This window comes from Acomys russatus, chromosome 14 (genome assembly GCF_903995435.1).
Source record: "Acomys russatus chromosome 14, mAcoRus1.1, whole genome shotgun sequence".
NCBI lineage: Eukaryota > Metazoa > Chordata > Mammalia > Rodentia > Muridae > Acomys > Acomys russatus.
In genome coordinates this window covers 29,374,395-29,445,316 of record NC_067150.1, presented here as the reverse complement: position 1 = coordinate 29,445,316, position 70,922 = coordinate 29,374,395, and the positions used below count along the sequence as shown (strand labels likewise).

Genomic DNA, 70,922 nt, shown 5'->3' with positions numbered 1-70,922 from the left:
AAGAAATTAAACACCACCAAACCAAATAACCCAATTAAGAAATGAGGCTCAAAATTAAAGAGAGAATTCTCAACAGAGGAATATCGAATGGCTGAGAAACACTTAAAGAAATGTTCAACGTCCTTAGACATCAGAGAAATGCAAATCAAAATGACTCTGAGATTACATCTTACACCCATCAGAATGGCTAAGATCAAAAGTTCAAGTGACACCACATGCTGCCGAGGATGTGGAGAAAGGGGAACACTCCTTCATTGCTGGTGGGAATGCAAACTGTTACAACCACTTTGGAAATCTCTCTGGCGCTTTCTCAGAAAAATGGGAATAGGGCTTCCTCAAGACCCAGCTATTTCACTCCTTGGAATATACCCAGAAAATGCTCCACCACACAGCAGGGATATATGCTCAACCATGTTCATAGCCAGGACATAGAAATAGCCGAAATGTCCCTCAGTTGAAGAATGGATAAAGAAATTGTGGTACATTTACATTATGGAATACTACTCAGCTATAAAAAAACAAGGAAATCCAGAAATTTGTGGACAAATGGAGGGAATTAGAAATGATCATACTGAGTGAATTAACCCAGAAATAGAAAGACTCACATGGTGTATACTCATAATTGGACACTAGCCCAAAAGGCATGTTCCATGAATGTCTTCACTTACCAGGAGATTGAGACAGATGTGAGGACATCCTACTGGGATTCTAGGTAAGAGAAATATAGGAGATGGGGAAATAGAAGGATCCAGACGATCTTAGAAACCTACAAGAACATCCTAATGGGTGGATCAGGGCCCAGGGGTGTCTGCTCAAGCTATTGCACTAACCAAGGACAATACAAGTAGTAAACACTGAACCCCTACTCTGATCTAGCCAATAGACAGGACATTTTTCACAGTTATGTGGAGACCAGGGACTAACTCTGACATGAACTCTGGTGTGCCATATTTGACAACCTCCCCTTGGAGGGAAGCCCTGGTGGCACTCAAAGAAAGAATAGGCACAGTACCAAGATAAGACTTGTTAGCCTGCCACCATAAAGTGGGGGAGGAGATCCCCCTTGGACATGGACCTAAGGGAGGGTAAAAGGGTGGGCATGGGAGGGTAGGAGGAATGGAAGGATACCAGTGATGGTAGAACAACTGAGTTGTAATCTGAATAAATTAATTAAAAATAAAATAAAATTGTCTTTTAATTAACATTTCATTGGTTTTTTTTTTTTCTCTCACAGTTTATGTCTTAGGGTTTTTATTGCTGTGACAAAACACCAAGAGCAAAAAGAAAGGATTTATTTGGCTTATACTTCCATATTGCTGTTATCATTGAAGGAAGTCAGGACAGGAACTCAAACAGCAAAGGATCCTGGAGGCAGGAGCTGATGCAGAGGCCATGGAGGGGTGCTGCTTCCCATGGCTTGTTCAGCTTGCTTTCTCATAAAATCTAGAACCACCAGCCCCGAGATAAACCTTCCCACAATGGGCAGAGCCCTCCTCCATTGATCACTAATTGAGAAAATTCCTTATAGCTGGATCTCATGGAGGCATTTCCTCAACTGAGGCTCCTTTCTCTTTGATGACTAGCTTATGTCAGGTTGACAGAAACCCATCCAGTACAGTTTATTTTTTTAGTTCTTTGTGTATTCTAAACACTAAACCTCAATCAAAGAGATAATCTGGTAGAGGTATTTACCCCTATTTTGTAGATTGCTTCTTCATATGAATGATGGTGCCTAAACTAGGTATTGTAGGAACACAGGCTCATATTTTTTCAGTCTTTCTCTAGTTTTGATAGTTGGGTAGTATTGACTTCATTAAGATAATTGGAATGTGTTCCTTTTCTATTTTATGCACTAAAGGTATTAGATTTTTGAAGGCTGAGTAGTATTCTGCACTGAATCCATCTGTTTCCCCTTTGAGATTATTAATTACTGCTTCTGTCTTGTTGACTGTTATGCATCTGTTTAAATTAATCACTTAACTTTGTGTATCATATGCATCTAGAAATCTATACTTTTAGACTTTAGTGAAATATAAAAATTTGAAGTATGTTCTTATTATTCTCTGAATTTCCTTGCAGTCTATCATATTGTCTCCCCTTTCATCTCTAATTTTATTAATCTGAGTCTTCTTTTTTGGTTAACTTGACTGATTTGCCAATTTTGTTAATATTCTTGAAGAACAAACTGTTTTGTTAATTCTATGTATTTATGTATTTTTGTTTTATTAATTTCATCTTGATTTCATCTCTTTCCATTTGTGTCTACTGCTTTTGGTTATAGTTTGTTCTCCTTTTTCCAAGGCCTTCATATGCACTACTGTGTTATTATATTTAGAGTGCGCGCGCTCTCTCTCTCTCTCTCTCTCTCTCTCTCTCTCTCTCTCTGTTACATAGTCACTTAGTCCTATAAAACTTCCTTGTAGGACTCCTTTCTTTGTTTCCTGTATATTTTGGTATGTTGTGTTTTTATATTCATTAAATCACAGGAATGTTTTAAAAAATTTTTTTTTTGCTTCTTCTTTGACACAATTATCATCCAGTAGTGCGTTTGTCAGTATTCATGTGTTTGGGTATATCTATAGTTTCTATTAATGTTGGCATATATCTTTATTCCACTGTTATCTAATAGAATGCAAGATGTTATTTCATATTTTTCTCTTTATTGGGGTTAGATTTGTATTCTAATGTATGGTTGATTTTGGAGATAGTTTCATGCTCTGATGAGAAGACTTAACATTCTTCCTTGTGTAGAATGTTCTGTTAGTTTTTATCCAGATGACCTGTCTATTGGTGAAAGTGGGTAATTAAAGTCATCTGCAATCACTGTACTATGGTTAACCTGTGGGCTTTGATCTAGCATTATGCCTTTTATGAAGTTGGTGCATATTTGTAGCATCCTCTTGATGGATTGCTTTTTGAATGAGTATGAAGTGGCCTTCATTATCTCTTCTGAATAGTTTTTGTTTAAAGTATATTTTGTTAGTTACTACAACAGCTTTCTCTTTTTTCACAAGTTCTGGAAGAGTTGAACAGTTCACAGTGTTCACAAGTCAGTACTGAAAGGGCAAAACCGGGTATAGGAGATGTGCTTAGCACCCAGCTTCAAGCATCACACAGAAGCTGAGCCCACATATACATACACTCACCTTATATAATAAAAATAACACGAAAGAATATAACAAAAGTATCATTTACACACAGTAAAATTTATGAATTTTTGGCCACTATTTTTATAATTATTATTTTTTATGTATATGACTGCTCTATTTGCATGTACATCTACATGCCAGAAGAGGGCATCAGATCACATTACAGATAGTTGTGAGCCACCATGTGGTTGTCAGGAATTGGACTCAGGACCTCTGGAAAAGCAGTCAATGCTCCTATCCTCTGAGCCATCTCTCCAGCCCCGTGTATTTTTTTTTTAATTGGTGAGTAATGTTCAAATTTTAAATTTGCATTTTGTTTCATATTTGGGTAAGTTTTCTGTGATTATGAAAAAAAACTTCTGTTACCATTTATGTATACAAAATATCCTGCAACTAACAGTAGTGAAACCTGGTTTTCACACCGAGACTGCAGCATATGAGGTGGTCCCACCTGACATCTGAGTGGCTTTCTTTAGTTAAACCTCTTTGTAACCCTTTCTAAATATACTTTTTTGGCATTTTTTTCCTTGGAAACTCTAACCCCAATCAAGGTGACAAAGAATTTTAAACATAGAATTGTCATATTCAATTTTTTTCTCCTTCCTGGCTAGCAGTCAGCACTGCGAGACTGTTTTAGGATGCTGAGCAGCTACAGTGACCCTTCCCAGTCAGGTGCGCGATCTCCTAGTTACTGAACCTAAAATGGCCTCTGTGTTCCATCATTTTCTCTACTGTAGGGTGATGTAGTTCAGGCTCATTTAAGGTAGTCCAGGCCCAGCTATGGTGCTTGGTGAGGTGGCAGTATTAGTTAGGGTTTTCAGCTAGGATGGATTTATTGGCACACACTCCATCAAAGTTTAGGGCGTATCTGCAGTTCTTCCTGTGCCATGTCAGTCCAAAATTCCTTTGAGGAGGAAAAAGATAATGCTTCTTGAGGGGTCGCTGGGTGATCCCTGGGGGCCTTGTAGGTGAGCATTCTCAGGGATGGCAGGATTTGGACTGTAAACTCTACTCTGCACTCTTGGGAATTGGGTCACATTAAGGGTGGAGCCCTGACAATCCAGAGAGGCCACTGTAGTCATCTCAGTGCAGCTGGTGGACCTTTCACTGGGAGCCTGACTCTGCTCATTTACTGCCTCACTTATTCTTTCTAGAGATATTTAAGATTTTCTTTTGTCCTTCTTGTCAGGCAGCGAGCTCGACTACGCTGTTCAGGGATGTGCTAGAGTGTGGTTTATTGATACCAATGAAGAAAGAAATTTAACAAAGGATTTTATATGTTGTGGTGACAAAAATTTCTGTAACAGGCTTTCTTGTTTTTAGTTTAGGTGAGCCCTTTGCTCTTCCCTGTGTCCCTATAGGCTGGAACTGCAGGGTCAACTTTTCCCAGCACCATCTAAGCCCTGACATGCTTGGACTCAGTACCAAGTGTTCCACAGTTCAGTTGGGGATAGAGAGGTGTTTTCTGCTTTCCAACACCCTCTGTGTTCCTTTCTCTCAGATTCTGTTTCCTTCCTTCTCTTCTTCCCTCCCTCTGTGTTGACTAATTTATAAATAGGACACTTTCCTGACCTCTCTCTTCATTCAACAAATTAGATGATCAATAAACGCGTTCTCCAACAGTGAAAAAGACCGACTTGACACCTCCTCTTGATGATGCTTCAGTTTTTAGTGATGCATTTTCGGCCAGGCTGTCCAGCAAACAAAAGCTCAAGCACTTTGCTTAGGCTTTCCTAGTAGGTAATCCCAATATTAGATAAAAATTTCCCTTTCTGAAACATGGTTTCTCTGTGTAGCCCTGGATGGCCTGGAACTTACTCTATAGCCCAAACTGGATTCAAACTCAGAGATCTTCCCGCCTCTGCCTTCTAAGTGCTGAGGACTAAAGGTATGTATCACCACTGCCTGGCTTGTTAGATAAACTCATATGGATGTGACCCAAGTGAAACAATATAGGGGTAGACGTTCATGCCATGTAGAAAGCATAGGTATGTGTAACATGAAGTGACCAGGACAAGATTCAGCCCTCAAAGACACATCCCCACTGATTTATTTCTTCCAACCCACCTCTACTGTCCACAGGTCTTCCACCTCCTATTAGTCTGTACTAATCTTAAATTTGGAAAGATTTTACTGTTTACCTCTATCATAGGAAATTTTATAGTTTTAAAGTTGTTTTTGCGTGGAATTTTTATAATTTTCCCATGTTAAACCTATAAAATGCAGACATTGCTGACCAGAGAAATCACTGTTAGTAACAACTCCCCACCCTGCAGACACAGCTTGTTTACATCCTCAGTTGTTTAATTCAGTGCTTTAGAATCACGAATAGGTCATGACATATGTTCATATACTAAAACATAATCGTTTATTTATTGCTAATATTAACAATCATTTAAATCAGGGACAGAGAGATGGCTCAGCAGTTATCTGCATGGGGCGCCCTTGCAGAGGACATAGTTTAGGTTTTAGTACTCACATGCCCATTCATAGTTGATGGGATGACCTTTCTGTGTATGGTGTAAAGGCTGTCATTGCATTGTTAAAATATTGACTTCTGTACCAGCAGAGAGTTGAATATAGGTCTGAGTTTGGTATTGTTATTTTTATAGCTCATCATCTGCATTCATATTTTGTAAACATAAACCTCCATCACCTTTTGACTGGCATAATGAAGATCTGATGGCCAATAGCTAGGCAGGGTAGGAAAGGCAGAACTTCTGGCCAGAGATAGTAACTGTTGGAAGAATTGAGAGGCACGAGATTTGCCAGCCAGACACGGAGGAAGTTGGACATACTGGGACTAAGTGAGAGGAAACAGACCACATGGCAAATGTGGACTATAGTAAAGGCATTATTTAAGTTTTTTTTTATTAATTTATTCTTGTTACATCTCAATGTTTATCCCATCCCTTGTATCCTCCCATTCCTCCCCCCCCCCCATTTTCCCATTATTCCCCTCCCCTATGACTGTTCCTGAGGGGGATTACCTCCCCCTGTATATTCTCATAGGGTATCAAGTCTCTTCTTGGCTACTTGCTGTCCTTCCTCTGAGTGCCACCAGGTCTCCCCCTCCAGGGGATATGGTCAAATGTGAGGCACCAGAGTACGTGAGAAAGTCGTATCACACTCTCCACTCAACTGTGGAGAATATTCTGACCATTGGCTAGATCTGGGAAGGGGTTTTAAAGTTTACCTCCTGTATTGTCCTTGGCTGGTGCCTTAGTTTGAGCGGGACCCCTGGGCCCAAATCTGCCTATCATATTGTTCTACTTGTAGATTTCTAGGACCATCTGTATCCTTTTATTTTGCTATTCTCCCATGCGTCTCTCATTTAGAGTCCCAATAGGATGCCTTCCCCTCTGTCCCAGTTTCCTGATAAGTGAAGGCTTTCGTGGGACATGCCTCTTGGGCTAGTATGCAGATATAAGTGAGTATATACCATTTGATTCTTTCTGCTTCTGGGTTAACTCACTCATTATGATCATTTCTAGCTCAATCCATTTATCCACAAATTTCGGGAATTCCTTGTTTTTAATAGCTGAGTAGTATTCCATAGTGTATATGTACCACAGTTTCTTTATCCACTCTTCTACTGAGGGACACTTAGGCTGTTTCCATGTTCTGGCTATTATGAATAAGGCTGCTATGAACATGGTTGAGCAAATTTTCTTGTTGTGTGCTGGAGCATCTTCTGGGTATATTCCAAGGAGTGGTATAGCTGGGTCTTGAGGAAGCCCTATTCCCATTTTTCTGAGATAGCACCAGATAGATTTCCAAAGTGGCTGTACTAGTTTGCATTCCCACCAGCAATGAAGGAGTGTTCCTCTCTCCCCCACATCCTCGCCAGCATGTGGTGTCACTTGAGTTTTTGATCTTAGCCATTCTGATGGGTGTAAGATGGAATCTCAGAGTTGTTTTGATTTGCATTTCAGTGATGACTAAGGAGGTTGAGCATTTCTTTAAGTTTTTCTCAGCCATTTGATACTCCTCTGTTGCGAATTCTCTGTTTAGTTCCAAGCCCCATTTCTCAATTGGGTTATTCGGTTTGGTGGTGTTTAATTTCTTGAGTTCTTTATATATTTTGGATATTAGACCTTTGTCAGATGTAGGGTTGGTGAAGATTTTTTCCCAGTCTGTAGGCTGTCGCTTTGTTCTCTTGACAGTGTCTTCTGCCTTACAGAAGCTTCTCAGCCTCATGAGGTCCCATTTATTAATGGTTGACATTAAGGCCTGGGCCGTTGGTGTTCTGTTCAGGAAGTTGTCTCCTGTGCCAATATGTTCCAGGCTCTTTCCCACTTTTTCTTCTAAGTGGCTTAGTGTCTCTGGTTTTATGTTGAGGTCTTTAATCCACTTGGATTTGAGTTTTGTGCAAGGTGACAAATATGGGTCCAGTTTCATTTTTTTACACATAGACCTCCAGTTAGACCAGCACCATTTGTTGAAGATGCTATCCTTTTTCCATTGAATGGATTTGGCTTCTTTGTCAAAAATCAAGTGACCATATGTGTGTGGATTCATATCTGGGTCTTCGATTCGATTCCACTGATCAACCAGCCTGTTGCTGTGCCAGTACCATGCTGTTTTAATTACTATTGCTTTATAGTACACTTTGAGATCAGGTATGGAGATTCCTCCGGAGCACCTTTTATTGTACAAGATTGTTTTAGCTATTCTGGGTTTTTTGTTTTTCCATATGAAGTTCAGAATTGAACTTTCAATGTCTTTAAAAAATTGTGTAGTTATTTTGATAGGGATTGCATTGAATCTGTAGATTGCTTTTGGTAGGATGGCCATTTTTACTATGTTAATTCTCCCGATCCATGAGCAAGGAAGATCATGCCATCTTCTCAGGTCATCTTCAATCTCTTTCTTCTGCATCCAAGAAACACATCTCACCCATAATGAAAGGCATTATTTAAGTTTTATGAGCTAATTGGGAGGTAGCCATCTAAAAGATAAGCTATAACAAATAATAATAAGTCTCTGTGTCATTATTTGGGAGCTGATGGGTCAAGACAGTCCAGTGATACACAACCATCTGTAACTCCACTTCCAGGGGATATGTCACTTCTGCTATTCTGTGAATACCAGGCATACATGATTTTCATGGACATACACACAAACCAAGCACCCCTACAATTAAATAATGAAAAACAACTATTAAAAATAATTTTAACCCTTTTCTTTGCATTGCTGTTCATTGAAACATGGCCTTGGGGGCATGGCAGCAAGCATTCATCTACTGATCATGTTTTGAGCCTCACACCCTGCTTGTCTCACCTTATGTCTTACGTGTTGCTCCTACTCTGTGCTTATCTGTCTTCTGTTAGATGCTTGGTAATGCATTGAATGCCTTACAAAATTTATTTCATTACTTAAGTATGTTTGTTTAGCTTATTATCAATTAAAATTTTTATACATTCATTTGTGTGTGTGTGTGTGTGTGTGTGTGTTTGTGTGTGTGTGTGTGTATGTATGCGCACGTAGTGAGGCCCAAGCTAGGAATTCAGAAGTTGTGCTACCTTATGATTACTTCACATCAAGTGGCCTATATGATCCATGACTTTTCCTTTTCTAGGTTGACTTAGTTCTGAGTACATCTGAAGTAACTCTGGCCCAGCAATGGTGTTTGGTAGGCTAGGAGGATTTACTAGTGTATACTCCGTTAACAGGTAATGAGAATTGGCAATTCCTGCTGTAGCATGGTTCCAGTCCTCTTAGGAAAACACTGATGTGTGTCCAGTGATAAATGTGTGGTAGATTAGCCTCACAGGAGACTCCTGTGCTCCCTGCAGGGCTGATCACATTGCATTCTCACTGCAGTGTGAGAGCTGCTCCAGGTCCCTGCCAGCACTTGGCTTTGTCGGCCATCACTGTGTTTGTTCTCTTCTTTCAGCCACTCTAGCACAGGGGCAGTGGGTGGATTTTCCCTTTACTGTGGAAAGTAACATTTGACACAATTCACTGACTTAGAAGTCTGGTTTCTGCTCTGATTGTCTCAGTCAGATTTGCTGACTTGAGACAATCCTTCACATAGTCTGGATCACGCTTTTTGAAATTTTCTATCAGTCCATACATTTTCAAACATTTAACAATGTTCTCTCATTAGCATCAGATTTAAATTTTAGTAATATAGATTCTAGTTTCTTCAGGTACTGCTTTAAAACACTCTGATGGAAAGTGTCTTAGTTAATGAAAGTCTTAATTTCATCTATTTATAATGCATTCTCTACCACTTGTAACTCCAGTTCCAGTGGATCTGATGCCATCTTCTGGCCTCCGGAGGCACCAGCATACATGTGGCACACAGACATACATGTAGGAAAACTAAACTACAAATAATAAACATTTAAAAAAGTATATATCTTAATTTCATAAATTTTTCATCTTCAAGTTCAATATTCTTGTCTCTGACACATTTGAGTTAATTTTTGTATATCATATAAAGGGTGGGACAATGATATTTTACTTATTAAAATTTTCCAGTGTACTGAAAGGTGCTCTTTAGTCTTTGTGGGAGGAAAATCATCAAGGAATTAACCCCTCTGTCAAATGTGCCCGTTAAAATACCAAACCTGCCAGGCAAATGTGCCTATTAGTGAAATATTGGCACTGAATTATTTGGGAAGAAAGAACTGCTTTCTGATTAGAGTGGAGGCTTGTTCCCCAGAAGGGAATTCATGCCTATCACTCTAACCTGGTCAAAATCTCATGTCTTTGGAGGTCATAGGCCTAAGGGTGGGGCAATATACTACTGTTGTCTCGTTGTTAAGTGAACATTTATGCCAATTGCCAGCTGAGTAATTGTGATTAGAGACATAGATTAGTTCTTCATTTGACACTGGACAGAAAGCCTCTTTCGGCAGTGGACACAGTTAAGACAGTGACTCAGAGTGGGCGGGTGAGTACTGGGAGCTTCCTGCTAATTGAGACTGCCCTGTCATCCTCCCCTAGCTCAAGCGCCATCATGTAAGAGATGGGGGAGGATGAGTGAGGCAGAGGATGGGGAAAGGTGCTGTGAAGCACTGTCACTAGGTCCTGACATGACCGCTGGCCTCATGAACCCACCACCGCTGTGGCTGCATATGTGGGAAGGAGGGTCACTTGGGGAATCTCAGGAGGAGTGAGTGAGTGGAGCAGCTGTGCAGTAATAGGATCAAGGCACATTGTGAACATGAAGGAAATGTCAAAGAGTAAATTAAAATATTTTAAAAATAAGGTAAAATTTACTGCTTTGCTCACCTGATTTGCCGTTTTCCCTGTAGAACAATGCAGGTATGTTTAGTACCTAACTTTTCATTAGTTGTAAACATGATTTTTTTTTTTTTTGTCAGCCCATGGTTCACGGTGTAAGAAATACGTTGCTTTGTCCATTTTTTAATGGCATTGCCAGAAATGCTAGATCCCTCCCTACCTTAGGTGGTGGCTAGTACCTGATTGCCTCAGGACTCTGGGAATTAGGGAGTTATGTGGCTTAGCCAGGATCATGTAAGGGGGTCGGTCTCAATCCCCAAATTGTTCATTGGGTGTTGCTTTGTGTTCTAGGCCAAGGATAGGGCAAACTTGGGAGGGTGCATGGTCTGACCTATCACTGAGGAGGACAGGAATTCCTTCTGACCAGAGGTTTTAAAAACCACTGTCTTGTGCCATATCAAGATGCCAGCAGCCATCTTCCCCCAATCTCTATTCCAGGATCTTCCTGCAGAATTGTGTATTAAAAACTGCTTGATTTGTTTTGTTCTTCTGAATTTGTTATTTGTAATGTCCAACAACTGTATACACCTTCAAAGCTTCCTATTCTTAAAGGAATATAATAATACTACACACAGGAAAAGACTGTTATATTTGACCCTAACTACTGTAGAAACAAGGCAAGCTGTTTTGTGTGTCTATCCTACCAATTGTTCTAAAAACCATTGATCTTTGACAGGAAATGGTAATTTTTAAAAGTGTTAATACTTTTTTAGATACTTCTTTTTAGTTCTACCCTCTATAAACAAACTGTCCAAGAAAATACCTAGGTCCTTCATCTGTGGAAGGTGTCAGGACAGTGTGGTGGATTGAACTATTAGGAGAGAGATATTTTGGTAGAGTGATTGATGCCGTACGTGGACAGATAGACAACAGTGTTGCAAAGACTCCGAGGAATGTTCGGGCACACATGACAGAGAGCAAGGGCTTTTTCTACATTTCAGAAGAAGCAGGGAGGTTCTGTGGATGTGAGTGATGAAGAGTGGGCAGTGCCTGCCTGTCTCAGATGTCTGAAGGGAAGAGGAACAAGTCTGTTAGTCTGGGGACCATATGCAGAATCACCTATGAGAATGCAGAGAGATGGAGCTGCAGCCAGGCATGACTTGAGCAGCAGCTGATGTGGGATCTAAGAAACTGCTGAGTCTTGATAGAAGGAGACCATGTAACAGGATGCAATGGGTCCAAAGCTTCACCCACCCCTGTGGAATCTGAGGCCCTCTCTTTGGCCACAGCTTTGTACAAGGGGACATATCCAGAGAACAATACTGGCTCCTAATCTGGGGAGATGCCTCGCCACACAGTCAGCGAGTTCAGTTCCCACAGACTGTCGTGGGAGCGGATTCTTTTGGAAAAGAACATTTAGGCTACGTGCTTTATAGCACATACTTCAGAAGTGCAAAGGTAATGGAACCCTTGTATGGAGATCTAGGGACAGAGACCACACACTGTCTCTGGCTCTTGATACGTGAGTTTGCCCTGGAAGGGAAGATAGAAACTTCAGTTTCCCAGGCAGTTTGTTAGCCATTGCCTTTCCAGAGAGGGAGTGTGTCTGGGGTATCTGGGTAGCAGAATAGGAAGATCTGCCCTTAGGTCTATGTGGTGTCTGCTATTGTACTGGAAACAATGGAACAGAGCTCAGGGATAAAAGTCTTTATCAGACAAATTTGTAGAAACTTTAATAAAAGATATGCACTGTGGGAAGACCAGATTCACCACCCCTAAACACACACACACACACACACACACACACACACACACACACACACACACACACACAGAGAGAGAGAGAGAGAGAGAGAGAGAGAGAGAGAGAGAGAGAGAGAGAGAGAGAACTGGACACTTGGTCTCATCTCAATTGCCTATTCTGTGCTATGGTGTTTGAATAGATAAAGAAGTTAATATTTCACTGTTTTGTCGTGTAAATACATTTTATAGTATTACATGTCATTTCCTGAGTATGCACATTTGGGGAAAGGCATCTGTGGGCATTAGGAATTAGATTCTAATTATTCAAGCAATGAATCAGATGTCCCCATGTCAGGCTCCAAGCAGTCAGAGTCTGATTGTCAGGCAACGGCCATTTTGCCTTTCGGTTTTAGCCCTCTTTGTCTCTACATTTCCCTCTATGAGATCAATAATGGGATGAAGGTCTCATTTTCCCCCCGGTACTGTATTCCATCTGAGAAGGGATATTTGAGGGCTTTGGATGGCATTGGCCTATCATAGGATCACAGGGCCATTCTCTTAAAAGCCTTGAGCTGCATTTTTCAAAGGAAGGAAGTATGTTTCACTGGGTGTGGAAAGCTGGAAGGTAAACAAGCAGGAGCAGAAGACACAGAACAGAATGAAAAACAAGCATAAAGGGACTATGGAAAGTAAGAGAACTCAAACTAATCTGAAAATGCTTCCTAGGGATGGTGTCAGCCATGACATGCCTCCTGGGCTAGTATCCAATTATAGGTGAGTATATGCCATGGGAGTCTTTCTGCTTCTGGGTTAACTCACTCATTATGATCATTTCTAGTTCCATCCATTTGTCCACAAATTTCAGGATTTCTTGTTTTTAATAGGTGAGTAGTATTCCATAGTGTAAATGTACCACAGTTTCTTTATCCATTCTTCGACTGAGGGACATTTAGGTTGTTTTTAGGTTCTGCTATTATGAATAAGGCTGCTATGAACACGGTTGAGCATATGCCCTTGTTGTGTGGTGGAGCATCTTCTGGGTATATTCCAAGGAGTGGAATAGCTGGGTCTTGGGGAAGCCCTATTCCCATTTTTCTGAAAAAGCACCAGAGAGATTTCCAAAGTGGCTGTACAAGTTTGCATTCCCACCAGCAATGAAGGAGTGTTCCCCTTTCTCCACATCCTCGCCAGCATGTGCTGTCACTTGAGATTTTGATCTTAGACATTCTGATGGGTGTAAGATGTAATCTCAGAGTCATTTTGATTTGCATTTCTCTGATGACTAAGGACATTGAGCATTTCTTTAAGTGTTTCTCAGCCATTTGATATTCCTCTGTTGAGAATTCTGTTTAGTTCTGAGCCTCATTTCTTAATTTGGTTACTTGGTTTGGTGGTGTTTAACTTCTTGCGTTCTTTATATATTTTGGAAATTAGACCTTTGTCAGATGTAGGGTTGGTGAAGATCTTTTCATATTCTGTGGGCTGTTGCTTTGTTCTATTGAGAGTGTCTCCTGCCTTACAGAAGCTTTTCAGCCTCATGAGGTCCCATGTATTGATTGTTAAGGCCGGGGCTGTTGGTGTTTTGTTTAGGTAGTTGTCTCCTGTGCCAGTGTGTTACAGGCTCTTCCCCACTTTTTCTTCTAACCGATTTAATGTCTCTGGCTTTATGTTGAGGTCTTTAAGCCATCTGGACTTGAGTTTTGTGCATGGTGATAAGTATAGATCTAATTGCATTTTTCTACTTGTACACATCCAGTTAGACCAGCACCATTTGTTGAGGATGCTATCTTTTTTCCATTGAATAGATTTGGCTTCTTTGTCAAAAATCAAGTGACCATATGTGTGTGGATTCATTTCTGGATCTTCGATTTGATTCCATTGATCAACCAGCCTATTTCGGTGTCAGTACCATGTTCTTTTAATTACTGTTGCTCCATAGTACAGCTTGAGGTTAGTGATGGAGATTCCTCCAGAGAATCTTTCATTGTACAGAATTCTGTTAGCTATTCTGGTTTTTTTTGTTTTTTCCATATGAAGTTGAGAATTGATCTTTCAATGTCATTAAAAATTGTGGAGGTATTTTGATAGAGATGGCATCCAATTCGTAAAATGCTTTTGGTAAGATGGCAATTTTTACTATGTTAATTCTCCCAATCCACGAACAAGGGAGACCTTTCCATCTTCTGATTTCATCTCACTCTTTCTTCAGAAATTTGAAGTTTTTTGAAAGAAGTCCTTTACTTTCTTAGTTAGAGTTACTCCTAAATATTTTACATTGCTTGTGGTTATTGTAAAGGGTGTAGTTTCCCTAATTTCTTCTTCTGCATGATTGTCATTTATATATAGGAGGCTACTGACTTGTTTGAGTTAATTTTGTATCCAGCCATTTTGCTGATGGTGTTTATCAGCTGTACAGGTTCTCTGGTGGAATTTTGGGGGTCATTTATGTACAATATGTTATCATCTGCAAATAGGGATAATTTGACTTCTGCTTTTACCATTTGGATCCCCTTGATCTCCTTTTGTTGTCTTATTGCTCTGGTTAGAACTCTAAGTACGGTATTGAAGAGATATAGAGAGAGTGGGCATCCTTGCCTGGTCGCTGATTTTTTTTGTTTTATTTTTTGAAACAGTGTTTCTTTGTGTAGCCATGACTGTCCTGGACTCACTTTGTAGACCAGGCTGGCCTCGAACTCATAGAGATTCGCCTGCCTCTGCCTCCCAAGTCCAGAGATTAAAGGCTTGTGCCATCACCACCGCACTAGTTTCCATTTGTGTGTAGGCTTTTTGTTATTTCTGTTGTTGAAGTCCAGCCTTTGACCATGGTGATCTGATAGGATACACGGTATTATTTCAATCTTCTTGTATCTGTTGAAGCTTGCCTTGTGACCTACTATGGGATCAATTTTGGAGAATGTTCCATGGGGTGCTGAAAAGAAGGTATAATCCTTTGTGTTTGGGTGAAACGTTCTGTAGATCTGTTAGATCCATTTGATTCGTGACATTGGTTAAATTCTGGTGTTGGGTGGAGGGAGTCTGAGGACAGATCCGTCCATTTCCCCAAGATTTCCCTAGGCTAGGAGCTCTGATGCTTCACTGCCGTGATGATTTCTGTCCCATTTACTGTATTCGCCCTGCTGAAAAGGCCACAGCTCCCAGGCAGGCTCTGGTCCAGGCAGTGGGGACTACTCCGCCCTCCTCTGTGTGCCTCTGGATCACAGGTGGTCAGACCTGCCTGTGGGCCCATGCTCTGCACTGTGCTGATCTCTCTTACCCAGTGATCTCCAGAAGTGCACGAGGTGGGCTCTGCTCAATGGAGCTGCTCCCTGGCACACAGCAGACTTCACTTGGCTTCCCCTCAGCTTGTTGTCTTCTCCTCGGTGGCACAGCAGTGCACTTGGCAGGCTCTGCTCTGTGGAGCTGCCCCCTGGCACCCGGACACTTTTTTCCCTTTAATTCAGAGCCAAGGTCTTGTGATATAGCTTTTGACGACCTGGATCTGATCTGAAATCTTGGAGCACCACCTGCCCCTGCCTCCCGAGTGCTGATGTTAGACTGGGCCACCAAACCTGGCTCTGGAAACATTTTTTCAAGTTAATTAATTGTTTTCTAATTTAATTTTTATTCTTTGATGCTTTATACATATACATTTGGAATTTTAGTTTTTCTTAAAATCCTCTATTTATTTGTCTTCCTACCTTGTCCAGCTGAAACCATTGGCTGGGCTTACAGAGATGGTGTGGGAAAGGACAAGACATACCTGTTGAGAAAAAGAGAGCAGATATTTGTAAAGGAGATGACATGAAATTGTCAAGGAATATGAGTTGTCTAGGGAGAGATGACCCATGCGACAAAGAGAGAGTCAGGACTGGACCTTGGGCCTTATGCTAGAGGCAGCATGATGGGGTTGTGCATTTGGGGGACATTAAAGACATGAAATTGCTAAGAAAGTCAATGTCAAAGAATATGAGAGATGCTTGACAGTGACACCATGGGTGTTGAACCTGAAAAGGGAGAGGGAGGGAGGAAGTGGGAGGGGCAGAAGGAGAGGGAGAGAGAAACAAAGAAACGCCCCCAAAACAGAAGCAACCAACCAACCAACCAACCAACCAAAACAAGTCTTAAATCCCCCCAGTATTTTCTAGGGTGTGCCTCAGAGTGGTTTGCTTGGAGCAGCAGAAACATGGATGCACATGGAGGAGTTTCTGTCACATCTGTAGGAGACAGGAACTAGAACAGCCCAGTGGGACAGGAGGGCATCACCTGATTTTCTTGCCTTTACATGGCAGGGCTATGCTCTAATACCCACGTCTAGGTATGGGCTTCCCAAGGGAGAGTCTTCTCTGTCTTTACAATGGCTGTCTATACTATTTGGCCAGCTGCAGAGGTAGTTTAATATGAAGGGCATTCCTTCAACTTAGGGATGAGAGGAGGAGGTGGGAGAAGTTGTATCTCTTTTGGTAGTAAATGAGCAGAGTTACTTTTTTCTTGGCAGGGTACGAGAGGTTTTTAGAAAACAGATATGGTCACTGTCATTGGTGCTATGAGTTTCCCGACTACAGAAGTAGGACATGGAAACTAGACCAGGAACGAAAGACCCGTTTTCTTACCCTGTAGATCTCTTTTCATCTGGCTCCAAGGAAGATAACTGCAGTCTGTATGGAAGATGAGAATCTGCAATTTGGGTTTCAGTGATTTATTGAGCAATTAAACGTGTGTCCCATTCCCACAGTCAGGGAATTTAAAATCTGCAGCGTGCAGGCTGAGGGTAGTCATTTCCTTCTCTGAAAAGTCATAGCCTAGTGTAGCACCCTCTAGGCACCTCAGCCACCCAGTCTCAATTCCCCCTCCCTCCAAATCATAGCTATTGATTCCATTCAAAAGTTAGTGAAATAAATACGTGGTCAAGGATCCAGAAGCACTTGAACCGCAGTGACACAGAAGTCTGCAGACATAGCGAAGCACGTAGGATCTAGGTTTCCCCCCCAGGCTATCTGCTCTGTGCACTAGTTTGGGATTCCACTGGCTTCCCCTTGTAGCCTGAGCTCACGTATAAGCACGCATTGTTGAGGCCTTGAGTGCTCTGTCCTGCTCCCTGCTGCCTGCTTGACCTGATATCCCACTGCTATGGGGAAGAATCTCCTTTTGATCCTGCTGGGCCTTTCCTTTGTGCTGGGCTTCCTTCAAGGTGAGATGCTAGGAGGTGGTAGGGCCTGGTGCTGGTAGGCAGCCAGTCTGCTGAAGGGTATTGGGTTTTGGGAGGTGAGAAGTCAGGTACAAGACTGGACTACTCTTATACGTGATGCCACACCCTTCATCACCAGGTCTTCACATCCCCTTCCTTCCCTGCTGTCTCTGTACACAGGAGGGACCTCTCCTATTCCTCTTCCTGTTTGTCATAGCTCTGTCCTGGTCCTCTTTTTTCTAACCCTTCAGTTCTCTTTCTCAGTCTTACCAGTGCACAGGCCTAAGTTTGAACTGGAAATGACACAAGGAAGGTCCTTCACAGGATGAAGATAAGGAAGTGATTGGGGAGCACTTGTACGGTCATGGGTGGTAGCTCAGGCTCCCCACACCAGAGCTTGGATCTTCCTCCTCACAGCCCTGTCCCTACACAGTATTTGAAGAAGGGCAAGCTGGCTCTTCTTCTCCAATCCCTTCCTAGGTTCTAAGGTCATGGGCCTCCCTGTGGGGGTCAGCTCTGCATGCACCCAGCTCTTTCCTTGATCATTGTTTCTTATTCCTTGATTCCAGCCACAGGCTCAGCTCCAGCTGGAGGCTGGCTCTCAATGAATCTTTACCCTTGCTTTTTGCCTTTTCAGCTCTGACATGTTTGCAGTGCTACCTGTTCGACTCTAATGGGGTCTGTGAGAAAGGAGAATCTACCTGTGAAGCTAAGGATGGCCAGGAATGTGGCATATTGGTAGTTTCTGAAGGTGGGTCATGCCTTGGAAATCTTGGGGCGATCCTGTTTGCTGCTGAGGAATGAAGCAGCTCTCTGTACATTCCTGGGGGCAAAGCAGAAACTGAGGGGGGTGGCTGTGTTTCTGTGCAAACTCAGGAGGTGACTCCTTTGCACTGGGTCCTGCTTGTCCTCTGGTCTTGGCCAGATGAAGAGATTGTTTTGAGGGTAGTCTCTGCATGGTCTTTAGGAGAGTTCTTGGGAAGCCTGTAACTCTCTCAGGCACGAGAGGATTTGAACTGTAAAATTTCACTCAGAAATTTTAGTTATGGAAGGCATTCCTGCAGGTCAGATTAGAGGTTGCCTGGTGGTGACTGGCGTACGTTACACTGAGGAGCCTGCCTCTCTTCATTTACTGAGCCTCACAAATATTTTTGTTTGTCCCTTGTTTTTCTTCTTGTACAGATTACGATATCGTGTTTGGGCTGCAGGATTGTTCTTCCAATTGCTTAAATCAGACTTTTACCTTTTATAATACAACATTGGAGTTTACATGTTGCCATAACCAATCGCTCTGTAATGAGTTTTAGAGGCCAAGCCCATTCTTGCCCAGTCCTGCTGCAGGTGAGTTTATCCCTCCCTCCCTGTGCTCTCAAAGCCTCACAACACTGGGGCATCTATTCCCTGCAGGGCCTAAGACCTGACACCTGCCTGGAATCAGCATCAGCTGTCGGTGTTTCCCCAGTTCAGCTGGGGATAGAGCCATGTTCTCTGCTTTCTCCTTTCCAGAATCTTGTTTTCTTCTTTTGCTTCCTTCATCCTTCCATCACTAAGTGATACTTACTGCATTTCCCCCTATTTTCTTCTCTGTTACCTTTGTCAACACTAGTCAGTCCTAGTGAATAGGACAGACCTCACACCCATCCTTTATGAACCGTCAGACTAGTAGTTCCCCTTCTTCTCAGGTGGCTAGGAAACATCAGTTCCGGTATCTGTCTTCATTCTCACGCACTGACTGGATGACATATGCTCTCTGGTTTATCACTACCGTGACCTGAGTAAAACAATATGACATAGCAATGATCTATTTCAGTTTATGACTCCAGAGGTTCCTGTCATGGTGGGAGGATGTGGTGGAGCAGAGCTATTGACATCATGGCATGTAGGACACAGCTGAGCATAGTAGGAAGGGACCAGGGCAGGATACACCTCCAAGGCCACAACCCCAGTGACTGCTTTCTCCAACCCAGCCCGTAACTCTCTTAATAATCTATTCAAAAATCGAAAGCATTCATAGCTCAAATCATTAATTAAGTCAAAGACGTCATATCCAAATCATGTCTAGAACTGTTGCAGGCACACTCAGAGTGGTGTTTGAGGAATCTCTTTGACATCCTTGAGACAATGAAGTTCATAGGTAGGATCGGCCATCACACGGCCTGAAGTCATTCCAGCGTCACAGCGTCTGATTCTATTTTGTGTACACATAGAAAGATTGCCTAGTTTAGCATTTTTTTCCTAGTAAATTACATAAATTTGAAGTTGATGTTGCTTGCATCTTTATTTTTATATTTTCCCTAGCACATTGCATACTCAACTGAGAAAATGCAAATATGTCTAGTAATGCTATTCTGCCGTACAGAGGCACAGCTTGTTTACATATTCAGTTATATATTACAATGCCTTAAAGTCATTAATAAGCCATGATGTGTACTTATATGTGTTTACATATGTATGCTTCTATACTTACAAATATTAAAAGTCATTCTAATCTTGATTTTCAGTGCTGTTCATTGAACCCTGGCTCTGGAGCATGCCAGCAAGCATTCCACTTCTGACCTTGTCTTGGACCTTATAGGTCTTGGTCTTTCCATCATATGTTGTAGATGTCTTTTGTAGTCTATATTTATCTTACTATATTATGTTTGATGCCCTGTATTTCATTGTGTACCTTTTAAATAAAAATTTTCACTAATTCTGTAAGCTGTATAGATTACTTTCAATTACAAGATACTTACATTTGTGTATTTTGTGTGTTTCTGTGTTGACATGTCATGATATGTGTGTCGAGTTCTGAGGTGAACCTGCAGGACTCAATACTTTTCTTCCACCATATTGGTTCTGAAGTCTGAACTCAGTAGTCAGACTTAGTGATCAATGCCCTCACAGTCTGTGTCATCTTATTTCTTCTCAAGTTCAAATTTATACAATTAGGGTGCTGGTGGTTAAAGTTATTTGTCATATTTGTCACTAAGCCTGATGATTTGAGCTCAGTTCATGGAACCCACATGGCAGAAGGGGTAAATGGATTCATACAAGTTTTGCTCTGACCTTCATATTTTGACCACCGCAGGCCAGGCGCGCACACACAGACACGCTCGCGCATACACACACACACACACACACACACACACACACACACACACACACACAGAGAGAGAGAGAGAGAGAGAGAGAGAGAGAGAACTGGTCACTTGGTCTCTTCAATTGCCTATTCTGTGCTATGGTGTTTGAATAGATAAAGAAGTTAGTATTTCACTGTTTTGTCGTGTAAATACATTGTATAGTATTACATGTCATTTCCTGAGTATGCACATTTGGGGAAAGGCATCTGTGAGCATTAGAAATTAGATTCTAATTATTCAGGCAATGAATCAGATGTCACCGTGTCAGGCTCCAAGCAGTCAGAGTCTGATTGTCAGGCAATGGCCATTGTGCCTTTCGGTTTTAGCCCTCTTTGTCTCTACATTTCCCTCTATGAGATCTATAATGGGACGAAGTTCTCATTTTCTTTTCCTGGTTCCATCCGAGAAGGTATATTTGAGGGCTTTGGATGGTATTGACCTGTCATGGGATCACAGGGCTATAAGCTTAAAAGCCTTGAGCTGCATTTTTCAAAGGAAGGAAGTATGTTTCACTGGGTATGGAAAGCTGGAAAGTAAACAAGCAGGAGCTGAAGACACAGAACAGAATGAAACACAGGCATAAAGGGACTATGGAAACTAAGAGAACTCAAACTAATCTGAAAACGCTTCCTAGGGATGTTGTCAGCCAAGACATGCCTCTTGGGCTAGTGTCCAATTACAAGTGAGCATATGCCATGGGAGTCTTTCTGAGTCTGGGTTAACTCACTCAGTATGATCATTTCTAGTTCCATCCATTCGTCCACAAGTGTCAGGATTTCTTGTTTTTGATAGCTGAGTAGTATTCCATAATGTAAATGTACCACAGTTTCTTTATCCATTCTTCAATTGAGGGACATTTAGGTTGTTTTTAGGTTCTGCTATTATGAATAAGGCTGCTATGAACATGGTTGAGCATATGCCCTTGTTGTGTGGTGGAGCATCTTCTGGGTATATTCCAAGGAGTGGAATAGCTGGGTCTTGAGGAAGCCCTAGTCCCAGTTTTCTGAGAAAGCTCCAGAGAGATTTCCAAAGTGGCTGTACAAGTTTGTATTCTTGCCAGCAATGAAGGAGTGTTCCCCTTTCTCTACAAACTTGCCAGCATGTGCTGTCACTTGAGATTTTGATCTTAGCCATTCTGATGGATGTAGGATGGAATCTCAGAGTCATTTTGATTTGCATTTCTCTGATGGCTCAGAACGTTGAGCATTTCTTTAAGTGTTTTTCAGCCATTCGATATTCCTCTGTTGAGATTCTATGTTTAGTTCTGAGCCTCATTTCTTAATTTGGTTACTTGGTTTGGTGTTGTATAATTTCTTGAGTTCTTTATATATTTTGGAAATTAGACCTTTGTCAGATGTAGGGTTGGTGAAGATCTTTTCCCATTCTGTAGGCTGTTGCTTTGTTCTATTGAGAGTGTCTCCTGCCTTACAGAAGCTTTTCAGCCTCATGAGGCCCCATTTATTGATTGTTGAGTGTAAGGCCTGGGCTGTTGGTGTTTTGTTTAGGTAGTTGTCTCCTGTGCCAATGTGTCAGCCTCTTCCCCACTCTTTCTTCTAACCGATTTAACATTTGCGGTTTTATGTTGAGGTCTTTAAGCCATCTGGACTTGAGTTTTGTGCATGGTGATAAATATGGATCTAATTGCATTTTTCTACATGTAGACATCCAGTCAGACCAGCACCATTTGTTGAGGATGCTATCTCTTTTCCAATGAATAGATGTGGCTTTGTCAAAAATCAAGTGACCATATGTGTGTGGATTCATTTCTGCATCTTTGATTCGATTCCGTTGAACAACCAGCCTATTTCGGTGCCAGTACCATGCTGTTTTAATTACTGTTGCTCCATAGTACAGCTTGAGGTAAGGGATGGAGATTCCTCCAGAGGATCTTTTATTGTACAGGATTGTTTTAGCTATTCTGGGTTTTTTTGTTTTTTCCATATGAAGTTGAGAATTGATCTTTCAATGTCATTAAAAATTGTGGAGGTATGTTGATAGAGATGGCATCCAATTTGTAAATTCCTTTCGGTAAGATGGCAATATTTACTATGTTAATTCTCCCAATCTATGAACAAGGGAGAGCTTTCCATCTTCTGATTTCATCTCACACTGTCTTCAGAAATCTGGTTTTTTGAAAGAAGTCCTTTACTTCCTTAGTTAGAGTTATTCCTAGATATTTTATATTGCTTATGGTTATCATGAAGGGTGTAGTTTCCCTAATTTCTTCCTCCGCATAATTGTCATTTGTATAAAGGAAGGCTACTGACTTTTTGAGTTAATTTTGTATTCAGCCATTTTGCTGATGGTGTTTATCAGCTGTAGGAGTTCTCTGGTGGAATTTTGGGGGTCATTTATGTACAGTATCACATCATCTGCAAATAGGGATAATTTGACTTCCTCCCTTCCCGTTTGGATCCGCTTGATCTCCTTTTGTTGTCTTACTGCTCTGGCTAGAACTTCAAGCACTGTATTGAAGAGATATGGAGAGAGTGGGCAGCCTTGCCTGGTCCCTGATTTTTGTTTTTGTTTTTGTTTCTCTGTGTAGCCTTGGCTGTCCTGGACTCACTTTGTAGATCAGGCTGGCCTCGAACTCCCAGAGATTCACCTGCCTCTGCCTGCCAAATGCAGGAATTAAAGGCTTGCACCACTGCTGCCCCACTAGTTTCCATTTGTGTGTAGGCTTTTTGTTATTTCTGTTGTTGAAGTCCAGCCTTTGACCATGGTAATCTGATAGGATACATGGTATTATTTCAATCTTCTTGTATCTGTTGAAGCTTGCTCTGTGACCTACTATGTGATCAGTTTTGGAGACCGTTCCATAGGGTGCTGAAAAGAAGATATAATCCTTTGTGTTTGGGTGAAACGTTCTGTAGGTATCTGATAGATCCATTTGATTCATGACGTTAGTTAAATTCTGGTGTCTAGTGGAGGGAGTCTGAGGACAGATCCGTCCATTTCCCCAGGCTAGGAGCTCTGATGCTTCACTGCCGTGATGATTTCAGTCCCCTGGTCTGTGGCTCCCGGTAGTTTCTCGGGTCTCAGACCGTGCTCTGAGTCTGATCACAGTGTCCACAGCGTTCTGGGCCACCTTGTGGCACTGGGGCTTTCTGTGGACTGGCGCAGGGCAGGTGGAGGTTATCTGAGGACAGATCCACCCGTTCCCTGAGATTTCCCCAGGCTAGGAGCTCTGATGCTTCACTGCCAGAATGCTTCTGTCCCATTTGCTGAATTCGCCCTGCTGAGCTGGCAGGCAGGCTCTGGTCCAGGCGGTGGGGAATAGTCTGCCCTCCTCTGTGTGCCTCTGGATCACAGGTGGCCAGACCCGCTTGTGGGCCCGTGCTCTGCACTGTGCAGATTTCTCTTACCCAGTGATCTCCAGAGGTGGGCAAGGTGGGCTCTGCTCCATGGAGCTGCTTCCTGGCACACAGCACTTGGCTTCCCCTCGGCCTCTCCTCTGCTCCTCGGCTGCACAGCAGTGCACTTGGCAGGCTCTGCTCTGTGGAGCTGCTCCCTGGCACGCGGACACTTTTTTCTTTTAATTCAGAGCCAAGGTCTTGTGATATAGCTTTTGACGACCTGGATCTGATCTGAAATCTTGGAGCACCACCTGCCCCTGCCTCCCGAGTGCTGATGTTAGACTGGGCCACCAAACCTGGCTCTGGAAACATTTTTTAAGTTAATTAATTGTTTTCTAATCTAATTTTTATTCTTTAATGCTTTATACATATAGATTTGGAATTTTAGTTCTTCTTAAAATCCTCTATTTATTTGTCTTCCTACCTCATCCAGCTGAAACCATTGGCTATGGGCTTACAGAGATGGTGTGGGAAAGGATAAGACATACCTGTTGAGAAAAAGAGAGCAGATATTTGTAAAGGAGATGACATGAAATTGTCAAGGAATATGAGTTGTCTAGGGAGAGATGACCCATGCGACAAAGAGAGAGTCAGGACTGGACCTTGGACTTTATGCTAGAGGCAGCATGATTGGGTTGTGCATTTGGGGGACATTAAAGACATGAAATTGCTAAGAAAGTCAATGTCAAAGAATATGAGAGATGCTTGACAGTGACACCATGGGTGTTGAACCTGAAAAGGGAGAGGGAGGGAGGAAGTGGGAGGGGCAGAGGGAGAGGGAGAGACAAACAAAGAAACGCCCCCAAAACAGAAGCAACCAACCAACCAACCAACCAACCAAAACAAGTCTTAAATCCCCCCAATATTTTCTGGGGTGTGCCTCAGAGTGGTTTGCTTGGAGCAGCAGAAACATGGATGCACATGGAGGAGTTTCTGTCACATCTGTAGGAGACAGGAACTAGAACAGCCCAGTGGGACAGGAGGGCATCACCTGATTTTCTTGCCTTTACATGGCAGGCCTGTGCTCTAATACCCACATCTAGGTTTGGGCTTCCCAAGGGAGAGTCTTCTCTGTCTTTACAATGGCTGTCTATACTATTTGGTCAGCTGCAGAAGTAGTTTAATATGAAGGGCATTCCTTCAACTTAGGGATGAGAGGAGGAGGTGGGAGAAGTTGTATCTTTTTTGGTAGTAAATGAGCAGAGTTAATTTTTCTTTGCAGGGTAGGAGAGGTTTTTAGAAAACAGATATGGTCACTGTCATTGGTGCTTTGAGTTTCCCGACTCCATAAGTAGGACAGGAAACCAGGACCAGGAACGAAAGACCCGTCTTCTTACCCTGTAGATCTCTTTCCATCTGGCGCCAAGGAAGATAACTGCAGTCTGTATGGAAGATGAGAATCTGCAATTTGGGTTTCAGTGATTTATTGAGCAATTAAACGTATGTCCCATTCCCACAGTCAGGGAATCTAAAATCTGCAGCGTGCAGGCTGAGGGTAGTCATTTCCTTCTCTGAAAAGTCATAGCCTAGTGTAGCACCCTCTGGGCACCTCAGCCACCCAGTCTCAATCCCCCCTCCCTCCAAATCATAGCTATTGATTCCATTCAAAAGTTAGTGAAATAAATACGTGGTCAAGGATCCAGAAGCACTTGAACCGCAGTGACACAGAAGTCTGCAGACATAGCGAAGCACGTAGGATCTAGGTTTCCCCCCAGGCTATCTGCTCTGTGCACTAGTTTGGGATTCCACTGGCTTCCCCTTCTAGCCTGAGCTCACATATAAGCACGCATTGTTGAGGCCTTGAGTGCTCTGTCCTGCTCCCTGCTGCCTGCTTGACCTGATATCCCACTGCTATGGGGAAGAATCTCCTTCTGATCCTGCTGGGCCTTTCCTTTGTGCTGGGCTTCCTTCAAGGTGAGATGCTAGGAGGTGGTAGGGCCTGGTGCTGGTAGGCAGCCAGTCTGCTGAAGGGTATTGGGTTTTGGGAGGTGAGGAGTCAGGTACAAGACTGGACTACTCTTATAAGTGATGCCACACCCTTCATCACCAGGTCCTCACATCCCCTTCCTTCCCTGCTGTCTTTGTACACAGGAGGGGCCTCTCCCATTCCTCTTCCTGTCTGTCATAGCTCTGTCCTGGCCCTCTTTTCTCTAACCCTTCAGTTCTCTTTCTCAGTCTTACCAGTGCACAGGCCTAAGTTTGAACTGGAAATGATACAAGGAAGGTCCTTCACAGGATGAAGATAAGGAAGTGATTGGGGAGCACTTGTACGGTCATGGGTGGTAGCTCAGGCTCCCCACACCAGAGCTTGGATCTTCCTCCTCACAGCCCTGTCCCTACACAGTATTTGAAGAAGGGCAAGCTGGCTCTTCTTCTCCAATCCCTTCCTAGGTTCTAAGGTCATGGGCCTCCCTGTGGGGGTCAGCTCTGCATGCACCCAGCTCTTTCCTTGATCATTGTTTCTTATTCCTTGATTCCAGCCACAGGCTCAGCTCCAGCTGGAGGCTGGCTCTCAATGAATCTTTACCCTTGCTTTTTGCCTTTTCAGCTCTGACATGTTTGCAGTGCTACATGTTCGACTCTAATGGGGTCTGTGAGAAAGGAGAATCTACCTGTGAAGCTAAGGATGGCCAGGAATGTGGCATATTGGTAGTTTCTGAAGGTGGGTCATGCCTTGGACATCTTGGGGCGATCCTGTCTGCTGCTGAGGAATGAAGCAGCTCTCTGTACATTCCTGGGGGCAAAGCAGAAACTGAGGGGGGTGGCTGTGTTTCTGTGGAAACTCAGGAGGTGACTCCTTTGCACTGGGTCCTGCTTGTCCTCTGGTCTTGGCCAGATGAAGAGATTGTTTTGAGGGTAGTCTCCGCATGGTCTTTAGGAGAGTTCTTGGGAAGCCGGTAACTCTCTCAGGCACGAGAGGATTTGAACTGTAAAATTTCACTCAGAAATTTTAGTTATGGAAGGCATTCCTGCAGGTCAGATTAGAGGTTGCCTGCTGGTGACTGGCGTACGTTACACTGAGGAGCCTGCCTCTCTTCATTTACTGAGCCTCACAAATATTTTTGTTTGTCCCTTGTTTTTCTTCTTGTACAGATTATGATATCGTGTTTGGGCTGCAGGATTGTTCTTCCAATTGCTTAAATCAGACTTTTACCTTTTATAATACAACATTGGAGTTTACATGTTGCCATAACCAATCGCTCTGTAATGAGTTTTAGAGGCCAAGCCCATTCTTGCCCAGTCCTGCTGCAGGTGAGTTTATCCCTCCCTCCCTGTGCTCTCAAAGCCTCACAACACTGGGGCATCTATTCCCTGCAGGGCCTAAGACCTGACACCTGCCTGGAATCAGCATCAGCTGTCGGTGTTTCAGCAGTTCAGCTGGGGATAGACCCATGTTCTCTGCTTTCTCCTTTCCAGAATCTTGTTTTCTTCTTTTGCTTCCTTCATCCTTCCATCACTAAGTGATACTTACTGCATTTCCCCCTATTTTTTTCTCTGTTACCTTTGTCAACACTAGTCAGTCCTAGTGAATAGGACAGACCTCACACCCACCCTTTATGAACCATCAGACTAGTAGTTCCCCTTCTTCTCAGGTGGCTAGGAAACATCAGTTCCGGTATCTGTCTTCGTTCTCACGCACTGACTGGATGACATATGCTCTCTGGTTTATCACTACCGTGACCTGAGTAAAACAATATGACATATCAATGATCTATTTCAGTTTATGACTCCAGAGGTTCCTGTCATGGTGGGAGGATGTGGTGGAGCAGAGCTATTGACATCATGGCATGTAGGACACAGCTGAGCATAGTAGGAAGGGACCAGGGCAGGATACACCTCCAAGGCCACAACCCCAGTGACTGCTTTCTCCAACCCAGCCTGTAACTCTCTTAATAATCTATTCAAAAATCGAAATCATTCATAGCTCAAATCATTAATTAAGTCAAAGACGTCATATCCAAATCATGTCTAGAACTGTTGCAGGCACACTCAGAGTGGTGTTTGAGGAATCTCTTTGACATCCTTGAGACAATGAAGTTCATAGGTAGGATCGGCCATCACATGGCCTGAAGTCATTTCAACGTCACAGCATCTGATTCTATTTTGTGTACACATAGGAAGATTGCCTAGTTTAGCATTTTTTTCCTAGTAAATTACATAAATTTGAAGTTGATGTTGCTTGCATCTTTATTTTTATATTTTTCCTAGCACATTGCATACTCAACTGAGAAAATGCAAATATGTCTAGTAATGCTATTCTGCCGTACAGAGACACAGCTTGTTTACAAATTCAGTTATATAATTCAATGCCTTAAAGTCATTAATAAGCCATGATGTGTACTTATATGTGTTTACATATGTACGCTTATATACTTACAAATATTAAAAGTCATTCTAATCTTGATTTTCAGTGCTGTTCATTGAACCCTGGCTCTGGAGCATGCCAGCAAGCATTCCACTTCTGACCTTGTCTTGGACCTTATAGGTCTTGGTCTTTCCATCATATGTTGTAGATGTCTTTTGTAGTCTATATTTATCTTACTATATTATGTTTGATGCCCTGTAATTCATTGTGTACATTTTAAATAAAAATTTTTCACTAATTCTGTAAGCTGTATAGATTACTTTCAATTACAAGATACTTACATTTATGTATTTTGTGTGTTTCTGTGTTGACATGTCATGATATGTGTGTCGAGTTCTGAGGTGAACCTGCAGGACTCAATACTTTTCTTCCACCATATTGGTTCTGAAGTCTGAACTCAGTAGTCAGACTTAGTGATCAATGCCCTCACAGTCTGTGTCGTCTTATTTCTTCTCAAGTTCAAATTTATACAATTAGGGTGCTGGTGGGTAAAGTTATTTGTCACTAAGCCTGATGATTTGAGCTCAGTTCCTGGAACCCACATGGTAGAAGGGGTAAATGGATTCATACAAGTTTTGCTCTGACCTTCATATTTTGACCACCGCAGGACAGCCGCGCACACACAGACACGCGCGCGCGTATACACACACACACACACACACACACACACACACACACACACACACACAGAGAGAAAGAGAGAGAGAGAGAGAGAGAGGAGAGAGAGAGAGAGAGAGAGAGAGGAGAGAGAGAGAGAGAGAGAGAGAGAGAGAGAGAGAGAGAGAGAGAGAGAGAGGGAACTGGTCACTTGGTTTCATCTCAAAGAGGGTTTTAGCCCTCTTTGTCTCTACATTTTCCTCTATGAGATCTATAATGGGACGAAGTTCTCATTTTCTTTTCCTGGTTCCATCTGAGAAGGTATATTTGAGGGCTTTGGATGGCATTGACCTGTCATAGGATCACAGGGCTGTAAGCTTAAAAGCCTTGAGCTGCATTTTTCAAAGGAAGGAAGTATGTTTCACTGGGTATAGAAAGCTGGAAAGTAAACAAGCAGGAGCTGAAGACACAGTACAGAATGAAAAACAAGCATAAAGGAACTATGGAAACTAAGAGAACTCAAGCTAATCTGAAAACGCTTCCTAGGGATGTTGTCAGCCAAGACATGCCTCTTGGACTAGTGTCCAATTACAAGTGAGCATATGCCATGGGAGTCTTTCTGAGTCTGGGTTAACTAACTCAGTATGATCATTTCTAGTTCCATCCATTCGTCCACAAGTGTCAGGATTTCTTGTTTTTGATAGCTGAGTAGTATTCCATAATGTAAATATACCACAGTTTCTTTATCCATTCTTCAACTGAGGGACATTTAGGTTGTTTTTAGGTTCTGCTATGAACGCGGTTGAGCATATGCACATGTTGTGTGGTGGAGCATCTTCTGGGTATATTCCAAGGAGTGGAATAGCTGGGTCTTGAGGAAGCCCTAGTCCCAGTTTTCTGAGAAAGCTCCAGAGAGATTTCCAAAGTGGCTGTACAAGTTTGTATTCTTGCCAGCAATGAAGGAGTGTTCCCCTTTCTCCACATCCTCGCCAGCATGTGCTGTCACTTGAGATTTTGATTTTCGCCATTCTGATGGATGTAGGATGGAATCTCAGAGTCATTTTGATTTGCATTTCTCTGATGGCTCAGAATGTTGAGCATTTCTTTAAGTGTTTCTCAGCCACTCGCTATTCCTCTGTTGAGATTCTATGTTTAGTTCTGACCCTCATTTCTTAATTGGGTTACTTGGTTTGGTGGTGTTTAATTTCTTGCGTTCTTTATATATTTTGGAAATTAGACCTTTGTCAGATGTAGGGTTGGTTAAGATCTTTTCCCATTCTGTAGGCTGTTGCTTTGTTCTATTGAGAGTGTCTCCTGCCTTACAGAAGCTTTTCAGCCTCATGAGGCCTCGTTTATTGATTGTTGACTGTAAGGCCTGGGCTGTTGGTGTTTTGTTTAGGTAGTTGTCTCCTGTGTCAGGCTCTTCCCTACTTTTCCTTCTAACCGATTTAACATCTGTGGTTTTATGTTGAGGTCTTTAAGCCATCTGGATTTGAGTTTTGTGCATGGTGAGAAGTATAGATCTAATTGCATTTTCTACTTGTACACATCCAGTCAGACCAGCACCATGTGTTGAGGATGCTATCTTTTTTCCATTGAATAGATTTGGCTTCTTTGTCAAAAATCAAGTGACCATATGTGTGTGGATTCATTTCTGCGTCTTTGATTCGATTCCGTTGATCAACCAGCCTATTTCGGTGCCAGTACCATGCTGCTTTAATTACTGTTGCTCCATAGTGCAGCTTGAGGTTAGGGATGGAGATTCCTCCAGAGGATCTTTTATTGTACAGGATTGTTTCAGCTATTCTGTTTTTTTTGTTTTTTCCATATGAAGTTGAGAATTGATCTTTCAATGGCATTAAAAATTGTGGAGGTATTTTGATAGAGATGGCATTGAATCTGTAAATTGCTCTTGGTAAGATGGAAATTTTTACTATGTTAATTCTCCCAATCCACGAACAAGGGAGCCCTTTCCATCTTCTGATGTCATCTTCACTCTTTCTTCAGAAATTTGAAGTTTTTTGAAAGAAGTCCTTTACTTCCTTAGTTAGAGTTATTCCTAGATATTTTATATTGCTTATGGTTATCATGAAGGGTGTAGTTTCCCTAATTTCTTCCTCTGCATAATTGTCATTTGTATATAGGAAGGCTACTGACTTTTTTGAGTTAATTTTGTATTCAGCCATTTTGCTGATGGTGTTTATCAGCTGTAGGAGTTCTCTGGTGGAATTTTGGGGGTCATTTACGTACACGATCACATCATCTGCAAATAGGGATAATTTGACTTCCTCCCTTCCCGTTTGGATCCGCTTGATCTCCTTTTGTTGTCGTACTGCTCTGGCTAGAACTTCAAGCACTGTATTGAAGAGATATGGAGTAGTGGGCAGCCTTGCCTGGTCCCTGATTTTTGTTTTTGTTTTTGTTTCTCTGTGTAGCCTTGGCTGTCCTGGACTCACTTTGTAGATCAGGCTGGCCTCAAACTCACAGAGATTCACCTGCCTCTGCCTGCCAAATGCAGGAATTAAAGGCTTGCACCACCGCCGCCCCACTAGTTTCCTTTTGTGTGTAGGCTTTTTGTTATTTCTGTTGTTGAAGTCCAGCCTTTGACCATGGTAATCTGATAGGATACATGGTATTATTTCAATCTTCTTGTATCTGTTGAAGCTTGCTCTGTGACCTACTATGTGATCAGTTTTGGAGACCGTTCCATAGGGTGCTGAAAAGAAGGTATAATCCTTTGTGTTTGGGTGAAATGTTCTGTAGGTATCTGATAGATCCATTTGATTCATGACGTTAGTTAAATTCTGGTGCTAGTGGAGGGAGTCTGAGGACAGATCCGTCCATTTCCCCAGGCTAGGAGCTCTGATGCTTCACTGCCGTGATGATTTCAGTCCCCTGGTCTGTGGCTCCCGGTAGTTTCTCGGGTCTCAGACCGTGCTCTGACTCTGATCACAGTGTCCACAGCGTTCTGGGCCACCTTGTGGCACTGGGGCTTTCTGTGGACTGGCGCAGGGCAGGTGGAGGTTATCTGAGGACAGATCCACCCGTTCCCTGAGATTTCCCCAGGCTAGGAGCTCTGATGCTTCACTGCCAGAATGCTTTCTGTCCCATTTGCTGAATTCGCCCTGCTGAGAAAGGCCACAGCTCCCAGCTTGCAGGCAGGCTCTGGTCCAGGCGGTGGGGAATAGTCTGCCCTCCTCTGTGTGCCTCTGGATCACAGGTGGCCAGACCCGCTCGTGGGCCCGTGCTCTGCACTGTGCAGATTTCTCTTACCCAGTGATCTCCAGAGGTGGGCAAGGTGGGCTCTGCTCCATGGAGCTGCTTCCTGGCACACAGCACTTGGCTTCCCCTCGGCCTCTCCTCCGCTCCTCGGCTGCACAGCAGAGCACTTGGCAGGCTGTGCTCTGTGGAGCTGCTCCCTGGCACGCGGACACTTTTTTCCCTTTAATTCAGAGCCAAGGTCTTGTGATATAGCATTTGACGACCTGGATCTGATCTGAAATCATAGAGCACCACCTGCCCCTGCCTCCCGAGTGCTGATGTTAGACTGGGCCACCAAACCTGGCTCTGGAAACATTTTTTCAAGTTAATTAATTGTTTGCTAATCTAATTTTTATTCTTTGATGCTTTATACATATAGATTTGGAATTTTAGTTCTTCTTAAAATCCTCTCTTTACTTGTCTTCCTACTTTGTCCAGCTGAAACCATTGGCTGGGCTTACAGAGATGGTGTGGGAAAGGATAAGACATACCTGTTGAGAAAAAGAGAGCAGATATTTGTAAAGGAGATGACATGAAATTGTCAAGGAATATGAGTTGTCTAGGGAGAGATGACCCATTCGACAAAGAGAGAGTCAGGACTGGACCTTGGGCCTTATGCTAGAGGCAGCATGATTGGGTTGTGCATTTGAGGGACATTAAAGACATGAAATTGCTAAGAAAGTCAATGTCAAAGAATATGAGAGATGCTTGACAGTGACACCATGGGTGTTGAACCTGAAAAGGGAGAGGGAGGGAGGAAGTGGGAGGGGCAGAGGGAGAGGGAGAGACAAACAAAGAAACGCCCCAAAACAGAAGCAACCAACCAACCAACCAAAACAAGTCTTAAATCCCCCCAGTATTTTCTGGGGTGTGCCTCAGAGTGGTTTGCTTGGAGCAGCAGAAACATGGATGCACATGGAGGAGTTTCTGTTACATCTGTAGGAGACAGGAACTAGAACAGCCCAGTGGGACAGGAGGGCATCACCTGATTTTCTTGCCTTTACATGGCAGGCCTGTGCTCTAATACCCACATCTAGGTTTGGGCTTTCCAAGGGAGAGTCTTTTCTGTCTTTACAATGGCTGTCTATACTATTTGGTCAGCTGCAGAAGTAGTTTAATATGAAGGGCATTCCTTCAACTTAGGGATGAGAGGAGGAGGTGGGAGAAGATGTAGTTTTTTGGTAGTAAATGAGCAGAGTTACTTTTATCTTGGCAGGGTATGAGAGGTTTTTAGAAAACAGATATGGTCACTGTCATTGGTGCTTTGAGTTTCCCGACTCCATAAGTAGGACATGGAAACCAGACCAGGAACGAAAGACCCGTTTTCTTACCCTGTAGATCTCTTTCCATCTGGCTCCAAGGAAGATAACTGCAGTCTGTATGGAAGATGAGAATCTGCAATTTGGGTTTCAGTGATTTATTGAGCAATTAAACGTATGTCCCATTCCCACAGTCAGGGAATCTAAAATCTGCAGCGTGCAGGCTGAGGGTAGTCATTTCCTTCTCTGAAAAGTCATAGCCTAGTGTAGCACCCTCTGGGCACCTCAGCCACCCAGTCTCAATCCCCCCTCCCTCCAAATCATAGCTATTGATTCCATTCAAAAGTTAGTGAAATAAATACGTGGTCAAGGATCCAGAAGCACTTGAACCGCAGTGACACAGAAGTCTGCAGACATAGCGAAGCACGTAGGATCTAGGTTTTCCTCCAGGCTATCTGCTCTGTGCACTAGTTTGGGATTCCACTGGCTTCCCCTTCTAGCCTGAGCTCACATATAAGCACGCATTGTTGAGGCCTTGAGTGCTCTGTCCTGCTCCCTGCTGCCTGCTTGAGCTGATATCCCACTGCTATGGGGAAGAATCTCCTTCTGATCCTGCTGGGCCTTTCCTTTGTGCTGGGCTTCCTTCAAGGTGAGATGCTAGGAGGTGGTAGGGCCTGGTGCTGGTAGGCAGCCAGTCTGCTGAAGGGTATTGGGTTTTGGGAGGTGAGGAGTCAGGTACAAGACTGGACTACTCTTATAAGTGATGGCACACCCTTCATCACCAGGTCCTCACATCCCCTTCCTTCCCTGCTGTCTTTGTACACAGGAGGGGCCTCTCCCATTCCTCTTCCTGTCTGTCATAGCTCTGTCCTGGTTCTCTTTTTTCTAACCCTTCAGTTCTCTTTCTCAGTCTTACCAGTGCACAGGCCTAAGTTTGAACTGGAAATGACACAAGGAAGGTCCTTCACAGGATGAAGATAAGGAAGTGATTGGGGAGCACTTATGTGGTCATAGGTGGTAGCTCAGGCTCCCCACACCAGAGCTTGGATCTTCCTCCTCACAGCCCTGTCCCTACACAGTATTTGAAGAAGGGCAACCTGGCTCTTCTTCTCCAATCCCTTCCTAGGTTCTAAGGTCATGGGCCTCCCTGTGGGGGTCAGCTCTGCATGCACCCAGCTCTTTCCTTGATCATTGTTTCTTATTCCTTGATTCCAGCCACAGGCTCAGCTCCAGCTGGAGGCTGGCTCTCAATGAATCTTTACCCTTGCTTTTTGCCTTTTCAGCTCTGACATGTTTGCAGTGCTACCTGTTCGACTCTAATGGGGTCTGTGAGAAAGGAGAATCTACCTGTGAAGCTAAGGATGGCCAGGAATGTGGCATATTGGTAGTTTCTGAAGGTGGGTCACGCCTTGGACATCTTGGGGCGATCCTGTTTGCTGCTGAGGAATGAAGCAGCTCTCTGTACATTCCTGAGGGCAAAGCAGAAAACTGAGGGGGGTGGCTGTGTTTCTGTGCAAACTCAGGAGGTGACTCCTTTGCACTGGGTCCTGCTTGTCCTCTGGTCTTGGCCAGATGAAGAGATTGTTTTGAGGGTAGTCTCTGCATGGTCTTTAGGAGAGTTCTTGGGAAGCCTGTAACTCTCTCAGGCACGAGAGGATTTGAACTGTAAAATTTCACTCAGAAATTTTAGTTATGGAAGGCATTCCTGCAGGTCAGATTAGAGGTTGCCTGGTGGTGACTGGCGTACGTTACACTGAGGAGCCTGCCTCTCTTCATTTACTGAGCCTCACAAATATTTTTGTTTGTCCCTTGTTTTTCTTCTTGTACAGATTATGATATCGTGTTTGGGCTGCAGGATTGTTCTTCCAATTGCTTAAATCAGACTTTTACCTTTTATAATACAACATTGGAGTTTACATGTTGCCATAACCAATCGCTCTGTAATGAGTTTTAGAGGCCAAGCCCATTCTTGCCCAGTCCTGCTGCAGGTGAGTTTATCCCTCCCTGTGCTCTTAAAGCCTCACAACACTGGGGCATCTATTCCCTGCAGGGCCTAAGACCTGACACCTGCCTGGAATCAGCATCAGCTGTCGGTGTTTCAGCAGTTCAGCTGGGGATAGAGCCATGTTCTCTGCTTTCTCCTTTCCAGAATCTTGTTTTCTTCTTTTGCTTCCTTCATCCTTCCATCACTAAGTGATACTTACTGCATTTCACCCTATTTTTTTCTCTGTTACCTTTGTCAACACTAGTCAGTCCTAGTGAATAGGACAGACCTCACACCCACCCTTTATGAACCATCAGACTAGTAGTTCCCCTTCTTCTCAGGTGGCTAGGAAACATCAGTTCCGGTATCTGTCTTCGTTCTCACGCACTGACTGGATGACATATGCTCTCTGGTTTATCACTACCGTGACCTGAGTAAACCAATATGACATAGCAATGATCTATTTCAGTTTATGACTCCAGAGGTTCCTGTCATGGTGGGAGGATGTGGTGGAGCAGAGCTATTGACATCATGGCATGTAGGACACAGCTGAGCATAGTAGGAAGGGACCAGGGCAGGATACACCTCCAAGGCCACAACCCCAGTGACTGCTTTCTCCAACCCAGCCCGTAACTCTCTTAATAATCTATTCAAAAATCGAAAGCATTCATAGCTCAAATCATTAATTAAGTCAAAGACGTCATATCCAAATCATGTCTAGAACTGTTGCAGGCACACTCAGAGTGGTGTTTGAGGAATCTCTTTGACATCCTTGAGACAATGAAGTTCATAGGTAGGATCGGCCATCACACGGCCTGAAGTCATTCCAGCGTCACAGCATCTGATTCTATTTTGTGTACACATAGGAAGATTGCCTAGTTTAGCATTTTTTTCCTAGTAAATTACATAAATTTGAAGTTGATGTTGCTTGCATCTTTATTTTTATATTTTCCCTAGCACATTGCATACTCAACTGAGAAAATGCAAATATGTCTAGTAATGCTTTTCTGCCGTACAGAGACACAGCTTGTTTACATATTCAGTTATATATTACAATGCCTTAAAGTCATTAATAAGCCATGATGTGTACTTATATGTGTTTACATATGTATGCTTCTATACTTACAAATATTAAAAGTCATTCTAATCTTGATTTTCAGTGCTGTTCATTGAACCCTGGCTCTGGAGCATGCCAGCAAGCATTCCACTTCTGACCTTGTCTTGGACCTTATAGGTCTTGGTCTTTCCATCATATGTTGTAGATGTCTTTTGTAGTCTATATTTATCTTACTATATTATGTTTGATGTCCCTGTAATTTCATTGTGTACCTTTTAAATAAAAATTTTCACTAATTCTGTAAGCTGTATAGATTACTTTCAATTACAAGATACTTACATTTATGTATTTGTGTGTTTCTGTGTTGACATGTCATGATATGTGTGTCGAGTTCTGAGGTGAACCTGCAGGACTCAATACTTTTCTTCCACCATATTGGTTCTGAAGTCTGAACTCAGTAGTCAGACTTAGTGATCAATGCCCTCACAGTCTGTGTCATCTTATTTCTTCTCAAGTTCAAATTTATACAATTAGGGTGCTGGTGGGTAAAGTTATTTGTCACTAAGCCTGATGATTTGAGCTCAGTTCCTGGAACCCACATGGTAGAAGGGGTAAATGGATTCATACAAGTTTTGCTCTGACCTTCATATTTTGACCACCGCAGGACAGGCCGCGCACACACAGACACGCGCGCGCGTATACACACACACACACACACACACACACACACACAGAGAGAGAGAGAGAGAGAGAGAGAGAGAGAGAGAGAGAGAGAGAGAGAGAGAGAAACTGGTCACTTGGTCTCTTCAATTGCCTATTCTGTGCTATGGTATTTGAATAGATTAAGAAGTTAGTATTTCACTGTTTTGTGGTGTAAATACATTGTATAGTATTACATGTCATTTCCTGAGTATGCACATTTGGGGAAAGGCATCTGTGAGCATTAGAAATTAGATTCTAATTATTCAGGCAATGAATCAGATGTCACCGTGTCAGGCTCCAAGCAGTCAGAGTCTGATTGTCAGGCAATGGCCATTGTGCCTTTTGGTTTTAGCCCTCTTTGTCTCTACATTTCCCTCTATGAGATCTATAATGGGACGAAGTTCTCATTTTCTTTTCCTGGTTTCCATCCTGAGAAGGTATATTTGAGGGCTTTGGATGGTATTGACCTGTCATGGGATCACAGGGCTATAAGCTTAAAAGCCTTGAGCTGCATTTTTCAAAGGAAGGAAGTATGTTTCACTGGGTATGGAAAGCTGGAAAGTAAACAAGCAGGAGCTGAAGACACAGAACAGAATGAAACACAAGCATAAAGGGACTATGGAAACTAAGAGAACTCAAACTAATCTGAAAATGCTTCCTAGGGATGTTGTCAGCCAAGACATGCCTCTTGGGCTAGTGTCCAATTACAAGTGAGCATATGCCATGGGAGTCTTTCTGAGTCTGGGTTAACTAACTCAGTATGATCATTTCTAGTTCCATCCATTCGTCCACAAGTGTCAGGATTTCTTGTTTTTGATAGCTGAGTAGTATTCCATAATGTAAATGTACCACAGTTTCTTTATCCATTCTTCAATTGAGGGACATTTAGGTTGTTTTAGGTTCTGCTATATGAATAAGGCTGCTATGAACATGGTGAGGCATATGCCCTTGTTGTGTGGTGGAGCATCTTCTGGGTATATTCCAAGGAGTGGAATAGCTGGGTCTTGAGGAAGCCCTAGTCCCAGTTTTCTGAGAAAGCTCCAGAGAGATTTCCAAAGTGGCTGTACAAGTTTGTATTCTTGCCAGCAATGAAGGAGTGTTCCCCTTTCTCTACATCCTCGCCAGCATGTGCTGTCACTTGAGATTTTGATCTTAGCCATTCTGATGGATGTAGGATGGAATCTCAGAGTCATTTTGATTTGCATTTCTCTGATGGCTCAGAACGTTGAGCATTTCTTTAAGTGTTTTTCAGCCATTCGATATTCCTCTGTTGAGATTCTATGTTTAGTTCTGAGCCTCATTTCTTAATTTGGTTACTTGGTTTGGTGTTGTATAATTTCTTGAGTTCTTTATATATTTTGGAAATTAGACCTTTGTCAGATGTAGGGTTGGTGAAGATCTTTTCCCATTCTGTAGGCTGTTGCTTTGTTCTATTGAGAGTGTCTCCTGCCTTACAGAAGCTTTTCAGCCTCATGAGGCCCCATTTATTGATTGTTGAGTGTAAGGCCTGGGCTGTTGGTGTTTTGTTTAGGTAGTTGTCTCCTGTGCCAATGTGTCAGCCTCTTCCCCACTCTTTCTTCTAACCGATTTAACATTTGCGGTTTTATGTTGAGGTCTTTAAGCCATCTGGACTTGAGTTTTGTGCATGGTGATAAAGTATAGATCTAATTGCATTTTTCTACTGTAAACATCCAGTCAGACCAGCACCATGTGTTGAGGATGCTATCTCTTTTTCCAATGAATAGATGTGGCTTCTTGTCAAAAATCAAGTGACCATATGTGTGTGGATTCATTTCTGCAGTCTTTGATTCGATTCGTTGATCAACCAGCCTATTTCGGTGCCAGTACCATGCTGCTTTAATTACTGTTGCTCCATAGTACAGCTTGAGGTAAGGGATGGAGATTCCTCCAGAGGATCTTTTATTGTACAGGATTGTTTTAGCTATTCTGGTTTTTTTGTTTTTTCCATATGAAGTTGAGAATTGATCTTTCAATGGCATTAAAAATTGTGGAGGTATGTTGATAGAGATGGCATCAATCTGTAAATTCTCTTCGGTAAGATGGCAATTTTTACTATGTTAATCTCCCAATCTATGAACAAGGGAGACCTTTCCATCTTCTGATGTCATCTCACTCTGTCTTCAGAAATCTGAGTTTTTTGAAAGAAGTCCTTTACTTCCTTAGTTAGAGTTATTCCTAGATATTTTATATTGCTTATGGTTATCATGAAGGGTGTAGTTTCCCTAATTTCTTCCTCTGCATAATTGTCATTTGTATATAGGAAGGCTACTGACTTTTTGAGTTAATTTTGTATTCAGCCATTTTGCTGATGGTGTTTATCAGCTGTAGGAGTTCTCTGGTGGAATTTTGGGGGTCATTTATGTACACGATCACATCATCTGCAAATAGGGATAATTTGACTTCCTCCCTTCCCGTTTGGATCCGCTTGATCTCCTTTTGTTGTCTTACTGCTCTGGCTAGAACTTCAAGCACTGTATTGAAGAGATATGGAGAGAGTGGGCAGCCTTGCCTGGTCCCTGATTTTTGTTTTTGTTTTTGTTTCTCTGTGTAGCCTTGGCTGTCCTGGACTCACTTGTAGATCAGGCTGGCCTCGAACTCACAGAGATTCACCTGCCTCTGCCTGCCAAATGCAGGAATTAAAGGCTTGCACCACTGCCTGCCCCACTAGTTTCCATTTGTGTGTAGGCTTTTGTTATTTCTGTTGTTGAAGTCCAGCCTTTGACCATGGTAATCTGATAGGATACATGGTATTATTTCAATCTTCTTGTATCTGTTGAAGCTTGCTCTGTGACCTACTATGTGATCAGTTTTGGAGACCGTTCCATAGGGTGCTGAAAAGAAGTATAATCCTTTGTGTTTGGGTGAAATGTTCTGTAGGTATCTGATAGATCCATTTGATTCATGACGTTAGTTAATTCTGGTGTTAGTGGAGGGAGTCTGAGGACAGATCCGTCCATTTCCCCAGGCTAGGAGCTCTGATGCTTCACTGCCGTGATGATTTCAGTCCCCTGGTCTGTGGCTCCCGGTAGTTTCTCGGGTCTCAGACCGTGCTCTGAGTCTGATCACAGTGTCCACAGCGTTCTGGGCCACCTTGTGGCACTGGGGCTTTCTGTGGACTGGCGCAGGGCAGGTGGAGGTTATCTGAGGACAGATCCACCCGTTCCCTGAGATTTCCCCAGGCTAGGAGCTCTGATGCTTCACTGCCAGAATGCTTTCTGTCCCATTTGCTGAATTCGCCCTGCTGAGAAAGGCCACAGCTCCCAGCTTGCAGGCAGGCTCTGGTCCAGGCGGTGGGGAATAGTCTGCCCTCCTCTGTGTGCCTCTGGATCACAGGTGGCCAGACCCGCTCGTGGGCCTGTGCTCTGCACTGTGCAGATTTCTCTTACCCAGTGATCTCCAGAGGTGGGCAAGGTGGGCTCTGCTCCATGGAGCTGCTTCCTGGCACACAGCACTTGGCTTCCCCTCGGCCTCTCCTCTGCTCCTTGGCTGCACAGCAGTGCACTTGGCAGGCTCTGCTCTGTGGAGCTGCTCCCTGGCACGCGGACACTTTTTTCCCTTTAATTCAGAGCCAAGGTCTTGTGATATAGCTTTTGACGACCTGGATCTGATCTGAAATCTTGGAGCACCACCTGCCCCTGCCTCCCGAGTGCTGATGTTAGACTGGGCCACCAAACCTGGCTCTGGAAACATTTTTTCAAGTTAATTAATTGTTTGCTAATCTAATTTTTATTCTTTGATGCTTTATACATATAGATTTGGAATTTTAGTTTTTCTTAAAATCCTCTCTTTACTTGTCTTCCTACTTTGTCCAGCTGAAACCATTGGCTGGGCTTACAGAGATGGTGTGGGAAAGGATAAGACATACCTGTTGAGAAAAAGAGAGCAGATATTTGTAAAGGAGATGACATGAAATTGTCAAGGAATATGAGTTGTCTAGGGAGAGATGACCCATGCGACAAAGAGAGAGTCAGGACTGGACCTTGGACCGTATGCTAGAGGCAGCATGATTGGGTTGTGCATTTGGGGGACATTAAAGACATGAAATTGCTAAGAAAGTCAATGTCAAAGAATACGAGAGATGCTTGACAGTGACACCATGGGTGTTGAACCTGAAAAGGGAGAGGGAGGGAGGAAGTGAGAGGGGCAGAGGGAGAGGGAGAGAGAAACAAAGAAACTCCCCCAAAACAGAAGCAACCAACCAACCAACCAACCAACCAAAACAAGTCTTAAATCCCCCCAGTGTTTTCTAGGGTGTGCCTCAGAGTGGTTTGCTTGGAGCAGCAGAAACATGGATGCACATGGAGGAGTTTCTGTCACATCTGTAGGAGATAGGAACTAGAACAGTCCAGTGGGACAGGAGGGCATCACCTGATTTTTTTGCCTTTACATGGCAGGGCTATGCTCTAATACCCACATCTAAGTTTGGGCTTTCCAAGGGAGAGTCTTTTCTGTCTTTACAATGGCTGTCTATACCATTTGGCAGCTGCAGAGTAGTTTAATATGAAGGGCATTCCTTCAACTTAGGGATGAGAGGAGGAGGTGGGAGAAGTTGTATCTCTTTTGGTAGTAAAGGAGCAGAGTTAATTTTTCTTTGCAGGGTAGGAGAGGTTTTTAGAAAACAGATATGGTCACTGTCATTGGTGCTTTGAGTTTCCCGACTCCAGATGTAGGACAGGAAACCCAGACCAGGAACGAAAGACCCGTTTTCTTACCCTGTAGATCTCTTTCCATCTGGCGCCAAGGAAGATAACTGCAGTCTGTATGGAAGATGAGAATCTGCAATTTGGGTTTCAGTGATTTATTGAGCAATTAAACGTATGTCCCATTCCCACAGTCAGGGAATCTAAAATCTGCAGCGTGCAGGCTGAGGGTAGTCATTTCCTTCTCTGAAAAGTCATAGCCTAGTGTAGCACCCTCTAGGCACCTCAGCCACCCAGTCTCAATTCCCCCTCCTCCAAATCATAGCTATTGATTCCATTCAAAAGTTAGTGAAATAAATACGTGGTCAAGGATCCAGAAGCACTTGAACCGCAGTGACACAGAAGTCTGCAGACATAGCGAAGCACGTAGGATCTAGGTTTCCCCCCCAGGCTATCTGCTCTGTGCACTAGTTTGGGATTCCACTGGCTTCCCCTTGTAGCCTGAGCTCACGTATAAGCACGCATTGTTGAGGCCTTGAGTGCTCTGTCCTGCTCCCTGCTGCCTGCTTGACCTGATATCCCACTGCTATGGGGAAGAATCTCCTTCTGATCCTGCTGGGCCTTTCCTTTGTGCTGGGCTTCCTTCAAGGTGAGATGCTAGGAGGTGGTAGGGCCTGGTGCTGGTAGGCAGCCAGTCTGCTGAAGGGTATTGGGTTTTGGGAGGTGAGGAGTCAGGTTACAAGACTGGACTACTCTTATAAGTGATGCCACACCCTTCATCACCAGGTCCTCACATCCCCTTCCTTCCCTGCTGTCTTTGTACACAGGAGGGGCCTCTCCCATTCCTCTTCCTGTCTGTCATAGCTCTGTCCTGGTTCTCTTTTTTCTAACCCTTCAGTTCTCTTTCTCAGTCTTACCAGTGCACAGGCCTAAGTTTGAACTGGAAATGACACAAGGAAGGTCCTTCACAGGATGAAGATAAGGAAGTGATTGGGGAGCACTTATGTAGTCATAGGTGGTAGCTCAGGCTCCCCACACCAGAGCTTGGATCTTCCTCCTCACAGCCCTGTCCCTACACAGTATTTGAAGAAGGGCAACCTGGCTCTTCTTCTCCAATCCCTTCCTAGGTTCTAAGGTCATGGGCCTCCCTGTGGGGGTCAGCTCTGCATGCACCCAGCTCTTTCCTTGATCATTGTTTCTTATTCCTTGATTCCAGCCACAGGCTCAGCTCCAGCTGGAGGCTGGCTCTCAATGAATCTTTACCCTTGCTTTTGCCTTTTCAGCTCTGACATGTTTGCAGTGCTACATGTTCGACTCTAATGGGGTCTGTGAGAAAGGAGAATCTACCTGTGAAGCTAAGGATGGCCAGGAATGTGGCATATTGGTAGTTTCTGAAGGTGGGTCATGCCTTGGACATCTTGGGGCGATCCTGTCTGCTGCTGAGGAATGAAGCAGCTCTCTGTACATTCCTGGGGGCAAAGCAGAAACTGAGGGGGGTGGCTGTGTTTCTGTGCAAACTCAGGAGGTGACTCCTTTGCACTGGGTCCTGCTTGTCCTCTGGTCTTGGCCAGATGAAGAGATTGTTTTGAGGGTAGTCTCTGCATGGTCTTTAGGAGAGTTCTTGGGAAGCCTGTAACTCTCTCGGGCACGAGAGGATTTGAACTGTAAAATTTCACTCAGAAATTTTAGTTATGGAAGGCATTCCTGCAGGTCAGATTAGAGGTTGCCTGGTGGTGACTGGCGTACGTTACATTGAGGAGCCTGCCTCTCTTCATTTACTGAGCCTCACAAATATTTTTGTTTGTCCCTTGTTTTTCTTCTTGTACAGATTATGATATCGTGTTTGGGCTGCAGGATTGTTCTTCCAATTGCTTAAATCAGACTTTTACCTTTTATAATACAACATTGGAGTTTACATGTTGCCATAACCAATCGCTCTGTAATGAGTTTTAGAGGCCAAGCCCATTCTTGCCCAGTCCTGCTGCAGGTGAGTTTATCCCTCCCTCCCTGTGCTCTCAAAGCCTCACAACACTGGGGCATCTATTCCCTGCAGGCCTAAGACCTGACACCTGCTGGAATCAGCATCAGCTGTCGGTGTTTCCCCAGTTCAGCTGGGGATAGAGCCATGTTCTCTGCTTTCTCCTTTCCAGAATCTTGTTTTCTTCTTTTGCTTCCTTCATCCTTCCATCACTAAGTGATACTTACTGCATTTCCCCCTATTTTTTTCTCTGTTACCTTGTCAACACTAGTCAGTCCTAGTGAATAGGACAGACCTCACATCCACCCTTTATGACCGTCAGACTAGTAGTTCCCCTTCTTCTCAGGTGGCTAGGAAACATCAGTTCCGGTATCTGTCTTCGTTCTCACGCACTGACTGGATGACATATGCTCTCTGGTTTATCACTACCGTGACCTGAGTAAACCAATATGACATAGCAATGATCTATTTCAGTTTATGACTCCAGAGGTTCCTGTCATGGTGGGAGGATGTGGTGGAGCAGAGCTATTGACATCATGGCATGTAGGACACAGCTGAGCATAGTAGGAAGGGACCAGGGCAGGATACACCTCCAAGGCCACAACCCCAGTGACTGCTTTCTCCAACCCAGCCTGTAACTCTCTTAATAATCTATTCAAAAATCGAAATCATTCATAGCTCAAATCATTAATTAAGTCAAAGACGTCATATCCAAATCATGTCTAGAACTGTTGCAGGCACACTCAGAGTGGTGTTTGAGGAATCTCTTTGACATCCTTGAGACAATGAAGTTCATAGGTAGGATCGGCCATCACATGGCCTGAAGTCATTTCAACGTCACAGCATCTGATTCTATTTTGTGTACACATAGGAAGATTGCCTAGTTTAGCATTTTTTTCCTAGTAAATTACATAAATTTGAAGTTGATGTTGCTTGCATCTTTATTTTTATATTTTTCCTAGCACATTGCATACTCAACTGAGAAAATGCAAATATGTCTAGTAATGCTATTCTGCCGTACAGAGACACAGCTTGTTTACAAATTCAGTTATATATTTCAATGCCTTAAAGTCATTAATAAGCCATGATGTGTACTTATATGTGTTTACATATGTACGCTTATATACTTACAAATATTAAAAGTCATTCTAATCTTGATTTTCAGTGCTGTTCATTGAACCCTGGCTCTGGAGCATGCCAGCAAGCATTCCACTTCTGACCTTGTCTTGGACCTTATAGGTCTTGGTCTTTCCATCATATGTTGTAGATGTCTTTTGTAGTCTATATTTATCTTACTATATTATGTTTGATGTCCTGTAATTCATTGTGTACATTTTAAATAAAATTTTTCACTAATTGTGTAAGCTGTATAGATTACTTTCAATTACAAGATACTTACATTTATGTATTTTGTGTGTTTCTGTGTTGACATGTCATGATATGTGTGTCGAGTTCTGAGGTGAACCTGCAGGACTCAATACTTTTCTTCCACCATATTGGTTCTGAAGTCTGAACTCAGTAGTCAGACTTAGTGATCAATGCCCTCACAGTCTGTGTCATCTTATTTCTTCTCAAGTTCAAATTTATACAATTAGGGTGCTGGTGGGTAAAGTTATTTGTCACTAAGCCTGATGATTTGAGCTCAGTTCCTGGAACCCACATGGTAGAAGGGGTAAATGGATTCATACAAGTTTTGCTCTGACCTTCATATTTTGACCACCGCAGGACAGCCGCGCACACACAGACACGCGCGCGCGTATACACACACACACACCCACACACACACAGAGAAAGAGAGAGAGAGAGAGAGAGAGAGAGAGAGAGAGAGAGAGAGAGAGAGAGAGAGAGAGAGAGAACTGGTCACTTGGTTTCATCTCAAAGAGGGTTTTAGCCCTCTTTGTCTCTACATTTTCCTCTATGAGATCTATAATGGGACGAAGTTCTCATTTTCTTTTCCTGGTTCCATCTGAGAAGGTATATTTGAGGGCTTTGGATGGCATTGACCTGTCATAGGATCACAGGGCTGTAAGCTTAAAAGCCTTGAGCTGCATTTTTCAAAGGAAGGAAGTATGTTTCACTGGGTATAGAAAGCTGGAAAGTAAACAAGCAGGAGCTGAAGACACAGTACAGAATGAAAAACAAGCATAAAGGAACTATGGAAACTAAGAGAACTCAAGCTAATCTGAAAACGCTTCCTAGGGATGTTGTCAGCCAAGACATGCCTCTTGGACTAGTGTCCAATTACAAGTGAGCATATGCCATGGGAGTCTTTCTGAGTCTGGGTTAACTAACTCAGTATGATCATTTCTAGTTCCATCCATTCGTCCACAAGTGTCAGGATTTCTTGTTTTTGATAGCTGAGTAGTATTCCATAATGTAAATATACCACAGTTTCTTTATCCATTCTTCAACTAAGGGACATTTAGGTTGTTTTTAGGTTCTGCTATGAACGCGGTTGAGCATATGCACATGTTGTGTGGTGGAGCATCTTCTGGGTATATTCCAAGGAGTGGAATAGCTGGGTCTTGAGGAAGCCCTAGTCCCAGTTTTCTGAGAAAGCTCCAGAGAGATTTCCAAAGTGGCTGTACAAGTTTGTATTCTTGCCAGCAATGAAGGAGTGTTCCCCTTTCTCTACAAACTTGCCAGCATGTGCTGTCACTTGAGATTTTGATTTTCGCCATTCTGATGGATGTAGGATGGAATCTCAGAGTCATTTTGATTTGCATTTCTCTGATGGCTCAGAACGTTGAGCATTTCTTTAAGTGTTTCTCAGCCACTCGCTATTCCTCTGTTGAGATTCTTTGTTTAGTTCTGAGCCTCATTTCTTAATTGGGTTACTTGGTTTGGTGGTGTTTAATTTCTTGCGTTCTTTATATATTTTGGAAATTAGACCTTTGTCAGATGTAGGGTTGGTTAAGATCTTTTCCCATTCTGTAGGCTGTTGCTTTGTTCTATTGAGAGTGTCTCCTGCCTTACAGAAGCTTTTCAGCCTCATGAGGCCTCGTTTATTGATTGTTGACTGTAAGGCCTGGGCTGTTGGTGTTTTGTTTAGGTAGTTGTCTCCTGTGTCAGGCTCTTCCCCACTTTTCCTTCTAACCGATTTAACATCTGTGGTTTTATGTTGAGGTCTTTAAGCCATCTGGATTTGAGTTTTGTGCATGGTGAGAAGTATAGATCTAATTGCATTTTCTACTTGTACACATCCAGTCAGACCAGCACCATGTGTTGAGGATGCTATCTTTTTTCCATTGAATAGATTTGGCTTCTTTGTCAAAAATCAAGTGACCATATGTGTGTGGATTCATTTCTGCGTCTTTGATTCGATTCCGTTGATCAACCAGCCTATTTCGGTGCCAGTACCATGCTGCTTTAATTACTGTTGCTCCATAGTGCAGCTTGAGGTTAGGGATGGAGATTCCTCCAGAGGATCTTTTATTGTACAGGATTGTTTCAGCTATTCTGGTTTTTTTTGTTTTTTCCATATGAAGTTGAGAATTGATCTTTCAATGGCATTAAAAATTGTGGAGGTATTTTGATAGAGATGGCATTGAATCTGTAAATTGCTCTTGGTAAGATGGAAATTTTTACTATGTTAATTCTCCCAATCCACGAACAAGGGAGCCCTTTCCATCTTCTGATGTCATCTTCACTCTTTCTTCAGAAATTTGAAGTTTTTGAAAGAAGTCCTTTACTTCCTTAGTTAGAGTTATTCCTAGATATTTTATATTGCTTATGGTTATCATGAAGGGTGTAGTTTCCCTAATTTCTTCCTCTGCATAATTGTCATTTGTATATAGGAAGGCTACTGACTTTTTTGAGTTAATTTTGTATTCAGCCATTTTGCTGATGGTGTTTATCAGCTGTAGGAGTTCTCTGGTGGAATTTTGGGGGTCATTTACGTACACGATCACATCATCTGCAAATAGGGATAATTTGACTTCCTCCCTTCCCGTTTGGATCCGCTTGATCTCCTTTTGTTGTCTTACTGCTCTGGCTAGAACTTCAAGCACTGTATTGAAGAGATATGGAGTAGTGGGCAGCCTTGCCTGGTCCCTGATTTTTGTTTTTGTTTTTGTTTCTCTGTGTAGCCTTGGCTGTCCTGGACTCACTTTGTAGATCAGGCTGGCCTCGAACTCACAGAGATTCACCTGCCTCTGCCTGCCAAATGCAGGAATTAAAGGCTTGCACCACCGCCGCCCCACTAGTTTCCATTTGTGTGTAGGCTTTTTGTTATTTCTGTTGTTGAAGTCCAGCCTTTGACCATGGTAATCTGATAGGATACATGGTATTATTTCAATCTTCTTGTATCTGTTGAAGCTTGCTCTGTGACCTATTATGTGATCAGTTTTGGAGACCGTTCCATAGGGTGCTGAAAAGAAGGTATAATCCTTTGTGTTTGGGTGAAATGTTCTGTAGGTATCTGATAGATCCATTTGATTCATGACGTTAGTTAAATTCTGGTGCTAGTGGAGGGAGTCTGAGGACAGATCCGTCCATTTCCCCAGGCTAGGAGCTCTGATGCTTCACTGCCGTGATGATTTCAGTCCCCTGGTCTGTGGCTCCCGGTAGTTTCTCGGGTCTCAGACCGTGCTCTGAGTCTGATCACAGTGTCCACAGCGTTCTGGGCCACCTTGTGGCACTGGGGCTTTCTGTGGACTGGCGCAGGGCAGGTGGAGGTTATCTGAGGACAGATCCACCCGTTCCCTGAGATTTCCCCAGGCTAGGAGCTCTGATGCTTCACTGCCAGAATGCTTTCTGTCCCATTTGCTGAATTCGCCCTGCTGAGAAAGGCCACAGCTCCCAGCTTGCAGGCAGGCTCTGGTCCAGGCGGTGGGGAATAGTCTGCCCTCCTCTGTGTGCCTCTGGATCACAGGTGGCCAGACCCGCTCGTGGGCCTGTGCTCTGCACTGTGCAGATTTCTCTTACCCAGTGATCTGCAGAGGTGGGCAAGGTGGGCTCTGCTCCATGGAGCTGCTTCCTGGCACACAGCACTTGGCTTCCCCTCAGCCTCTCCTCTGCTCCTCGGCTGCACAGCAGTGCACTTGGCAGGCTCTGCTCTGTGGAGCTGCTCCCTGGCACGCGGACACTTTTTTCCCTTTAATTCAGAGCCAAGGTCTTGTGATATAGCTTTTGACGACCTGGATCTGATCTGAAATCTTGGAGCACCACCTGCCCCTGCCTCCCGAGTGCTGATGTTAGACTGGGCCACCAAACCTGGCTCTGGAAACATTTTTTTAAGTTAATTAATTGTTTTCTAATTTAATTTTTATTCTTTGATGCTTTATACATATAGATTTGGAATTTTAGTTTTTCTTAAAATCCTCTATTTATTTGTCTTCCTACCTTGTCCAGCTGAAACCATTGGCTATGGGCTTACAGAGATGGTGTGGGAAAGGATAAGACATACCTGTTGAGAAAAAGAGAGCAGATATTTGTAAAGGAGATGACATGAAATTGTCAAGGAATATGAGTTGTCTAGGGAGAGATGACCCATTCGACAAAGAGAGAGTCAGGACTGGACCTTGGACCGTATGCTAGAGGCAGCATGATGGGGTTGTGCATTTGGGGGACATTAAAGACATGAAATTGCTAAGAAAGTCAATGTCAAAGAATATGAGAGATGCTTGACAGTGACACCATGGGTGTTGAACCTGAAAAGGGAGAGGGAGGGAGGAAGTGGGAGGGGCAGAAGGAGAGGGAGAGAGAAACAAAGAAACGCCCCCAAAACAGAAGCAACCAACCAACCAACCAACCAACCAAAACAAGTCTTAAATCCCCCCAGTATTTTCTAGGGTGTGCCTCAGAGTGGTTTGCTTGGAGCAGCAGAAACATGGATGCACATGGAGGAGTTTCTGTCACATCTGTAGGAGACAGGAACTAGAACAGCCCAGTGGGACAGGAGGGCATCACCTGATTTTCTTGCCTTTACATGGCAGGGCTATGCTCTAATACCCACATCTAGGTATGGGCTTCCCAAGGGAGAGTCTTCTCTGTCTTTACAATGGCCGTCTATACTATTTGGCCAGCTGCAGAGGTAGTTTAATATGAAGGGCATTCCTTCAACTTAGGGATGAGAGGAGGAGGTGGGAGAAGTTGTATCTTTTTTGGTAGTAAATGAGCAGAGTTACTTTTTTCTTGGCAGGGTATGAGAGGTTTTTAGAAAACAGATATGGTCACTGTCATTGATGCTTTGAGTTTCCCGACTCCAGAAGTAGGACATGGAAACCAGACCAGGAACGAAAGACCCGTTTTCTTACCCTGTAGATCTCTTTCCATCTGGCTCCAAGGAAGATAACTGCAGTCTGTATGGAAGATGAGAATCTGCAATTTGGGTTTCAGTGATTTATTGAGCAATTAAACGTGTGTCCCATTCCCACAGTCAGGGAATTTAAAATCTGCAGCGTGCAGGCTGAGGGTAGTCATTTCATTCTCTGAAAAGTCATAGCCTAGTGTAGCACCCTCTAGGCACCTCAGCCACCCAGTCTCAATTCCCCCTCCCTCCAAATCATAGCTATTGATTCCATTCAAAAGTTAGTGAAATAAATACGTGATCAAGGATCCAGAAGCACTTGAACCGCAGTGACACAGAAGTCTGCAGACATAGCGAAGCACGTAGGATCTAGGTTTTCCTCCAGGCTATCTGCTCTGTGCACTAGTTTGGGATTCCACTGGCTTCCCCTTGTAGCCTGAGCTCACGTATAAGCACGCACTGTTGAGAAAATGCAAATATGTCTAGTAATGCTATTCTGCCCTACAGAGACACAGCTTGTTTACATATTCAGTTATATATTACAATGCCTTCAAGTCATTAATAAGGTATGATGTGTACTTATATGTGTTTACATATGTATGCTTATATACTTACAAATATTAAAAGTCATTCTAATCTTGATTTTCAGTGCTGTTCATTGAACCCTGGCTCTGGAGCATGCCAGCAAGCATTCAACTTCTGACCTTGTCTTGGACCTTATAGGTCTTGGTCTTTCCATCATATGTTGTAGATGTCTTTTGTAGTCTATATTTATCTTACTATATTATGTTTGATGCTCTGTAATCCATTGTGTACCTTTTAAATAAAAGTTTTTCACTAAATCTGTAAGCTGTATAGATTACTTTCAATTACAAGATACTTACATTTATGTATTTTGTGTGTTTCTGTGTTGACATGTCATGATATGTGTGTCGAGTTCTGAGGTGAACCTGCAGGACTCAATACTTTTCTTCCACCATATTGGTTCTGAAGTCTGAGCTCAGTAGTCAGACTTATTGATCAATGCCCTCACAGTCTGTGTCCTCTTATTTCTTCTCAAGTTCCAATTCATACAATTAGAGCGCTGGTGGGTAAAGTTATTTGTCACTAAGCCTGATGATTTTAGCTCAGTTCCTGGGACCCACATGGTAGAAGGAGTAAATGGATTTATACAAGTTTTGCTCTGACCTTCATATTTTGACCACCGCAGGACAGGTGTGCACACATAGACACGGGCGCGTGTATACACACACACACAAACATACACACACACACACACACACACACACACACACACACACACACACACACACAGAGAGAGAGAGAGAGAGAGAGAGAGAGAGAGAGAGAGAGAGAGAGAGAGATGTGACAGCAGCAGAAGGGACAAGAGTAGAAGAGCATGATTGTGTGCGTGGATGGTAAGAGGAGGTGTGGGAGAGTGTGTTTTTGTAGGTTGTATGGAATCTCCCTTTGACTGGAGCCACAGGGAAAAAATCCAATTTGTGATCTTGGGTCTCTCAGCAGTAAAGGGTCCTGATAGGATCTAAACCATTGGTCAGAGTAGTGCATATGAAGCTTGAGAAATGCAGCAGCTGGGAGATTTTCCACTTGCAGCAGGAATGGCAGAGTAGTCAACCCAATGAGAGAGCTAATCAGAAGTGGGCTTGATGTTAATAGTCACCTTGATGGAATATTTCTACAGAAGGCTTATTAGTAAAGCAAAGAAGGTCCTTACCAATTAAGAGAGTATGCATGCATGGTAAGGGGTCTGACAATAGAGACATAATGATTCATGAACTTGGAGACCTTTAATATATGATCTGGATATATGTGTCATAAGGTTTTGAGGTTCTATCGGCAAGAACAGGTACATTTTGGGGTCCAGAGAGATGCCTGTGAATCTATCCAATTAGCACAAGAGCTGGGAAAGCCATGCATGCTGATGTAGATAATGAAAAAATGCAGCCAGCAATTGTTTACTAGTTTAGTAGCATTAGGACCATTGACTAATTGGTCAGTAAGAATGGAGCATGCTCTGGGTGATTAGAAATAAGACACTCTTTAACATTTGACAGGCAAAGTGAAACAGAGAAGAGGCGATGGCAAGGAAAGACCCACATTTTGAGAAAAAGTTGATTACAAGATTTTCAGTTTTTCCTTGGATAAGTTCATAAGATGCCTGGAGCCAATATTCAGTTACAAATTCAAGTCAATCATTAGTGTTAACTCCTGATGCTGGCTCTTAGTAAGATATCTCAGTGTTGATTACAGGAGCGATTTTTTTTTCTCTTGATACAGGGACATCAGACAAGGGTGCAGGGGAGGGAGACATCTCACTAGGTTTCCCTTTGAATATAAATTGGAAATCTCCCAGGAATTCACAGAAGTAGGAGAATATAGATGAGGGGTGACTCTGAAAGAGTCCTTCTTCCAGGACAGAGCTGAGAGTTGACCTTGTATTCAATGTTAGCACTGAAGTATGTTCTCATAGCACAGAGTTGTATGATCATGGCCCCTGGGGTTGCAAGGGCTTGAAGTTAGTTTTTCTATAGAACTAGTATTCTGAGTAGATTTGGAGAGATATTGAGCCAGAAATTGTATTTTGTAGAGGTTTGTTAGCAATGTGTCATAAGAAGTGTCTGAGAAGGGCGTGGTGGTGGACACCTTCAATCCCAGCACTCGGGAGGCAGAAGCAGGTGGATTGCTGTGAGTTCGAGGCCAGCCTGGTCTACAAAGCAAGTCCAGGACAGCCAAGGCTACACAGAGAAACCCTCTCCCTCAAAAAAAAATTAAAAAAAAAAAAAAGAAGTATCTGATGGTGGAAATGGCAATAATTTAATGCCCCTAAAGATGTGTTGTTACTGAAATATACCTTTAAATCCATGGTAGTCTGATAGGGTACAGGACGTTATTTCAGTTTTCTTGTATGTATTGAGACTTGTTTTGTGAATAAATATGTCATCAATTTTGGAGAAAGGTCTGTGAGGTGCTGAGAAGATATTATTTTGTGTTTGGGTGAAATATTCTGTAGATACCTATTAATTCCATTTCACTTAGAACATTTGTGAGCTCCAGTATTTCTCTGTTTAGGTTTTGTATGGATGACCTGTCCTCTGGTGAGAGTGGGTACTGAAGTTTTCCACTATCTATCGATGTGTAAGGTTCAATGTGTAGTTTAAACTTTAGTAATGTTTCTTTTACAAACATGCACTTTGATGAGTATGAAGTGTCTTTCCTTGTCTCTTTTGATTTATTTTTGTTTGAATTCTAGTTTGTTAGAATGGCTACATCAGCTTGCATCTTGGGTCCATTTGCTTTGAAAGCCTTTGTCCAAACCTTTACTCTGAGGTAATGTCTATCTTTGATGTTTAGGTGTGTGTTTCTGGTATGCAGCAGAAGGGTTCATCCTGTTTTCATACCTGTTCTGTTATTCAGTCTATTTTTATTGGGGGAATTGAGTTCATTGATATTGAGAGATGTCAATGACCAATGATTGTTAGTTCCTGTTATTTTGTTATTGTTGTTGTTGGTGTGTATGTGTTTGTGTGTGCTGTTTTGATAATGTGAGATTATTTATTTCCTGTGATTTCATGGATGTAGTTAACCTCCTTGAGTTGGAAATTTCTTTCTAGTATCTACTGTACAGCTGGATTTTTAGATAGATATTTTAAAATTTTTTACTTATTCATGGAATATCTTATTTTCTTCATCTATGGTGATAGAAAGTTTTGATGGATATAGTAGCCTGAGCTGGCATTTGTAGTCTCTTAGTCTACAACATATCTTTCTAGGCTCTTCTGCCTTTTAGAGTCTCTACTGAGATGCCCAGTGTAATTCTAATAGATCTATCTTTGTACATTATTTGTATTTTCCCCTTGAAACTTTTAATACCCTGTCTTTGTTATTTGAATATTATGTGTTGAGTGAACTTTCCCAATCTACTAGGTGTTCTTTATGGTTTTTTTTTTTTTTGTATTTTTATAGACATCTCCTTCTTTAGGTTAGGAAATTTTTTTCTCATGATTTTGTTGACAATATTTTGTTTGATCTGGGATTCTTCTCCTTCTTCTATTCCTATTATTATTAGTTTTGGTCTTTTTATAGTGTCCCAGATATTCTGGATGTTTTGTGTCAGAATTTTTTTAGATTTAGCATTTTCTTTGACCTATGCATTCATTTCTTCTACTGTAGTTTCAGTGCATGAAAGTCTCTTCCATCTCTTGTATTCTATTAATGATTCTTCCATCTGTAGTTTCTGTTCTATTACCTAGATTTTCCATTTTCAGGATTCCCTCAGTTTGTGATTTTTTTTTAAATTTTCATTTTCATGTATTGAACACTTTTGTTTCCTTCAACTGTTTATTTGCTTCCTTTAAGGGATTTACTCATTTCCTTTAATCTTTTTGTCTTTTCTTCGGTTTCCTTAAGGGATTTTATTCTCTTCTTTTTTAAAAACTTCTACCATCTTCATACATAAGCTGTGTTAGAATATTCAGGGCTTGCTGTCGTAGGATAACTGGGCCCTGGGGGTCCCATATTTCCATGGCAATTGTTGATTTTGTTCTTAAGACTGGTGAAGAGGAATCTGGTTTTGGGGTGATTATAGGTTTAGGTGTCAATTTCTAGGTTTGTCTTTTTTGAGACTCAAGGCAATCTTTTAACTGTAGCCCCCTGCAAAAATCAAAATGCAAATTATGTCCTTCCAAATACAATGGCACAGAATATACATTACCAATAAGAAAGGGAGGAAAGGGGAAATAGGGAAGAAATACTGAAGCAGAAAAATGAGCTTGGTTTCTGTTCTAGATAAAATATGAGACCCTGATCCTCAAGCTTTGAGGTCTGCTTTGCCTTTGTACTAAGATGTAATTAAAAGGTAGTCTGTTTTTCAAGGGTTGAGAAATACATAAGATATCCCACTAATCAGAAAAATTATGATTTTTAAATAGGACAATTTTTTCCTAAGACATAACTTTGTTACAGACAGTCATGGGTTCACATCCCTTATAAATTGTTAGCTGCTGTGTGACCTTGGATACATTCCTGGACCTTTCTGAGCTTATTGTTTAATCTGAAGAAATGATAATTATTATAACTAACCCCAAGAGTTGTTTTTAGCATCTGGTATGTAAAAGGTGTGCAGAAGGAAAGGGGTGAGGCTCTCTGTTAAAGTCTTAGAACGTGTCACATGCGTAATCCCAACAGAGGACGCGGCCAGCAAGGGAACAGAAAAGACCTTAATGGTTACTGGTTTTAAATGAAGCCTAGACAATGGAGCTACACAAAACCAAGGTCACCTGGAAAATAAAAGTAACAGGACCTGGTAACAACTCTAATGGGGTTAGGGAGAGTGCATCCCATCAGAGATGGCAGTATCACAAAGGAAGTAAATCTCTCTGAGAAGCTGGGGTGGCTACAAGGGTAACAAGCATGAAATTTTCTTCTAGAACTTTGCTCTAGAATGGAGCTGAATGGCTCAGAGTGTAGTTGGGACCAGGCTAGTTCATTTTCCTAGAGTGAACCTCAGAGAGGCAGGCTCTGTGAGACAAGGCTGAATGTGGAGGAGGCATGGTCCCAGCTTTAATCCCCGAAGAGCCAGGGCAGAATACCCAGAAACTGCTCAGATCCCAAGAAGGAGCTCACTGGAAATGCCTCTGAAGAAACACCCCCATTTCTTCCTTCACCCTCGAATGCCCCAACTGGGAGAGTTGCTGGGAAAGGGCATTTCCTCCTTGGGCCCATCTGGGAGATTTCTTCCTGTTCTCCAGCTTTATAAAGGGAGCAAGTGACCTTCCTTTACACTATCTCAAGCCACCTTCTATCAGCCAACATGAATCCAGTGACAAAAATTGGCACACTGCTCATATTGACCTTATCTATTCTCTGCTCTGTGAAGGGTAAGTGTCCACAAGGGGAGCAGAGGTCTTGGGGGTGCTAGTCACTAAACCACTGCCCTCCAGTCTCACTTGGACACTGCAGCTCACACCTGAGAACTGAGGTTCTGGGCATTAGCGAGACCACATGCAGCATACTAATCAAGAAGAAAACAGAATAATTGTAGAGAAACAGGACAGCAATTTTCAGATTTTCAGTTTTTGAGTTTTTATAGGGTTCCATTTTATTTCCTTTTTCCCCCTTGAACACTGTTATGGTGTATTCTACACAAAACTCTCTTCCCTCTCCTTTCTTTTTTCTGGTTACTTCTCCATGTATTTTGTAGGAATCTTTATTTACCTGGATTGAACTCGGGCTCTTCAAAGCTTAGTACTACTTGCACATATTCCCTTCTACTTCCAAGTCTCCAATAACAAATTACAGCTGGAAATACCCAGTATCAATCCTCAGGCACATCTCTCTTTTAAGCCTCCATCTTAAACCAGAGAGTGTACACCTCTCTTGAAAGTGAGCCTTGACACATAGCTCTCCCTAAATGAAAATTAATGACCATTTCCCATTATTTCTGCTTATTAAATGTATTCCAACAACAGTGGACATTTGTCTTTTGCCCCCTTTTGATACTAAGAAATTGTAAGACATAAAAATATTATAAAAAATGTAGGATCTCTTTTTATAAATTTTGGAAAGACTGCCAGGTGGTGGTGGTGCACGCCTTTAATCCCAACACTCGGGAGGCAGAGGCAGGTGGATCTCTGTGGGTTTGAGGCCAGCCTGGTCTATAAAGCAAGTCCAGGACATCCAGGACTACAAGAAAAACCCTGTCTCAAAAACCAAAAGAAAACAAAATTTGGAAAGACCTTTATAATAGTTCTCAAAAACCTAAAATTCTTAAATGAAAAGACCACATGGATTTAAAACAAAGCAAAGATGGTTTTGTGTGTGTGTGATACATGACATAATTAAATTATAATCTCCAATGATAAATAATAATAATTGATGATGATGATATATCTAAAACTAAAATCATTTCTTTTAGGGAAAAGTCAAGTCATATCCTGAACCAATCGTTAATGTCCCTAATGTACAATGAGTTTATAAAAAAATACCAACCCACTAATAATCTAACAGAGAAGTAAGTTAGATATAAATTTCCCCATAAAGCAAATACAAATAGCTATTAAATATACAAAAATGTGTTCAATTTTACTACTGTTCAATAACTTATCAGATTATCAACATAACAAGAATATATATAAATATATATCCATTTCTTGTAGATTGTATTTTAGCAAGTCTATCAAAATAGCAAACACACTTTTTAATCCACCAATTCTGCTTATATGAAATTATCTTACAGATATAAGCACAACCAAATGAAATTATAATAACTATACTATACTCCAGTTCAACACTTTATTTTTGCAAGTGATATTAAAAGTACAAATAAACACAAAGATTTGATTAACTAAAGCATGCTACAAAGTTGCAATGTAACATTTTGCTTACTTCATACATTGTTCAAAAGAAATCAAAGTGTAGAGTAGATACAGTAATCTCACTGTATTATAACAGGAAACTCACTGCATTGAACTTGTGATAGCAAAATCCATGAATGCTCAAGTCCCTGATATAAAATTTTGCACTATGTTTGCCTCTAATCTGTGCACGTCTTCCTGTGTGCTTAAGATTATCATTACCATTACTTATAAGTGAAAAATCTCTCTGGTTATGCAAAGACAATTAGATTTGTCATTAGAGATAACTAGCAACATTGATGAGGGTAGTCATTGTGGAACAGGGAGAATAAAATCAACCTACAGCCCTATGTCTTGATAATCAATTCAAGTCCTTGGATAGAAGATTCTTACCTCCTCATCCCAATGGAAGCTCTGTTGTTGTACTCAAACTGCATTGGAAAATGTGTCCCATTGAATATATATGTATATGTGTGTGTGTTACACACACACACACACACACACACACACACAGAGAGAGAGAGAGAGAGAGAAAGAGAGAGAGAGAGAGAAAGAGAGAGAGAGATTGATTCTTTATGTCTCCCCAGTTATTTTATCTTGTATTTAAATATAAGTAGGTACTATCCAGATAATAAAAATAATGTCTCCATTATTTTAATCCACTACGAAGCATAACTCACATCTAGGCTAAGCAAGAATATTATCTGTATCTAACACTGAAGCTTCTCCTGCTCCCCTAGCTCTATAGGAAGAACAGTTGTTTATAAACCCATTCCATTTATTGATGATAGGAACTATAACCTCAGAAGACTTGTGACCTGAATTTTCCAGGCAGTGGATCTGTTAGAAAAGGGCAGGCCCCTGACTTAATAGAACATAAGTGTGGATATAAGACTCTCAATGTGAAGTCTCAATAAACTGTCTTTAGGATGGGTATATATAGAAATTAGTGGCTGTTGTGTCATTCTCCAGCAGTTTCCCAGACCTGCTCCCTTTAAACATAGCTCAAAGAGTATAGTTTACAATGTTATATTTAAAGACTTTTCTTTTGTAAATAATGATGTAGTCTGGCTTTACCATGGTATTGTTTCCACCTCAGCATGAGATGCTATACATTATCTTGGCCCTAAGAGGGCACAGTTTATTTATTGTCTTTGACATCTGTTTGAGGGGCTTTAAGAACACATAAATCATCTCGAAGCGGTCTGGGGTTATATATAAAGTGTTGTTGTTGAGGCTGGGCCCTGAGTGCTCTATCTCCTCTGTCTTTGGTCATAGGACCCCACTACAATGGGATGGCACCTTCTTCTGCTACTTCTGATCCCCTCCTTGCTGGCAGGATTCTTGAAAAGTGAGAGATTCTGGCAGTTAGTGGGGACTATCTGCAGGTGGACAGATATTCTGATTGTCGCAGATTTCTGTGCTTGAGGTGTTGGTCAGCAGCAATTAGAACCTTACTACATTCAGAGGTGATCCCTAAATTCCTCATCTTTCTGTCCCCATATCTCCTTTCTCCTCTTGCCTCTGCTGGGCCTACTACATCCTTCTACCTTCCTGGGCCCTAGGCCCTTTCTCCAATTTCTTATCTTTTTCATTCTCTGTCCCCTACCATATGGCTCCAGCTTCTGTCTCAGTCCCTACTCCCATCATTCTCAGTTATTCCAGCATACTTATTTTATTTCATATGATATAATCTGGTAATCTTTCTCCCATCTCCCCACATAGCTCACACCATTTCCACCTCCCTAACCTCTTAACTTCATTCATATGCTTCTTATCTTTCTCTCTCTGTCTTTTTAAAAAGGGAAAATAAAAAACCCACAAAATCTCAAAAAATGAAAATTGAAAAAAAAAAAAAACCAACCAAGAAAAAGTACCAAAGAAAACAAACACACACAAACAGAGAATTTACTTTTTCTTGACCAAATACCCTGACACTTAAGGTCTGTCCTGGAAGGTGGTTGATATACCCAATCATAGTCTCCTGAACAACACTGAGTTTTTGCTTCAACAGCATGTATCAATAGCACGTTGGATCCAGTGTAGAATTTCTCCATCTCTCTTCTGGGATCCCAGTTGGCTTGAACCAGTGAGATCATAAGCATCCTGCCTCTGTCTATATGAGTTCATAAGGGCATCAGTTATGTTGTTTCTGGAAGACTTTTTCCACTTTGTATTCCCTTGATCTCCTTTAGTTGTCTTATTGCTGTAGCTAGAACTTTAAGTACTATATTGAGTAGATACCAAGGGAGTGCTCAGCCTTGTTTTGGTTCTGACTTTAGTTGAATTGCTTTAAATTTATCTCCATTTAATTTGATGTTAGCTATTGACTTTCTGTATATAGCCTTTATTATGTTCAGGTTTGGGTCTTGTGTTCCTGTCTCTCCAAGACTTTTATCATGAAGAGGTGATGTATTTTGTCATTGGCTTTTTCTGCATCTAATGGGATGATAATGTGATTTTTTTCTTTCAGCTTGTTTATATGGTGGTTTACATTGACAGATTTTTGTATGTTGAATCATCCCTGCATTACTGGGATGAAGCCTGCTTAATCATGGTGGATAATATATTTAATGTGTTCTTGGATTTAGTTTGCAAGTATTTTATTGAATATTTTTGCATCAATATTCATGGGTGAAATTGGTCTGAAATTCTCTTTCTTCAATGAGTTTCTGTTTTGTGAAATAGTTTGAGGAGTATTGGTATTAACTTTTCTTTGAATATCTGATAGAATTCTATGTTAAAACCAACTATCTCTGCGCTTTTTTTAGTTAGGAAAATTTTTGATGACTGCTTCTATTTCCTTAGGGGCTATACGACTTTTTAAACTGTTTACCTGATCTTGATTTAGCTTTGGTAATTGAAATATATCAAGAAAATCTTCCATTTCTTTTAGATTTTCAAATTTTGTGGAATACAAGCTTTCAAAGTAAGACCTGGTGATTTTTTTGATTTCCTAAGTGTCTGTTGTTATGGCCCCCTTTTCATTTCGGATTTGTTAATTTGGATACTCTCCCTCGGTCTTTTAGTTGGTTTGGCTAAGGGTTTGTCTAGCTTGTTGATTTTCTCAAAGAACTAGTTCTTGGTTTCATTGATTCTTTGTATTGTTCTCTTTGTTTCCAGTTTATTGAGTTTAGCCCTGAGTTTGATGATTTCTTGTCGTCTACTCCACTTTTGCTTGTTTGTTTCACTTTGGTCTAGAGCTTTCAGGTGTACTGTTAAATTGCTAGTATGGGATCTCTCCAATTTCTGTATAAAGGTGCTTAGTGCTATGAACTTTCCTCTTAGCACTGCTTTCATTGTGTCCCATAAGTTTGGGTATGTTGTGCTTTAATTTTCATTGAATTCTAGAAAGTCTTTAACGTCTTTTTTTATTTCTTTTGTTCTGTTTACTTGAGATGATAAGCTTTCTGTTGTTTCTGTTGTTGAGGTCCAGCTTTAACCCATGGTACTCTGATGAGATGCAATGGGTTATTTCAATCTTCTTGTATGTGTTGAGGTTTGCTTTGTGACTGAGTATATGGTCAGTTTTGAAGAAAGTTCTGTGAGGTGCTGAGAAGCAGGTATATTCTTCTGTGTTTGGGTGAAATGGTCTGTAGATATGTTAGGTCCATTTGATTCATGATGCTTATTAGTTTCATTATTTCTTTAGTTTCTGCCTCAATGATCTGTCCATTGGTAAGAGTGGGGTATTAAAGTCTCCGACTACTAATGTGTGGGGTTTGATGTGCGATTTAAGCTTTAGTAATGTTTCTTTTATGAATGTGGGTGCTCTTGCATATGGGGCATAGAGAACTGAGATGTAATCTTGGTGTATTTTTCCTTTGATGAAGATGAAGTGTCCTTCTCCTTCTCTTTTGATTAGTTTTGTTTGAAAGGCTATTTTATTAGATATTAGAATGGATACCCCAGCTTGCTTCTTGGGTCTGTTTGCTTGGCATATCTTTGTCCAGCCCTTCACTCTGAGGTAATGTCTATTTTTATTGACGAGGTGTTTTTCTTGTATGCAACAGAATGGTAGATCCTGTTTTTGAATCCATTCTGTTAGTCTGTGTCTTTTAATTGGAGAATTGAGGCCATTGATGTTGAGAAGTATTAATGATCAGTGGCTTTTAATTCCTGTTATTTTGGTTTTGTTGGTGGTAGTGTGTGTGTGTGTGTGTGTGTGTGTGTGTTTCCTTTCTTTTGTTTTTGTGGATGTGGGGTTATTTAATTCTTGTATTTTCCTAAGTGGTAGTTAGTCTCCTTGGGTTGGCGTTTTCCTTTTAACATCTTCTGTAGGGCTGGATTTGTGGATAGATACTATATAAAATTGGTTTTGCTATGGAATATCTTGCTTTTTCTACCTATGGTGATTGAAAGTTTTGCTGGGTATGGTAGTGTGGGTTGACATCTGTGGTCTTCTAGTGTCTGCATGATATCTGTCTAGGCCTGTCTGGCTTTCATCATCTCTGTTGAGAAGGCAGGTGTAATTCTGATAGGTTTGCCTTTATATGTGACTTGGCTTTTTTCCCTTGCATCTTTTAATATTCTTTCTTTCTTCTGCATATTTAGTGTTTTGATTATTATGTGGTGGGAGGATTTTCTTTCCTGGGAAATCTATTCGGAATCTGTAAGCTTCTTGTATGTTTATAGGTATCTCTTTCTTTAGGTTAGGTAAGTTTTCTTCTTTGCCTTTGTTGAAAATATTTTCTGGGCCTTGGAGCTGGGAGTCATCTCCTTCTTCTATTCCTATTATTTGTAGATTTGCTCCTTTCAAGTGTCCCAGAATTCTTGTATGTTTTGTGTCAGGGATTTTTTTAGTTTTAATATTTTCTTTGACTGATGTATCGATTACTTCAACTGTATCTTCTATACTTGATATTCTCTCTTCCATCTCTTGTATTTTGTGGGTGATGCTTATGTATGTAGCTCTTGTTCTCTTCTCTAGGTTTTCCACCTCCAGGATCACCTCAGATTGTGTTTGCCTTATTGCTTTTAATTCCTTTTTTTTTAAGTCTTGAAGAGTTTTATTTATTTATTTCTCCCATTTGTATTTTCCTGTAATTCTTTAAAAGATTTACTCAATTTCTTCATCCATTCGAATGCATTTTTCTCTATTTTTTTCAGCGATTGGTTTTCCTCCTTTAAGGCTTCTATTATTTTCATAACCTCAGATTTAAGATCACTTTCTTGCACTTCAGGTGTTTTAGTATCTTCAGGGCTTTATGTGGTAGGATAGCTGGTTTAGAGTGGTGACATATGACCCTGGGTTTTATGGTATATACTCACTTATAAGCAGATAATAGTCACATAATACAGGATAACCACACTACAATCCACAGACCTAAAGAAGTTAAGTAACAAGGAGGACCCTAGGGAGGATGCTTCATTAAGAAGGGCAAATAGGATAGACATTGGAATAGAGGGAATAGGACAGGAGCCTACTATAGATGTCCTCTGAAAGACTCCACACAGCAAGGGATCAGAGCAGATGCTGAGGCTCACAGCCAAACTTTGGGCAGAACACAGAGAGTCTTATAGGGGAGTGGGGGTATAGCATGATTCAGAGGGGGGACAGTAGCTCCACAAGAAGACCAACAGATCCAACAAATCTGTACCCAGTGGGGCCTGTGGAGACTGATTCGCCAATCAATGCCCAGACATGGTGAGAAACAGGTCCCTGGCTCAGATGTAGCTGATAGGCAGCTCAGTCTCCATGTAGGTCACCTAATAAGGGACCAGGGGCTGTCTCTACCATGGACGCTGTTGCCTGATCTTGGATCACTTTCCCCAGGAGAGTTGGCCTAAGAGGATTCAGGGAGTCCTAAAGAGTCCTGATAGTCTGGGATCAGTTGGTAAGGGAGGAGGGCTCCCCTTTTCTGAAGACTAGGGGACAAGAATGGGGAGAAGAGGAAGGGACAATGGTACCAGGGGGAGATAAAGAAGGGGGCTATGATTGGGATGTAAAGTGAATAAATTAATTTTAAAAAAGGAAAAAAAAAAAAAAAAAAAAGAACCCATCTGACTGTCAACACTCTCTCTCTGTATATTGCATTTTGGCAACTCTATCAAAATAGCAAATATACTTTTAATCTACCAAATTGTAGATACAATCCCACAGAAATGAAATTATAATAACCTCATTATTTTGCAATGAATTGTGATACACACTATTTATTGTTGCACATGATATTAAAAGTATCAACAAAGGCAAGGAGTTGATGAACATGTTACAAAGTTATAATGAAATATTTTGCTTATACCATACATTGTTTCATAGAAATCCTTGCAATAGCTTCAACCTTGCTACATGTTGCCTGGCCCCAGCAACAGTCTTAAAATGCAAACTTCCTCTATATGGGCATCTCAATCATGGATCTTTCATGCCTCCTAACTTAGTACTATGTACATAATACTGCAAAGCTGAGCTGTCAGCTTGGGGTGGAACATAAGACCCTGGACCACAGTAGCAATAGCTTCTGTAAACTGAACCTGGTAAGAATAATTCACCAGGCCTTTACTATCCAGGAGTAAGACACTCTTAGGGTCTCTTTCAGAAGTAGAAGGCTTAATTGGCTGAGTTCTTGTCCTGAGGACAGTTTTCTAGATGTTCCAAAGCAGGGAAGGAGGCTTCTCTTTAATAATATAACAACTCTCTTACCTAAACTTTTTACTGCTGTGAGGAAATGCAACTTGGAGAGGAAAGATTTTTTTCATCTTACATTTTGTAGCTAATTATACAGAGAAGTCAGGGTAGGAAATCAAGGGTGGTTTCTGGGGACAAGAACTTAAGCAGAGGCCATGGAGGAGTGCTGCTTACTGGTTTTGTATTCATGGCTTGCTCATCCTGTTTTTGTTTGTGTTTGTTTTGTTTTTTAGCACTCAGGACTACCAGCCTAGGGGTGGCACCATCCACAGTGAATTGGAATTCCCACATCAATCAATTGCCCACTGGTCAAAAGATGCAGATGTTTTCTCAATTGAGGATTCTCCTTCCTTCATGACTCTAGCCAGTGTCAAATTGACATAAAAACTGGCCAACAAAATTAGCTTCTTGTTAACTTGACACACAAACACATTACTCTTTTTTTATTAATTTATTCATATTACATCTCAATTGTTAGCCCTTCCCTTGTATCCTCTATTCCTCCCCCCTCCCGCTTCCCCCCTTCTCCCCTCCCCTATGTCTGTGACTGAGGGAGACCTCCTCCCCCTATACATGCTCTTAGAATATCGTGTCTCTTCTTGGTAACTTGCTATCCTTCCTCTGAGTGCCACCAGGCCTCCCCATCCAGGGGACGTGGTCAGAAAAGGGGCACCAGAGTTCATTTGAGAGTCAGATCTCACTTTCCACTCAACGGTGGAGAATATCATGTTCGTCGGCTAGGTCTTGGTAGGGGTTCGAAGCTTACTGCCTATATTCTTGGCTGGTGCCTTAGTTTGAGGACCCCAGGACCCAGATCTGCCTGTCATAAAGTTCTTCTTGTAGGTTTCCAGGACCCTGTGGGTCCTACTATTTCCCCATTCTTCCAGGCTACTCTCGCCTAAAGTCTCAATAGGATGTCCTCTCCTGTGACCCACTTTCCTGGTAAGTAAAGTTTTTCATGGTACGTATCACTTGGACTAGTGTTTTGATATAAGTGAGTATATACCATTTGTCTCTTTTTGCTTCTGGGTGAACTCACTCATTATGATAATTTCTAGATCAATCCATTTGTCCACAAATTTCAGGAATTCTTGTTTTCAATAGCTGAGTAGTATTCCATAGTGTAAATGTACCACAGTTTCTTAGTCCATTCTTCTACTGAGGGACACTTAGGCTGTTTCCATGTTCTGGCTATTATGTATAAAGCAGCTATGACCATGGTTGAGCATATGTCCCTGTTGTGTGGTAGGGCATTTTCTGGGTATATTCCAAGGAGTGGGATAACTGGGTCTTGAGGAAGCCCTATTCCCATTTTGTCTGAGAAAGCGCCAGATAGCTTTCCAAAGTGGTTGTACTAGTTTGCATTCCCACCAGCAGTGAAGGAGTGTTCCTCTCTCTCCACATCCTCGCCAACATGTGGTGTCATTTTACTTTTTGGTCCTAGCCATTCTGATGGGTGTAAAATGGAATCTCAGTGTCATTTTGATTTGCATTTCTCTGATGACTAATGAGGATGAGCATTTCTTTAAGTGTTTCTCAGCCATTTGATATTCCTCTGTTGAGAATTCTCTGTTAAATTCCAAGCCCCATTTTGCAATTGGGTTGTTTGGTTTTGTGGTGTTTAATTTCTTGAGTTCTTTATATATTTTGGATATTAAACCTTTGTCAGATGAAGGGTTGGTGAAGACCTTTTTCCAGTCTGTAGGCTGTCGCTTTGTTCTCTTGATAGTGTCTCCTGCCTTACAGAAGCTTCTTAGCCTCATGAGGTCCCATTTATTAATTGTTGACATTAAGGCCTGGGCTGTTGGTGTACTGTTCAGGAAGTTGTTTCAAGTGCCTATGTGTCCCAGGCTCTTCCCCACTTTTTTCTCTAACTAATTAATGTCTCTGGTTTTAAGTTGAGGTCTTTAATCCACTTGGACTTGAGTTTTGTGCATGGCGACAAATAGGTGTCTAATTGCATTTTCTACATGTAGACATCCAGTTAGACCAACACCATTTGTTGAAGATGCTGTTGTTCTTTCCATTGAATTGATTTGGCTTCTTTGTCAAAAATCAGGTGACTATATGTGCATGGATTCATCTCTGGGTCTTCAATTCGATTCCATTGATCCATCAGCCTATTGCTTTGCCAGTACCATGCTGTTTTAATTACTGTTGCTCTGTAGTACAGTTTGAGATCAGGTATGGAGATTCTCTGGGGGGTCTTTTATTGTATAGGATTGTTTTTGCTATTCTGGGTTTTTTATTTCTCCATATGAATTTGAGAATTGATCTTTCAGTATCTTCAAAGTATTTTGTAGGTATTTTGATAGGGATTGCGTTGAATTTGTAAATTGCTTTTGGTAAGATGGCCATTTTTACTATGTTGATTCTCCCGATCCATGAACAATGTAAATCCCTCCATCTTCTGATGTCATCTTCAATCTCTTTCTTCAGTGGTTTGAAGTTTTTTTCGAATAAGTCCTTCACTTGCCTGGTTAGAGTTACTCCTAGATATTTTATATTGTTTGTGGCTATTGTGAAGGGAGTAGTTTTCATAATTTCTTCCTCTGCCTGTTTGTCATTTGTATACAGGAAAGCTACTGACTTTTTTGAGTTTATTTTGTATCCTGCCAATTTGCTGAAAGTGTTTATCAGCTGTAGGAGTTCTCTGGTGGAATTTTGGGGGTCACTTATATACACTATCATATCATCTGCAAATAGGGATAATTTAACTTCTTCCTTTCCCATTTGGATTTTGATCTCCTTTTGATGTCTTATTGTTCTGGCTAGAACTTCAAGAACTATATTGAAGAGATATGGGGACAGAGGGCAGCCTTGTCTGGTCCCCAATTTTAGAGGAATTTTCTTGAGTATCTCTCCATTTAATTTAATGTTGGCTATTGGTTTACTGTATATAGCCTTTATTATGTTTAGATAAGTGCCTTGTATTCCCTCTCTCTCCAGAACTTTAAACATAAATGGGTGTTGGATTTTGTCAAATGCTTTTTCTGCATCTAAAGAGATGATCATGTGGTTTTTCTCTTTCAGTTTGTTTATATGGTGGATTACATTGATTGATTTCCGTATGTTAAACCATCCCTGCATGCCTGGAATGAAGCTTACCTGGTCATGGTGAATGATGTCTTTGATATGCTGTTGTATTCATTTTGCGAGTATTTTGTTGAGTATTTTTGCATCAATGTTCATAAGAGAAATTGGTCTGAAATTCTCTTTTTTTGTTGGGTCTTTGTGGGGTTTAGGTATCAATGTAACTGTGGCCTCATAGAATGAATTTGGTAATATTCCATCCATTTCTATCTTTTGGAATAGCTTGAATAGTATCGGTATTAGCTCCTCTTTGAAGGACTGGTAGAACTCTGTGCTGAAACCATCTGGCCCTGGGCTTTTTTTGGTTAGGAGACTATCAATGGTTGCTTCTATTTCTATAGGCGAAATAGGGCTATTTAATTTGTTTATATGGTCTTGATTCTATTTTGGCAAATGGAATCCATTGAGGAAATTGTCCTTTTCACTTAGATTTTCAAATTTTGTGGCATAAATGCCTTTAAAGTAGGTTCTTATGATTCTTTGTATTTCTTTGGTGTCTGTTGTTATGTCTCTCTTTTTATTTCTGATTTTGTTTATTTGGATAATGTTTCTCTGTCTTTTAGTTAGATTGGCTAACAGTTTGTCTATCTTGTTAATTTTCTCAAAGAACCAGCTCTTGGTTTTGTTGATTCTTTGGATTGTTCTCTTTGTTTCTAATTTATTGATTTCAGCTCTGAGTTTGATTATTTCTAGGTGTCTACTCCTCTTGGGTGTTTCTGCTTCTTTTTTTTCTAAAGCTTCCAGATGTGTTGTTAAGTTGTTTATGTGGGATGTTTCTATTTTCTTTTTAAAGGCACTTAGTACTATGAATATTCCTCTTAGCACTGCTTTCAATGTGTCCCACAAATTTGGGTATGTTGTTCCATCATTTTCATTGAATTTCAGGAAGTCTTTTATTTCTTTCTTTATTTCTTCCATGACCCATGTGTCATTAAGTAGAAAGTTGTTTAGTTTCCACGTGTTAGTATGCTTTTTGTTATTTCTGTTGTTGTTGAAGTAGACCATGGTGATCTGATAAGATACAAGGTATTATTTCAATCTTCTTGTATCTGTTGAGGTTTGCTTCATGACCAACTATGTGATCAATATTAGAGAACTTTCCATGGGGTGCTGAGAAAAAGGTATAATCCTTTGCGTTTGGGTGGAAAGTTCTGTAGATATCTGTTAGATCCATTTGATTCATAACATTGGTTAATGAGGTTATTTCCCGGCTTAGTTTTTAAATCAAAGACCTATCCTTGAGTGAAAGTGGGGTATTGAAGTCTCCCACTATTAATGTGTGGGTATCAATGAGTGGGGCAAGCTTTGTTAATAACTCTTTTACAAATGTGGGAGCCATATTCTGCATGTCTCTGAGGTTTTTGAAGACCTTATCTAATTATCCTACCTTATTTTTCTATAGAACCATATCTATTTGCTGCACCTAAGATTGTATATTCTTGTGATAAAAGTAGACTAGTGATTGACATGATCATGATTTGATCAGCTAACAATTAACTCGTATAACCTATTTATCTAAACAGCCTGCAATAGCACTTTCAAAGTGTTGGAAGTAAACCTTGTATTATAATTGAGTTATATGGGTACAATACTTCAGATTAGAAATAAGTTTAATTTTGATACATTGGTATAGAAATCAAATTGCCCTATGCCATTTCATAGGCTCCTCTACTTTCCGTTGCCTTGATATGTAAGAAGGAGCTACAAGGTGATATTTTGCCCCTTCTAACAAACAACTTCCATTCCTGCAGAGGGAGTTGGTTTTGAGCTCTGGCCAAGTTCCTCAACTCCTGGGACACATGGAAAAAGAAAAGGGATTTTTTTCTCCTCTTCTGGGGGAATCTCTATCCCTGATCTCAAATAGTACTTTAGAGCAACAACAATATAAATGGCATGGTACAGGCATAGAAATAAGCTGGTTGCTCAATGAAGTAGAATTTAAGACCCATAAATGACCCCACACATCTATGGACTCTTGATTCTTGACAAAGAAGCCAAAACAATACAGTGGGGAAAAAAGAGAGTATCTTCAACAAATGGTGCTGGTCTAACTGGATGTCTACATGTAGAAACAACACCATTCACAATATTAACAAATCACATACAATATCTTGTTGTACCTCTAACCAAGCAAGTGGAAGACCTGTATAACAAAACTTCAAATATTTGAAGAAAGAAACTGAAGAAGATATCAGAAATTGGAGAGATCTCTCATGCTCATGGATCAGTAGAAATAAATTAGCAAAAATGGCCTATTACCAAAAGCAATCTACAGATCCAATGCAATTCCTATCAAAATTTCAGGCCAATTCTTTACAGATCTTTAAAGAGCAACTCTCAACTTCATATGGGAAAAAAAAAAACCCATGACACAATACCCAGTACAGCAAAAGAACTTCTGGAGGTATTCTCATCCCTGAGTTCAAGCTGTACTACAGAGAAATAGTAATAAAAAAGTATTACTATGTATGATAGTGACAGAAAAACAAATAGGTTGGCCAATGGAATTGGACTGAAGAACCAGAAGCATATCCACACGGGTGCAGACACTTGATCTTTGACAAAGAAGCCAAAACAATAATACAATGGAAATAAGAAGGCATCTCCAACAAATGATGTTGGTCCAAATGGATGTCTGCATGTAGAAAGATGTAAACAGATCTATACTTCTCACCCTGCACATAATGCAAGCCCAAGTGGATAAATGACATTAACACAAAACTCGATACACTAAATCTGATGGAAGAGAAAGTTGGGAGGAGACTTGAACTTGGCATAAGAGTTGGCGTAAGAGACAACTTCCTGAACAGAACACCAACAGCTCAGGCCCTAAGATCAACAATGCACATTCAGAAGGACAACTAGAATAGACAGTGGAAGGGCTTGAAGAGAGGGAACAGGACGGGAACAGGACGGGAACAGGTCCTCTGAAAGACCCCACCCAGCAGGGGATCAGAGAAGACGCTGAGACTCACAGCCAAACTTTCTGGCAGAGCACAGGATGATTTAGGGAAGTATTAGGGGCTAGAAGGACCTTAAGGGGACAGGAGTTTCACAAGGAGAACAAGAGAGCCACCAAATCTGGCCCAAGAGGACCTACAAAGACTGAAGTTCCAACAAAGGACCACGCACGGAGAAGACCTAGATCCCTTGCTTAGATATGGTCAATGGGCAGCACATTCTCCATGTGAGCCCCATAATATGGGGAGTAGGGGCTGCCTCTGACATTGACTCTATTGCCCACTCATTGATCACTTCCCCCTAGTCCCCAGAGGAAGAGGATGCAGGCAGTCCTCATGAAACTTGATAGGCTGGGGTGAGATGATAGGGGAGGAGTGTTCCTCTTTCTGAGGACTATATATGAGACACATAGAGAGTACCAAAAAGAAAAATTTCTACATCATATAATAATCACTTCTCATTGAAAAGTGGATCCAACCACGGTGGTTTTTTAAAGATTTATTTATTTATTTATTTATTTATTTATTTATTTATTTATTTATTTATTTATACAGTTTTCTGCCTGCATGTATGACTGCATCTGAAGAGGACACCAGATCTCATTATAGATGGGTGTGAGCCACCATGTAGTTTCTAGGAACTGAACTCAGGACCTTTGAAAAAGCAGCCAGTGGTCTTAGTGCTCTTAACCTCTGAGCCATCTCTCCAGCCCTCACAGTTATTGTTATAATGGCAGAAACAATAGAACAAACACAGCAATGACTAATATTAGAAGTGCTAGCATGGACAATGAACAACTTGCACATAGTCCCAAGAACGCAATGTAATCAGTTCTTCCAAGATACTGGCAATTTCCTAAGAAGTTAATCACACATTTATCATCAAACATACACGTGAAATACAGGGTACACTGAGTCAGGGCATAGAGTCAGTGACTGACCACTCAACAGACTTTTATCTAAGGGTACAAAGTTTTATTCTCTAGGTCAGAACTGCCTGT

The 70,922-nt window shown here is 41.7% G+C and overlaps 4 protein-coding genes across 4 annotated transcripts; all 4 read left to right on the top strand.

The window, feature by feature from the left end:
- Positions 1 to 17,216: 17,216 nt before the first annotated feature.
- Positions 17,217 to 18,581, top strand: LOC127198782 (prostate and testis expressed protein 14-like). Its single transcript, XM_051156808.1, has 3 exons — positions 17,217 to 17,277; positions 17,912 to 18,025; positions 18,457 to 18,581. Exons 1-3 carry the CDS (start codon positions 17,217 to 17,219, stop codon positions 18,579 to 18,581), a joined length of 300 nt encoding a protein of 99 aa, XP_051012765.1.
- Positions 18,582 to 25,605: 7,024 nt separating this feature from the next.
- LOC127198783 (prostate and testis expressed protein 14-like) lies at positions 25,606 to 26,970 on the top strand. The gene is made up of 3 exons (XM_051156809.1): positions 25,606 to 25,666; positions 26,301 to 26,414; positions 26,846 to 26,970. Exons 1-3 carry the CDS (start codon positions 25,606 to 25,608, stop codon positions 26,968 to 26,970), a joined length of 300 nt encoding a protein of 99 aa, XP_051012766.1.
- Positions 26,971 to 33,823: 6,853 nt separating this feature from the next.
- On the top strand, positions 33,824 to 35,189 carry LOC127198780 (prostate and testis expressed protein 14-like). Its single transcript, XM_051156806.1, has 3 exons — positions 33,824 to 33,884; positions 34,519 to 34,632; positions 35,065 to 35,189. Exons 1-3 carry the CDS (start codon positions 33,824 to 33,826, stop codon positions 35,187 to 35,189), a joined length of 300 nt encoding a protein of 99 aa, XP_051012763.1.
- Positions 35,190 to 42,227: 7,038 nt separating this feature from the next.
- On the top strand, positions 42,228 to 43,592 carry LOC127198781 (prostate and testis expressed protein 14-like). Its single transcript, XM_051156807.1, has 3 exons — positions 42,228 to 42,288; positions 42,923 to 43,036; positions 43,468 to 43,592. The coding sequence occupies exons 1-3, from the start codon at positions 42,228 to 42,230 to the stop codon at positions 43,590 to 43,592; spliced, it is 300 nt and encodes a 99-aa protein (XP_051012764.1).
- The last annotated feature ends 27,330 nt before the right edge of the window (positions 43,593 to 70,922 follow it).

Coding starts and splice junctions, on each gene's coding strand:
- LOC127198782 (XM_051156808.1), top strand. CDS start 17,217: ATGGGGAAGAATCTCCTTTTGATCCTGCTGGGCCTTTCCTTTGTGCTG. Junction 17,278..17,911: donor TGTGCTGGGCTTCCTTCAAG/GTGAGATGCTAG, acceptor TTGCCTTTTCAG/CTCTGACATGTTTGCAGTGC. Junction 18,026..18,456: donor CATATTGGTAGTTTCTGAAG/GTGGGTCATGCC, acceptor CTTCTTGTACAG/ATTACGATATCGTGTTTGGG.
- LOC127198780 (XM_051156806.1), top strand. CDS start 33,824: ATGGGGAAGAATCTCCTTCTGATCCTGCTGGGCCTTTCCTTTGTGCTG. Junction 33,885..34,518: donor TGTGCTGGGCTTCCTTCAAG/GTGAGATGCTAG, acceptor TTGCCTTTTCAG/CTCTGACATGTTTGCAGTGC. Junction 34,633..35,064: donor CATATTGGTAGTTTCTGAAG/GTGGGTCACGCC, acceptor CTTCTTGTACAG/ATTATGATATCGTGTTTGGG.
- LOC127198781 (XM_051156807.1), top strand. CDS start 42,228: ATGGGGAAGAATCTCCTTCTGATCCTGCTGGGCCTTTCCTTTGTGCTG. Junction 42,289..42,922: donor TGTGCTGGGCTTCCTTCAAG/GTGAGATGCTAG, acceptor TTGCCTTTTCAG/CTCTGACATGTTTGCAGTGC. Junction 43,037..43,467: donor CATATTGGTAGTTTCTGAAG/GTGGGTCATGCC, acceptor CTTCTTGTACAG/ATTATGATATCGTGTTTGGG.
- LOC127198783 (XM_051156809.1), top strand. CDS start 25,606: ATGGGGAAGAATCTCCTTCTGATCCTGCTGGGCCTTTCCTTTGTGCTG. Junction 25,667..26,300: donor TGTGCTGGGCTTCCTTCAAG/GTGAGATGCTAG, acceptor TTGCCTTTTCAG/CTCTGACATGTTTGCAGTGC. Junction 26,415..26,845: donor CATATTGGTAGTTTCTGAAG/GTGGGTCATGCC, acceptor CTTCTTGTACAG/ATTATGATATCGTGTTTGGG.